Consider the following 72,089-nt stretch of genomic DNA (forward strand, 5'->3'; position numbering starts at 1 on the left):
ATCTGTGCGCTTACGGATAGAATAGATTATTTTCTAGAGAGCCTTCATATTCATAAATACCTTAGTACACCCTGGCACCATGCTGGGGATGACAACCTAGTATTCAAGTGGTGTTAGCAAGTGTCAACACCATCCTCTAGGAGTGTATGGATGGAGACCATGTTGATGAAGTGACGTGCTTGGGATGCATCTAGGGCACACTAATCTGGGACCTAATTTATCATCGTAGAATCTGCAAAAAGCAGTTGGGCACAATATGCAACCAATGAAGCCGAGTTACATAGGCCATGAGGGAACACCAAGCAATGTCCGACCTAGGGACCGTCCTGGTATGGATAATCCGTCCTTCTAGGGTGGCAATGATCGTTAGATCTATGTCCAGCCGTTCGCGTTGAGTAATGCAAGTTGGCTGAGTAGATCCGTGATGACCAGTAGACGCTGATTCGATAGATTGATTTGAAATTGAATCTACCAGAGTTAGAGCTTCAGAAAGCTTGAGGTCGACTCGATCAGTAGCCTCGAGTAGGTCGGTGTTGTTAATCTGCTTCTCTTTGTAATAGGGAAGCAAACAACATGTTGTCGACGTGGTCAGAGATGTCGTTGGAGTAGTCGGAGCCATAGCCAACGTGGTCTAGATTGTGGCCAATGTTGGTGAAGGAGGAATTAGCATAGATTGGATCTATGTTTCTTCCGAGGTCATGGCGACAAAACTTCTAGAGCCGGTGGTCGACGTGATCTGGCGGATGGTGAATATGAGGCTACCTGCCATAGCTGCAGAAGCAGGGATGATGACCATCTTGCTCGCCTGGGAAGCTGTATGCACACCCTCTACCTAGCGCGCCATTGTCGATGAAATATGGTCGGTAGTCTACCTAGGAGTATGCCCAAGGTAGTAGATTGTTGGCAAGCTACAAACTAGATGGTGACGCAAGACACAGACAAAGATTTTATCTAGGTTCGGTCATCGTGAGGGCGTAATACCTACGTCTTGCGTCTGACTATATTGATATGAGTTGTGATGAGATCCCAAGGGGGTCCCTTGCCCCACCTTATATAGTCTAAGGGACAAGGTTATAAATCTAGAAACTAATCTTAGTTGGTTACAATTGTCAAAGATAGTTTGATATAAATTCCTATTCTAACCGACCAGAATCTTGCTTCATCTCCATGTCCAGCTTCTTTGCGCAGAACTCTAGGTAGATGGATCAAGCTACGACTCTTGTAATGGGCCAATCCTCTTGGCCCAAGCCTAGCCGTAAGGGTATAGGGGTTTATACCCCTACAACCACGTGTCTAGCTTTTGAATCTCGTGCGTCAATCTCTAACGGTCACTTAAACGTTCGAGTTCATAGGTTTAGAGCGTCGGATGTGTTAGGTGGTACACATTGGACATGCCTTCAGCACCGGATGCTACTTAGGGAGCTCTACAAATCGCACGGGCGTCGGACGCGTCCGACGCATCCTCATCAGACGCTCCCTAGGGTCTAACGATCACAGCTAGAGAAGCTGGCTCATGTGCTCGCTAACGTCAGTACTCACCGAATGTGGGAACAGTGTCAGAGCTGCATCCGACGCTTGCCATTGGACGCTCCAACGCGTAGTTCAACACTGTGTTGCTTAACTACTATACACCGAACGCTGGGCCAGCGTCTGATGCCTCCACGACGAGCATCCGGTGAGCGTTTTTCTACTTCTTTAAACTTTCCACCGGTGCAATAGAAAATATGCATTTTATTTTCTCAAAAAGCGCCGAATATGCCAACACCACCATGTGTGTACTAACATGTGCAAGTGTGTTAGCATTTTCATAATTATTTTCTTCGAAGAAGTTAAGTTAGCTCACTAGGTTCTAAATGCATGCACATGAACAATGTCACCTAGTGGCACTCGATAACCACTTAGCCAAAGAATTCCCCTCTGTATAGTACGACTATCTATCCTAAATGTGATCACACCTTCTAAGGTGTCTTGATCATCAAAACCAAAATCCTAAGCAATATCTTTGCCCTGATCTCTATAGGATATTGTTTTTCTCCTTCTTATTTCTAAGTTGAGCACTTGATCATCATGTGGTCATCACCAACATCACCATGATCATCTCTTTGCTCCATTACTTGGCATGTACCAACCTCATCTAATCTACATAGTATAGAGGTTAGTACTTTAGGTTTCATCAATTATCCAAAACCAAACTAGGGCTTTCAGCAAGCAACTCTTATAATTTGGGACGAGGCATCTATGACAAAGAGGCAAAATGTGGAAGCACTGGACAACATCCTATGGGATATAATGGGCTAATCACACCTACTGTTTTGTGGGAAGGCTGTTGTCCTTAGTGGGGATTTTAGATAGGTCCTCTCTGTTGTGCGGAAAGGATCTAGGGCTCAAATAGTCGGTACTTCTCTATGAAGGTTGTATCTTTGGGAATCAATGCGCCACCTAAAGCTCATCCGCAACATGAGGGTTGAGAGTTATCCATGTTTTGCAAATTATTTGTTGCGCATTGGTGGTGGAAAAAAGAGGTTAACGAAGATGGCAATGTATGTATTCTAAATGAGATCTGTGTCCCATACTCTAGCGATGTCGAGAAAGATCTTCATACATTGATTGACATAATATTTCCAGATCTAAATGCAAACAAGGCAGATAAAAATTACATCACCACCAAAGCGATTTTATCTACACATAATGATTGTATGGACATGATCAATATGAAAATGATTGATATGTTCCAGGGTGGTGAGACAATATATCATAGTTTTGATTCCACGGTAGATTATCCACATAACTACTATCCATAGGAGTTTCTTAACAATCTAACCCCTAACGGGCTGCCTCCACATGTCTTGAAGCTCAAGCTCAGGTGTCATGTCAAATTGCTTAGGAATATTGACCCTGCCAATGGGCTATATAAAGGAACAAGGCTGGTGGTGTGGGGGTTCCGAAGAAATACAAACGACACTGAAATCATCGTGGGGTAACATGCTGGGAAGCGGGTATTCCTTCCTCGAATACCGCTATACTCATCTGATGATGAGATGTTCCTGTTCCCATTTAAGAAGAAGCAGATTTCTATCAGAATGAGCTTTGCCATAACTGTCAACAAGTCACACGGCCAACCTATCCCAAACATGAGTGTGTACCTACCAATGTCAATGTTCTCTCATGTCAGTTGTATGTTGCGATATCTAGAGCCACGTCAAGAACTAATATTAAGATTCTTGCTCTCCCACCTAATGTGGATGCACCGGAGGAGGAGGCCAAAAAAGGAGAGGAAAAATACTATAAAGGATATCAAACAAAAAAATAAGAATAAATCAAATAAAAAAAAATAAGGATAAGAAGACCCTAGTAGTAGATGGAACTTTCACAAAGAATATTGTATTTAAGGAGGTTCTAATGCCATAGACGAGGTAACATTACATTACTAACATATAAATACATTTTTTCATTCAATTTATATTGCACAAATAATATCTCACTAACATCATATTTGTTGTTGTTCCTGGGTATTTTCAATTGGCTTATCAGATTCTACACGGAGTGTTATATACACACTTATGTGATGGCATAATGATATTTTGAGTGTTTGTTCATAACATTTTGTTTTGTAACCATTCATAACTATTACGCGTGTATGTTCTCAAAACTATGAGTTTTGTCTACTTTCCTCACTTTTCTCATGTATCAATGTGGGCTCAACTCAATTAGCACCTACATAATTACAAACATAAATTACTCAAATGTGTGACAGGATGATACGGAGATGTGGCGAAACTTATTTGTTGATCTAGTGGCACATAAAAGAAAATATCGGAGATATCTTTCTGCCGATATTAAATATTATCTTAGTCGATTCATGGAAAGATATATAAAATAGAGTTTGTGAGCATGTGACACCATGTTCTCCGTAACTGTTCGATTTCACAAACATTGCTTTTTTGAGATATTGTCACTTTAATATTGGTATTTAAGGTTTACAGTATTATTATCGTGAGCATGTGACACCATGTTCTCCGTAACTTTTTGATTTCACAAACATTGCTTTTTTGAGATATTGTCACTTTAATATTGGTATTTAAGGTTTACAGTATTATTATCGTGAGCATGTGACACCATGTTCTCCGTAACTTTTTGATTTCACAAACATTGCTTTTTTGAGATATTGTCACTTTAATATTGGTATTTAAGGTTTACAGTAGGCCCGTCTCAGTGGGGGTTTCATAGCGTTGTTTTCTAAGACTGTCATGTCACGTGAAATGAAATGAAACTTGAATGAAATACACATTCTCAACGAAGAGTTTCATTTTATAGTTTTCATAGGCATTTAATTCTAAGACTTAATCGACCAAGAGAGTTTTATTTAGATGAAACCCATTTCTTCTCTCTTCTTAAATACATCGCCATGTCGTCAAAAAAGTCTATGTGGCAATCAATTTAATGTAAATGAAACTCACATGAAACTTCTATTGAGACTGACCATATTGTGAGATCTGTGTGTTTTAAATAGAAAGTATTAGCTATCTCATGGCAACATACAAGCACGCTACCTAGTAAATCTTAAAGAAATGAAACTCATTCTTATTAAAAAATTGGATAAATTGATTGTTCAACTAATCAAACTGTCAACTAAAATTTTGAACAGGTTGTTGTTAGCAATTGCAGGCAACGACTGCAATATAAAAAATCGAGATGTCTCTCCTTATAATTATCGACGAACAGACCAATCTTCAATACATTGGTGACTATAACTCTTAATTAACAACTTTAATCATATATTAGAATTATATATTTTTATGGACACTCAAAAGAAAATCAAGCTCAATATTTAACTATAACAACACATAGATAATATGAAAATTAAAACTATAATATTTATTTCTAAATATTTTGTGGTTCACCATGGTGGAAGAGAATCAACCAAGGTCGTAATTTAATTTGAAATAGGATATTATCATATCACTACAATAAATTATGGACTTGTTTTTTTAAAAAAATTAAACATAAATAGATACATATCATCGTCTTTGTTGTTTACGATTAGTTTTTTTTATTCTATTGGAACACAGAATTATACTTACTATTATACTTACTATTAGTTTAATATTAAAGAGCGATGGACTTTTCTGTTCTGCTTTTTTTTTACTTCTCAAACTGCTCTATCCATGTTCACATAAGTAAAAATAACTCATGTTTATTCAATATAATACAAAAGTTTTGTTGCAACACGTGGTTCTGTTCACCTGTCTTACTAATCATACAATTTTAATTTTAATAAATAAATAGTATTATAATAAATTAGCGAATAATATTTCATCTATAACTTTTCAGCTAAGTAAACAAACAATAAAAAAATTCTTAATAAGGCAACGCGCACATGGTATCTCGCAGCATAAAACACTTGTTCCAGCAAATTTCATGTGGCGAGGACAGTCCCTGCTGGAATCAACTAACCGAAGTACCAAACCCAATTTTGGAAAAGCTCGTCATCCCCGTGTCTCTGGCATGTGGGCCTCGCAAGGATACGGGACATCCGAGACCATTCGAACCCAGAAAAAATCGCGCAATTTTATTTTCGTCCTCGCCCGCTTTCTCTGACCGACCGGAAAGGCGCCGCCCAAACAAACGCGGAGGAAGAAGGGGAACTCGCCGCCTAGGGTTCCGCCGCCGCCTACTCTTCCGCCGATCAAGAAGCGGGAATCATTGCGCGATGCCGCAGTCGGTGCTGGTGGAGCGCGCGACGAGCGAGTCGCTCATCGGCCCCGACTGGTCTCTCAACCTTGAGATCTGCGACATCCTCAACCACGACCCCTCGTGAGCGCCTTTTCCTCCTGCTCCTTTTTGTCGTCGTTTCCTTCGCGCGTTGTTTAGCTGCCGGCGGCGACTGGCAGGGCCTCAGCGGTAAAGTAGGTTTAACAGCGAAATTTTGTTGTGATTGGGGCCATGGTGCCGCGAAATTTTGTTGTGATATCGTAGCCATTCTTTTGGATTGGCAGCTGGGTTGATGCTCTGCGGTAAAGTAGGTTTAACAGCGGGGTGCTGTTGATGATCAGTCCAGTTGGCCCTCTCAAACTCAGGCGAGGTTCTTTTTTGTGTTGTGGTTCTATTACTTTGTTCATCGGACATAGCAACGAGAGGGGATTGTTTTAACTAGGTGAAGAAATAAAATTGGTTGTCTCCCTATTTATGGTTAAATTTTCAGGCTTTGGAATATTTCAATAACTGTTCCTGGGAGAGCTGTATCTTGTGGTGGTGCTAGAAGCTTTTAGGAGCCCTGGCAATCTTTGTTATATAAAAAATAAAAATATTTACTTAGCAAAGTACAGTGAGCTTCTTTGATACTCCCTCCATTCCAAACTGTAAGTCGTTTTGACTTTTCTATGTACATAGTTTTTGCTATGCATCTAGATGTATGTTATGTCTAAATGCATAGTAAAATCTATGAATCTAGAAAAGCCAAAATGAGTTAGAATTTGGAATGGAGGGAGTACAAAGAAAATTTTCTTTTGAACTTCGTTGATGAACCTGGCCGGCCGCCTGGGTGGCCAGGCCATGGCTCCACCACTGCCTGCATCCTGCATGTTGGACATTATAGTGAAAGAGCGAGCTTGTCCACTTTTTGCCCTCACTAGACCATAAATATTAAAAAAGAGCTGGTACCACATACTGACGGTTATTGATGACAGAGTGTCTCCTTCATTACACCTAAAGATTTTCTTCTGGATAATATGAGTTACTAATCTGAATGGTTATGAGAATATGAGATAATGATTCAAACAATCACGTGCTCAGTATAGTGACTGAAATGCTATTTGGCAGGATTCTAGTTCCATCTCGGATTTGAAGTCTGTAGGTTCAGATAAAGTGGCTCAAGTCATTTCAGTCTAAAGTGGAATGATAAGGCTCACCCAAATACCCCCTGCTCTACCCCCAGCTTTGCTAGCTCCACAAAATTTTGGAGCTAGGGACACTAGCTGGAGCTCTGCTAAACGGGCCCTACCTAAAGATGACAGTATGATAGGAAGTTGAAGCATGGAGTGGTAGAAACAAAACATGCAATATTTGAGCAACCATGGAGTTCTAGTTATTATCCTGGAACTGTCTCATTGTAATCTTATGGTGACAGCTGGGAGATATGGAACTCTTGATCTATTGCTAAAAGTTGAACTTTATGTGTATGCTTTGTGGATCAATAGAAAAGGAGTGGGTAGCATTGATTTTCTGAAGCTAAGGAGTGATGCAAATAACAATTACTCGAGTCTGGAACTTGAATGAAGCATTATTTTCTCCTATGGTGCTGTTAGATTGTGTGTTCAGGTTTGGGATTGGGGAAGGGCTGTAATGTTCTCTAGTGGCGTCTTGTGAATATTTCATAGTGAAGCCAAAGATGTAATTCAGTTTTTTCTCACACTTTCATATTTCACATAGGCAAGCCAAAGATGTAGTGAAGACTATCAAGAAACGGATTGGGCACAAGAACTCGAAGGTCCAGCTTCTTGCATTAACGGTAAATACTATTCTGCAATTGGTTTAATATCTTCTGTTTGCATATGAACCATTAGTTGCCATTTTGTCATGTACATGGCAGAGTAGCCTTCTCTATTGTGCATATGTTCATAAAGATGAAAATTTGCATGCATCTTTCAGCTTTACTTCATTATATTGGTCGATCAATGGCTCATTTATCCCATAAGTAATTACATCTATTCTAGCTCTGCTAATGATTTCAGTTCATTTAGTTGGCTAGCATGTAAATTCTGATTTAACAGGTGTGATCAGCAAATTGATGGTAGTTAAATAGGACAATTGTTAAGATAGCGACTACAAATATGATATAGCTAAAAGACATTTGTGGAGGCTGCAATCAGCATCTACTTGTGTTCTATGGCTTCTGCATTATCAAGGATGATTCAGTAGTATTCTAGGGCTTTTGCATTAATGATAACTAGAAGCATACCACACGCTTTGTTGCAGAATTGTGGGTGGTTTAGAATGAAATTAGGCTACATATAGAAAAAGGGATAAACTACTATGAATTAATGTTGGTGTATGATGTGGCACGTTGATGTGGACAGCTAAATGTTTGTTAGTGGATGATGCGTCTTGCTGATGTGGATATCACAATTGCATGTGCTAGTGAGTTGTAATTACATGTGCTAGTGGACTGTTGTGATGGACATCTTGCATGTGGAGATAGATGTTAGTGTGATTTAAGATTATAAGAGAGATAGATATCGATAGATAGCTATAGATTGGTAAAGGCCATGTTTGTAGGACTGATTGTTGTTGGAATTGTGTAATCATTAATATAACTTTGTTATTCTTTGTTTTATTAAGAAAATTCTCTGGCATTTTAAAAAGCGATACTGTATGACAAGAAAAAATTGACAGGGATAACATATTGTTCTATGTAATGTAACTACGTTTATTATCTCTAGAACGTTAGGCTTCCTGTTTTACTGTTTTATCCTAGATTATCCTCTTTGATCTGTCACAGCATACACCCGTTCTCCCAGAGATACGTAATCGAACAATGTTAGTTTCTGAAATTTAATCTGTTGGGGCTGTTGTTCATACTTCAAACTTGAAAGCAGGCAACAGTTTACTCAGTAAGCTTGTACTAAGCTACTACTGTTGTTTCCCTTTTCTTTTTCAGTTGCTGGAGACCTTGATTAAAAACTGTGGTGATTTTGTTCATATGCAAGTTGCTGAGAAGGATATACTTCATGAAATGGTGAAGATAGCTAAGAAGAAGGTGCAAGTGCCTTTTAATATTCTCCTGTGTCATTCTTACCTGCCACTTCGACATGGACATGCATATTTGAATCCCTGGCAAACAAATTTCTGGGCTTTTGTTTCTGAGTAACCCTATTCAGTAATAAGAATAACGTCTCATCTGTTATTTCGTGCGATCTGTAGCCTGACTATCACGTCAAAGAGAAGATACTAATTCTGATAGACACTTGGCAAGAAGCTTTTGGTGGTGCCCGTGCAAGATATCCCCAGTATTACGCAGCATATCAAGAGATGCTGGTAAATGTTTTCACATTTTGTTTTCATGCATAAATTGCGACCATATTTTATAGCATTATATGTGGTCTCAAGTACTAACAAACAAAAAGTTTATTAGTAGAAAGTGGTGTTTGTTTCACCATCTGGAACATTGCAATAGCACAAATAAATGGAACATGTTCCTGGTTTAGCTACTTTACCTAGTGTTTTCATCATCTTCAAAGTGTTACTTTACCTAGTATATTTATAGCACTAAACTCAGAACTTATCGTACTTTTGATTTGATTTATCAGCGTGCTGGTGCTGTATTTCCTCAAAGGCCGGAGAGTACCGTGCCAATCTATACTCCTCCACAGACACAGCCTCTAAGGAACTATCCGCCTTCTGCATTGCGTAACACTGATTATCGACAAGATGTGCCTGAATCCTCTTCTGCACCAGAAGTGCCTGCATTAAGGTACTTTGCTTTTCTTTACCCCATCCATGGAATTGATGTTAGAACTAATGCAGTAAATGTGCATTATCTGTGGGATTACAGTTATAACAAAATTGAGCATTCTCATGCCTTCCTTCTCCCTACATATGGTGCAGCCTACCAAAGGATTTTAAGGTCATTGGGATTATATTTGCAGAATATTTGTAGTTTCAGCTCCCATTAAGATTATTTCTGAAATTGGTAGGTCTGTAATAAAGAGAATATACAAGAGAATATGCATGGATATTTTTTATGGCAGTTCAAATCTGTGAATTTCTATTTATATTGCATAAACTTTCCATAGCTTTTCTATTTTTCTTTCTATACATTGCAGCTCATCCCTTCTGTGGACCAGTTCTATAAGGTTATAATTGAATCATTGTTATGATTAGCCGTGCCTTGTTTATTTGATGAATTTCCTTTCTAAAGGAAGTTTGAAAATAACATTATGTCTTTCTATTGCCAGCTTGACAGAAATTCAGAATGCACGTGGGGTCATGGATGTTCTTGCAGAGATGTTAAATGCTATTGATCCTGGTAACAGAGAGGTATTTTCTACCTTGTTCTTGCTTACCCTTGGTAATTACGCACGTCTAGTAAAATCATGAGATGACCTTCCCATTTTCCTTGAGGATTTCTTTCCTTGAAAACTGGATTCTATGTTGACATGTTCCAGATTGTTCAACTGGACCATGCAGTTCCAGAAGTTCTAGTCATCCCTGGATTTCTAAATAGTAGTCAACATGCAGGGTCTAAGGCAGGAGGTTATTGTGGACCTTGTGGACCAATGCCGTTCATATAAGCAAAGAGTGGTGCAACTTGTCAATTCAACGTCGTAAGTCACTGCTTTATGTTATGTTTTTTCAACCAGTATATATACAAACTAAATGAAATTAATTGTTGGAAACTTAGGATATGGATTTGAACCACCAAACTACTCTTTTATGTTTGTGTACCTGAACTTAACAGGGAGAAATAAAATTTTGTTCAGCTGAAATCCATTATTGGCAGGGAATTGACACAACCTTTTTTTTCTTAATAATAATGTATTATGGACTATAGTGAAAATATAACTATTACTACTTTTTGTGAAAGCTGTCGTATGCTTTGTTTACATGGTACACCATATATTCTTTTCTACTCCCTCCATTCCAAATTGTAAGTCATTAGAGCTTTTCTAGTTATAGCTTTTGCTTTGCATCAAATATACGCTTTGTGTAGGTGTGGCCAGTTGGAGTCATCGAGCAAACAAAGCCTTGCTCTACTTCTACTTCCTTTGAACTGGATATTCAAAACATGTTTTACTGTCATCCTTTGAATTTCCTGTGCTTGTTTTCATGTAAGAGTGGAATAGTTTCTAATTCTTTCCATACATTTAATGGCAACAGGGACGAGGACCTATTAAGTCAGGGCCTTTCATTGAATGATGATTTACAGCGTGTTTTAGCAAAACACGATGCAATTGCTGCTGGCATAGCCGTTCGAGTAGAAAAACCGAAATCAGTCCCGGCCCGCGCAGACAGTTCACCAACGAAGCCCGAGCCGACAAAGGAGGCAGACCAAAGGTTGTGTTGTGTCCTCACATGTTACTCTAGCTGAAATAATCCTTTAGCTGATGAGGGTTTAGTAACCCTCAAAAAAGTATCTTAGAATTATTCTTTGACTGACTTTTCCTATTAACACTATGAACCTGTCAGGTCTGCTAAAGTTGCCAGTAGTGTGACTCCATTTGAGCAGTTAGCACTTCCTGCACCACCATCATCAAGTGCTTCAAAGTCTCATGGAGAATCAGCTGTTACCCCAAATATTGACTTACTTAGCGGTGATGAGTTCTTCAAACCAGAACCTGTTCATTCCCAAGCTCTTGTTCCTTTAGTGACTCAGCCTGCAGCTTCAGCTTCTTCAAGCCCCAGTACTTTAGACCTTTTAGACATGTTTTCAGATAGCAATGCTATCAATAACACCAGCCAGAACCCTACCATACCTTCTGTATCTAACACAAATCCTAATCCATCAGTACAAGCCTATCCTTCTCCACAGCAACCTGTTCCACCACACCATCCTTCACCATATGCTAATGGGTTAAATTCAGATACAATGACACCCTATGATCAAGGCTCTAACTTAACCTCAGCAAGTTCATGGAATGGACAGTTTGCCCATGGAATGATTCCACCACAGCAGGCACTGAATTATGGTACTAACACTGTCTCTTTTAATCTAAGCTTCTAGTATGTACAAGTATCTTAGTATTACTTTTGTTTGTTCTATTAGTTTGTCCCTAGAGTGTTAAAAACAGAGCTAGGTATTGTTTTATTCCCTAACCTTTTTCTGGATCAGATTACAGTTGCTGTGTCTATGCTTCTCTTATTTCCTAATATTTCAAGCTTTTGTGCCATAGAACTGTGATACAGTTTACAAAATCAGCACAATTTACATGAATGCTAAAGAAAGCATAAGATAAAGTTTAGCATCAAGCAGATTAAATTTTCTGTTTGTGAAGTACTTTTATGTAGATTTTTTGTTTCTTACATGTAGAAGTTTCCATCCTCAGATAGTCAAACTCTTGGCGATTGGTCCTTGACAGGTCAAGTTGAACAAAGCAACGACCTTCCACCACCACCCTGGGAAGCTCTGCCTGCAGAAACTGAGCAATTAGAAGCCGACCATCCTGGTGGGTTGTCAGCTGTGCCACAATTTGGAGTTACTCAACCCCAGCCAGTCCAAATTACACATCCTGGGCAGCAACTGTTACCATCGCAACTAATGCCAAGTGGACAACCAGGAGGGCAGTTCCAGCCTAGACTTGGGGCTCAACAACCATATGCTACACAAAATACACAGTATGGAGGAATGTATCCGCCAGTGCAAGGCAACCAACCAGCAGGTATTTATCCCCAGCAAATGGCTGGAGATGTCTACCAGCAACAGATGTTTAGTGGCCAGATGACAGGCTATGGCTATGGTCAGCAGCCTGGAGGCTACTACGTTCCGAACGCCGCATATGCATATGCCAGTGCAAATGATCTTTCTCAGAGGATGAATGGTCTCTCGATGCAAGACAACAGTCTGTATGGCACACCCGCGCCGTCTTCCCTCCAGCAGCGTAACAGGCCAAGTAGACCTGAAGATTCGCTCTTTAGTGATCTTGTTAGCATTGCCAAAACAAAGCCTAGTAAATCTGCGTCCAACAAGGCTGGTAACTTGTAAAGATGAGTCGGTGCTTACAAGTTCCATATGGGGGTACCTTCTCATAGTATATAAATTCTTGGATTTTTTTTTACTTATTTGAAAGTGGTAGGCGAGATTTGTAGATTCTGAGATTGATAGCGATTGTTTTTTCAAGAAAAAGTTTGTTTACCATCATTCTGTAGCCTTAATGTCTTGTGTACATATAAATGGAGGGAAAAAGAAAAAAGAGAGGAGTCCAGTATGCTGTCTCTCCTGGTAATTCTGGCATCGGACTTCTGAATATCAGACCCTGTTCCTGGTTTTGCTTGGGCCATTGTTGCGTCAGCTGCCTCTCTGCATGCATGAGTTGTGCCTCGTCTCCCTTCTCTCTGCATGCATGAGTTTTGTCGCGTCTCCCTTCTCTCTGCATGCATGAGTTGTGCCTTGTCTCCCTTCTCTTTGCATGTATGACTTGTTTGCATGCATGACTTGTCTTCCTCCTTTTCCGACGGCTGTTAGGTTTGAGTTTTGTGGCATTTCTATGTCCAACGAATAGTTAACAGGCAGAGAGTTAGCCAACATGATGTCGCCAAGAGGTCTGCATCATCCCTATTCAGCATGAGTTGTGCCTCGTCTCCCTCTCTGCATGCATGACTTGTCTTCCTCCTTTCCGCTGACTTGTTAGGTTTGAGTTTTGTGGCTTCACCCTATCCGATGAATAGTCAACAGGCGGAGAGTGAGGTGACAAGGTGCTGCCAAGTGGGCGACGATGGACATCAGTAGGCAGGGATGGCCATGGGGCCAAGAGGTCTACTTCATCCCTATTCAACTGAGATTAGCGGAGGGTCGAGGCTAGCCGAAGGTGGTGTAGGGTTGGTGGGTGGTATGGCTGGCAGTAGGCTCCATTGGTCGTCAGTGGTGGGTGAGGTTGGTGGTAGATGGTGAAGGGTTGGAGAGTGGAGGTCGATGAACCCTTCAGTTCGGATTAGTGGAGGGTGGGGATGGAAAGGTGGGGGTAGGCAGCGTTGGTCGAGGACACGGCGTAGACAGAGGCCAAGGCATGGGCTGGAGTAACGGCTTGAGGCAAACGAAGAGGAAAATGCTTCAAAGGAAGACGAAGAGGCGAAGTCACAAAGGAAGTGGAAAGATTTTGCGCGCCGCAACTGTTATTGACGTGTAAACATTGATTAAGGGAGTCGTTGTTTCCATGGCCCTAGAACGAGAATGGCGGAGTCACGGAGGGAGAAGGAAAAAATTCACGTGCAACTATTAGGGATGTGGGAGTGTTGATTAGGGCCTTGTTTGTTTGGGCCAGGAATGACCGGGTTCGGGCCAATCCCCATGGATCACCCCGGCGTGAAAGCAATCTCGACACATGATTATTTGTTTGTTCGTTTAAGCCTCACATGGTTTGTAACCCAGCCTAGTTTGGTCTTTCCCCCTCGTCCCCACCCAGAACGAAGCCCAACCTCTAGTGTCATGGAAGAGATCCTGTCACAGGCTGTGGAGGGAACGAGGGACATGTGAAGCAGTGGCAGCGGTGCAACACGATGTACGCGTATTGGTTGAAGCGCGACATGCTGGCGACGACGAGGGCGTCTGTGACGTGACCCTCTCCTCCCCGATGTCGATCTCCTCCAACAGTGCTTTCTCACTAGTAATCCTCTTCTATTCTCTGTTTCTCTTGCATCTAGGGTTCTTGATTTGATTTGTGATTCTTGCATTCTTCTTGTTTAATGTCTGATGGCCATTGTACTGTCCAATTCGTGAAACAAGTTAGCAGTTAAAATGTTAGTCATATCCTCACAAGAGCTATTGCTAGAATGATTATAAGGATCGAGGACCAGATCTGCTGGCTCTCGTGCTTTGCACGGGCAACAAGCTAGCAGTATACACAATATACAATATATTTTGATCCTGTGGCAAATGTAGCACATGCCAACCAATTAGACCTTACTTCTACCCTATGGAAACTTTATTTCGATGGATTGGCTTGTAAAGATGGCCAAGGTGTTGCGTAATCATTATTTCTCCTAATGATGCTGAATTTGAGATATCAAGCCGATTGAATTACTATTGCATTAACAATCAAGCCGAGTATGAAGCTCTTTTATTCGGCTTGAAAAATATTGTATTCCATGAAGGTAAAACATGTTGAAGACTTGAAGCCTTTGGTGATTCCCTGCTGGTGGTATAGCGAGTAACTGGTGAGTTTTAATGCTTGAACACTCAATGTTTATCTTGATATGTGCCTAGATATTATTGCTTTCTTTGCCGAAATCCAAATTTGGCATATTTCAAGGCATGAAAATTATAAATCCAACATGCTAGCTCGACAAGGATCTGGCTTTGACATCGCTGGGTGTACTTTTCACACCGAAGAAAATCTGATGCAAAAAAAACTTGGTTGTTTTATGTGTAGGAGCAGCTAAGTCGGCTAAGCTGACTACCCAAGTTGACCAAGCCGACTTGCTTGGGTTGGCTAGGCCAAGCTGACTCGCCTCTAGTTGGTTGGGCCGATTTGTCCAATGAACTCCCAAATCATCTCGTTTGAGTTCAAGCAGTGATGTGGCTGGTTTGGATTATTGAAGGACTGACCCTATATATTTACATGATCTAAGTGCTAAAGTTGATAAAAGTATTTGGCGGAGTACATTGTTCATGAAGGTATTTGTGGTACACATGAATTGGTTCCAAAGATGAAGTGGTTATTGCGTTGAGCTAGTTTTTATTGGCCTACTGTGATGGCCAATTGCTTTCGTTACTACACAGGTAGTGAATAGTGCCAACGGTTTGAGAATACTCAGTTTTGTGTCTGGTGCTATGCTTCATCCTATTATCAAACCATGTCCTTTTTGTGGTTGGGGGCTAGACTTCTTGGCCAAATTGATCCCCGATCATCAAAGGGACATTGCTTTGTCTTGGTTCTTGTGGATTACTTCACTAAGTAGGCTCAAGTAATTCCTTTGAAAAATATGAGACATAAGGAGGTGATTGAATTCATTACTGAGCATATCATACATAGATTTGACATTCCCCAAACATTAACTATGAATCAAAGAATATCATTTGTATCAAAGGCGCTACATTATTTTATTGAATTATATAAGATCAAGTTGTTTTGCTCAAGTCATCTTCATACTGTGATCAAGCTACTGGCCAGGATGAGTCTAGTAATAAGACTTTGATCAAGCTCATCAAAAATAAATTTGAAGATAATCCTAGGAGGTGGCATGAGGTTTTGTGTGAAGTTCTTATGGGCACATCACATATCTAGGCATGGTGCTAGAAAAGTTACTCCTTTTAAGTTGGTATATGGGCAAGAGCTGTTACTACCCGTCAAGTGAATTTGGATGCATATATGCTTGCTAAACAAAATGTTTGTTTGCCATTATGTATCATGATTTAATGATGGATAATATCAACGAGGTGGTCGGCAAAAGATTAAAAGCTCCAAGTAGATGGTGAAAGACAAAGCTCAGGTTGCCAAGGCACAATGAGAATGTCAAAAGCAAATCATTCCAAGTTGGGGATTTAGCATGGAAAACCATACTACCCACTTGGAACGAAGAGCAACAAGTTTGGCAAATGGTCGCCAAGTTGGAAGGTAATTATAGAGTGATCAAAGTAATAATTGGGAATTCATATCTATTGGAGACATTGCAAGGTGATAGTCTCCCAAGAGCAATCAACGAAAGGTACATGAAGAAGTATTTTCCAAGTGTTTGGCAAAAATCCTAGAGTGCTTTTCAAACAATGGCTAATACATGTATCACCCTTCGAATAAATATGGCCGATGTATACATCATCCTTAGATGCTACATAGCCAATGAGATGGGTGTTGTTGCTATTTAGTGCTTTAATTATGTTTTTAGGTTCATGTTTCATTCACCTAAAATCAGGGGGCATATGTTGGCATTAAAAAAATGTCTCAGCATGGAACATGGGCATAAGGGACATGTTGGAAATTAATTGGCGCATCAAGTAGCAAGAGAAACAAGCAAAAAAAGAAGAAAACCACGCCTGTTCTACCAGACACTACTAGAACCACCCTCCCCCCGTAGCTATGGTTTTTTACATTAGACATGCTTTAATTTGTCTCTATAGGATTGTAGGTAAGCTTTACGAAAATATGTTAGAAGCATCTTCTTTTGGACCGTGTTAGGCTCCATAGAGACAATTTTCGTAAGCATATATATTAGATGAACAGAAGTTTCATAAACACGTTAGATGCATGTCTAAACACATTAATATGCTTTTATAGATGCTTATATAGCATGTGTCTAATAGTGTAGTTACGTTGTAGATAAATTCATAATTCGTGTCTACTACTATAGTAATGTTTTGTAATGACCCAATATTGCACATTAAGGAGTATAGAGACGATATATATAGTAGATGACGTGGAAGATGCCGTGAAAGGTGGTGTGGCAACTGACGTGGAAAGGTGACGTGGCAAGTGACATAAAAAGGTAACATGGTAGCTAACGTGGAGAGGTGACATGGCAGCTGATGTGAAGAGGTGATGTGGCAGGTGACATGTTTTATAGTAACGCCTGAATACGTGTTAACAAAAGTAGAAACAATATTGTAGCCATGTTTTTATTGCATGTCTACGTACATCGATATGTTGTATACGTCATAGCGTGTATTAAGTACTGTAGAAACAATTTCGTACATACATCTATGTTTTGTATAGTAATATAGACACATTATATTGACATATTGTAATGCGTTATTACGTCCCAAAAAAATAGACATTTTCATTATATATATAGTGCATCGAGATGAATGTAGAAATAGTTAGAATCATTTTTTTATTTTTTGTTTTTTATTAATAATGGGAAGTAAACCATCAATGATATTGTAATTGGCCTTGACAAAACAACAAGAATCTAACTAACTCGATTTCCAATATGTCCATTACTGATCAGATTATGTTCACAAAGAAGCATAGAGAAAGTGATAATATCATAAAATATTACTTAAATACTTTTTTGTAACAACTAAAACTTGAAATTTGTACTTTGCCTCCATCTAGCTTTGTCCACATGCTGTGTGTACCAACTTGTTGCGGGTACGAAATGAATTTCTAGCTTTCTCCACCTACAATGAAGCATGTGTTAGATGAATAACTCAATTTGAAGATGTTACTGTCCTATTTTGAATGAAAAAAGTTCAAAGTTAAATGTGAACTTGGCCAAGCAATAATATATCAACAACATCAATTAGTGTATGAATATGATCAAATGGTCTAGGTACCTCCTCATCTCCAATATTGCCATGTATAATACTCTCAAGGCCTTCAACATAAATCCCCAAGTATTTTGTTCCAAGCTTTATTTCTAAAATCTCTCTTGCTCTCTCTCTCTCTGGCTATTAGTAGTTACTAACTTTCCTTTGGCCACAACTCTGCCTTTGTTTATCACTGAAATGAGATAGACTTTCTCTTGTTTTTTCACGAAAAATACATACCAATGATAAATTAGAGAGGATGATCCTTTTTGTATTTTCGTCACAAATTCAGCAAGTGTTTTATGTCTATGACCCAAAAGCTGAACCATGGAATACTGTGGTGAGAGTTAGTCTGCGAGATAATTTTGACATGGACGTAGAACTCTCTGCCCGGTCATATGATGCTATAGTTGAACATTGTGGGGTTTTTTTTTGCTCTGAATGGTAATGAACCAATCTGTGTTACTTTAGGTAGGAGGTGCGAACTTGTTGGGTTACTGGTATCTAGTGTACACATTTCCCTATTTGATTAAATAGTGTAATCCATGTGACCTGTAACATGCCTTATTTAATTGTTCCCTGCTCTAATGTTTTCTGGTTATGAGTTAATAGTAGCGGCAATTCAATATTGAATTTCAGACATTCAGTGCAACTGCTAGGCTTGCCTTGTGTAATCATTGCTTACATGTGTCTAATTATTCCAGCTTAATTATTAGCTTTAGTTGCTTGCTTGTGTTGGCTAATGAGCAGTAGTAGTATATAATTATCAGCTCTATACCTCGACTGTTGTCACTTTTTAGATTGACAAAGTACGTTCAGTACGTAGCTGCTAGCATTCATTCACATGCCCATCAAGACTCTTGATTCTTATAGTAACAGAAACTTCATTAAGTAGCTTTCTAATGTCATGTTCTGTGCACTTTACTCATATTTTTATTATGTTGTTTACAACTGTTAGTGACCATAGAAGTAGCAATATCAAACCCTTATGATGAAATTTGATGAATCTAAGCATGCTACATGATGAAATTTGAATCCAAGCATACTATTGTGGAAAAGCCCATCTACTCCATCCCCTCTAGCGCCCTTATGGGTAACCTCTAATCAGCTAGAAAAGGTCTTATGGTTGCACTGCCAATCTCGGGTGACCGCTTACAAATAAATCCTCAAGTTGCTAAAAAATCATTTTTATTGTTTGTTGCTTAAACATTAATCAAGTCATAAGATCATAGTCACAGAAAGAAAACTCAATGCTATAGTTGCCTTGATCCAATTGCTCCTGCTGATCCTATTGGTCATCAAGGTACTGATCTTGGTCACCAAGTACTGCTCACCGTCTATAGCCGATCACCAATCAGCAACGCACAAACAATCGAAGCTAAACATACACCAAGCAAACAAAGCTACAATTACAACAGTACACCAACAATAGCAAAACAATAAGAAAATATTATAAAATGATTCTTCACATCGCTACGATCACACAGACGTAAATATCATGAAAATCTAGGCTAAAACGGAGAAGATATGAATTTTCCAAGATTTCCTTTAGTAAAGTAATTAGTTAAAAATATCTTGAAACTAAAAAGACACAAACTGGTGAACCAAGGCTACTAACATGTAGATCTCGTAAATACGAACCTAACGCAATTTGAACGGCTCAAATCGGAGTTAAAACGAATATTTTATGGCTAAAAGAAACTCAGTGGAAAAACTGTAATTATTTGCAAACATATTTTGAATGTGAGTAAACGATTTTATGTTTTTAAATAAGAAAAACAATTTTACGTTTTTATTATTGAAAACCGCCATGGACTGCGGGTTCTATTATGAAATAGGGAAGGGGCTCTTTAGAAAAATCGGCGGCCAAAGGGGTAAGATCTACTCGTGGCCGTTGGATTACGTCTCGACGGTGGAGATTGACCCAGAGGAAAAACAAGGTGGTCGCCGGCGGTCCTGTCGGCGGCGCCATGGCTGGAATCGTGGAAACCTCGTCAGATTTCATCAATTAGGTGATTTAGGATGCTATTCAATGAACTAAGAGCGTGGGAAGTGTTGACGGTCCTTAATGCTCATATTTAACCATCAACTAATCATGGAAAAGGATCCAAATGCAACTAACACCTAGACTTAGGGTTTTATCTGACAGAATTCCACAAGTTTTGGTGTTTGTCTATTTCTGCAGGGGGTTATCAGGAAATACGGAAGAAAGGCCCACACGTCGGGTTTACATAGAGATATTAACGTGCCGCGCAATTTTCTATCATCTAGAAGACTCCAGAAGCCATGGGACCGAAGCGGAGGCCGAGAGGGCTCAGGGACAGGGCGCCCGCCCTAGTCCTGAGGTCGCCTGCCCTGCTACAGTGCCCAATCAGAGTCCAATTCGGGGATCACGCTCCACCGACCTAAAGGATCAAGGAAAACCATGCGATTAATGTCGGTTTGATCCGACGGCCCAGATTCATCTGAAGGGACTATAAAACCAGACCCCCTGGCCCCTAGAGATCATACCTCTTCTACAGAATCAAAGCTAGGGTTTCAATTCTTCATCTAAGTAGAGAGGATCCCTCTAGTTCTTCTAGTTCTACCTCTAGTTCATCTAGATCTAGTTCTAGTTCATCTAGTTCTAGTTCTAGTTCCTCTAGTTCTAGTTCTAGTTAGTTCTAGTTGTAATCTAGAAAATAGGGAGAGAGAAGAGGAGAGCGGAGGAGGAGCCGGATCTGTCGGATCTTCCTCAACATTGTACTTTTGCAGCAACTGTTCGTTCTTCATCGTTCTCCAGGTTCTTCAATTCACAATTCCTGAGTTCTTTAATTACTTTTATTTACATTCAAGTTATTTATTGGATTCCCGCTTGCATCAAGTGCTCTAATCTTTGAAACATTAGAGTAGTAATTAATAGATTAGACTTGGTGTTTAGTCTTGCAATTACCTGAAATTGCACCCAATCCTGCGGATTGTTGTGGTAGCCTTAGGGTAGTGACAGCCCTAACGGTCGACGTATTCCACCTCGTTCGGATCGGTGTTTGTAGGACCATAGTCAGACCTTCCTAGCCCCCTTATCTCTTTCTGTGGTTAGTGCTCTGATGTCCCGATATAAATAATCTTGAAGTAATTCTTGATTCTTAGATCAACTAGAGAACTCTCAGGAAACTTCCTCTCTTCCCACCAAAAATAATTATATAGTTATCCTTGGCCGATCTTGAATCTTAATTAGTACACTCACGTTCCCTGTGGAAAATCGATACTCTGGAATACTCCCGGGTGAAGGCTACATCGGTATCCGTGCGCTTGCGGATTTTTCCGTTTGCGTTTAAAATACCCAACAAGCTTTCTGGCGCCGTTGCCGGGGAACAGTAGCTGTGCTAGTTTCGAACCAAGTCATCCGTGTATCCTTTTTCTTTTCCTTTTTTACCACAATCACCTTATCATTTTCACCATACCACATGGATTTCACTCTATGCATTAATGAACATGAAATTTATTTCATAGCCACTTCATTTACTCCATGCTCATATGCAACATCTTCCCAATCCATTGGTTTTTCCAACATCACCACATTCGAGATCTCCAACCCCCTCATCCTTTCTATTTATAAAAACTTTAAAAGGGCAGTTGTCGATGCATATGTCTATATTAAATATTGCGGATCTCGTTGAGTTGATCTTGATATAGGTCAGCGTTGGAGGGGAAACCACTTCGCCGACATAAATTGATGGTTTCCCAAGGACAAGCTTAGTGTCCTAAAATAAGCACTGATCAGATTGTAACATGAGCTTTTAATTATTTGCAACATTACCTTGTGTGTTGAGCATATAAGGATAATTGTAAAAATATTCCTTCGGGTATTCTTGTCACTAACCTTTCCAGGATTGGAGCAAGAAGATCGGATGAATGACAAGCACAAGGTATGTCCAACCAATCATCATTCAACATTGAATTAAATTCATCCAAACTTGAATTTTGCAAAATTCAAGCTTGGGGAGTACTTTACATAAAACCATTCTTTGCCATGTTGCTATGTTGGTTGTCCCTACCTTTGAGACATGCTAAATTTGTTAAATACTAATCACACTACTTCATCTCCACTTGAGTAGATCTCTATAAATGCTCTCATACCACCTTTATTTGCTTTAGTATATGTCTAGGTTTGGAGTAGTTTCATTTATCTCTTAATTAAGCATGGTGCTTAGTTAGGAATGATGATCTTACTTCCAAGGGGTTTTAAATTAAGCATGATGCTTAGGTTAAAATGCCCTCCTAAATCAAATTAGACATGGTGTCTAGGTTGATTTTTGAGCCGATAGTATACTATAGTAGATATTGGATATTTTGTTGGACTAACCCCTGCAGGAAAAATTTCAATATCGACCTGGGAAGTCCTGAGATAAACTCACATTGGAGACAAAGAGAGAGGCATATGAAGTTTAACAATTTACACAAGGAAGGCATAGCTCACAAGAGATGATCCATGGAGGGTGCCACAAACACGATGCACAACCGCTAAGAAAGGAAAGCTTCCACAAGGTGATACGGTACCATCACTCTTCAAGTAAGGTAACATCTTAAGGTACTTGACTATCACTTTTATAAGTTTCTCCTTATTTCTGGTGTTCACATGAATAAAAGAGACAAACATGTATGATTTACAACTCTAGATTAACCAACCCAGTCAATTCAACATGTTTAGTCCTTCCACCTTTGTGATCCCACACTCCTAATCTTATGAGCTAAAATGTTGCACACTCAATCTTTGGAAGATATATATATAAAAAAACATAAGTATAGATAGATTATCTTTCCATTAGGTTGAGTGATTTGATCTGACAAATGTTTTAAATGCTACACGCATGATCTTATTATCCATCAACTTTGTCTTGCTCACTATGCTTAAGGTTAGAGGAGAACAAATACGCTTTTGGTTCTGTTGGTGTTTTCCACCAACAGGGCCCATGCACTTGATCTCTGCCTTGTTTCTATGAGCAGGTACACTTCGAGCAAAATATGAAGGACTTTTACAACTCCCAGACTCCACCAAGTGAAGAACCTAGATCTACGAGCTCAACACACTGGAGATACTGGAAACTTAGGCAATCACTGCCCTGAGATGCTTAAGGACGTAACTTCTGGAGTAACCTTGTTGTGGAAGTAATTACTGACCTTCTGCCGGTCAAGAGAGGCGATCTAGGACGCCCCGTCATCCCGATCTCCATCGGCATGGTGGACTTCCCAGAAGCACTCTGCGACTTTGGCTCCAGCGTCAGCATTATGCCCAGGGTACTCTATGAAAAATTCTTTACACATCCTTTACTAGAAACAACCATGTGTTTGCAGCTTGCAGATCAGACGCTAAGTTTCCCAAAGGGAATATTGAAGAACCTCTGCGTCCGAGTTGGTACCTTGTACGCCCTAGCAGACTTCTTAGTAATAGAGACTGGTACTGATGAGAGGGCACCCATCATCCTAGGGAGGACATTCCTAAACACCTCGGGAGTTGTCATTTACGCTAGTACTGCCAAGATCAGTTTCTACATCAAGAGGAGGAAGGAGACGTTTTCCTTCAAGAACAAGATTACACAAATCTCAAAGCAATCCCGACATGAACCAAGGAAGAGGATCAACAGAGGGAACATGAACAAGCAAATGTAGACTGAGTCAGCTAAGATGGTCACTGCAGCTCAAGGAGGTCAAGATCATCAACTCAAGTCGCCTTTCTTGATCAAGAAGGACGACCCTGGTGTTCCAAGCATCGAGCGCACAATCAATGGATATTCTTTTCAGAAGACACTCTACGACACCGGATCGGACGTCAACATAATGGCCGCAGTCACTTATCAGCTCCTGCATGGAACCATGCCCCTACAACCAACATATATTGAGTTCCAGATGGTAGATCAGACATTTCGAAAGATTGAAGGTTATTGACATAGGAGAAGACAAGTATGATCCACCCATCATCCTTGGGAGACCGTTCCTCAGCACCGTTAAAGTAATCATCTACAATGGAACCGAAGAAGTCCACGTGCACTTCTCCTCTGACAAGGTACGCCGCTATTTTACTGACCTTAACTATATAGTTGAAGACTCTAAGCAGGTCAGGACAAGAAGAAGACGACGCAACCACAACTAGAGAAGGCAAATCATCAAGGACGGATGGGCAGACTACGAAGGAGAAGTAGTAAGGTCTGAAGATATACAGCTTGAACAAAACTGTCCTGAGGAGACCGTAGCACCGAGTCAGGTGTGGAGAAAGAAGATAGTTATACACTAAGAGGAGGCACCGCCGGAACCACCGACTACGCCATCCAGCGAATTCCAGGATGATTGAGAAAACGGAGAGTCCCGTTCGGAGGACTTAAAAACACCGAACGCCTTGCCAAGAGGTAAACTTGGTAGTTATCCTTTTCCTTTCAATTATTTAAAATAGTTTGCTTAGTTAATCAGGTTCATATCATCTTGAAAAGAAAATAAAAATGTTAAAAATAATAAGCCCCATGTGAGTATGCTCATGGCATAAAACCCATAAGTACATTCACTGTGGTGGCGTAAAAATGAAATAAATATATTCCTGTCCTATAAAAATAAAAATATAAAAATAAATTTATGATCCTACCAAAGAGAGTAATATTTATCAGAGGAAGTTCAACATGATAACGGCTAAGATATTTTATGCTAACACTTAACTAGTTCCACAAAGCTTTGTTGTCTATTTGAGCTCCACAGAATTCAAGGTTCAAAGAAGACTAGCACATGGAGGACATCCTAATCACTGTCAGGGTGCTGCTGACATTCAAATACACCTCCACCACCTGCTAGCTACATCAGAAGAAATTACGTCAAAATCTAGCTTGGGGGAGAGCACCCCTATTTATCCAGCTAAGTGTTTCTACTCGCATTTATACTTTACTCAAATAATAAAAAGATGCATAATCATGAAAACCCAAATAAAAATTTTGTGCTTATATATATCTTTGCTTAGTTTGCTAAATAAATAAATAAAGTGTCTTGGTCAAACTGAACTTCAATGATGAACTCTTACATGGATATGATAAATAGTTGCTCTACCATGTACCTAGTTTTCAAGTTTGAGCTCTCTCTCAAGTTTAGGCATAACTATTATAATTTAAACCTGCTCTAAACCTGAACTTGTGGAAAGAATACTTGATCTAAACTCTAAGTCGTTAACGGATATGATATGGGAAGGTTGAGCTGCTGTTTATCTGTTCCTAGAGATGCTAGAATTCTGGAGAATTTTATCTTTGAAAATCTTTAAAATGTTGCATGATGAGTTCCTGTATGATGAGAGTTTAAATTCCTACCACAGCCATATATACATGTTTGCTAGACTTTGAGCCACACATTTACTTTTTTACTGCTTATGAGCATTGAGTGTGGTCAAGCTGTGTAGACCCTTAGGAGCTTGTCATGCGGTTAAAATCAAGATTCACTTGCACGTTCACTCACACATGCTGCTTCTACTCCGGAAGTATGCATCCACATATATCCACCCATTTCCATCTCCAGAACCACCCAAAAAATATTCTACTCCTAATCTGGGAGAGAATAGCCAAAAACATTCTTTTATTCCTGTTTTTTCCTGTGAAATAAATGCTCAAGATATTTTGGTTACTACCACTTGCTACATTATTCTAGGAGGATGAGTGCTCTGAAAAAAAGTGAATACGAGGAAATAAAAAGGGGCAAGTGCTCGGAACCTCGAAAAAAAGAAAAAGTGAGACGAGAGGTAAAAATGGACAAGTGTCCGACAGTAGAATTAGGGGTACAAGATACCCACCTGAGAGAAAATAAAAAGAAAATATATAGCATCTCATTCTCCTCAAAAAGTTTCAAAAGAGCAAGGAAGGTATGTATCCCCTCAAAAGAGCACAAATAGAATTAGACGTTCACCATTGTTATCACCATCATCACCATACACCATTCATTCGCCACACATGCATATCTTGATTTGACTTATTGACTTGATCTTCTGGATCTATGGTTTGACTATGCAATAAATGTCTTGTAAGTATGTATTAGCTGTCTCCCACCTATGAGCTCCAGATATCAAAAGCCTTATTAGAGTAGGGTGAGAGAGAAGGCAATGTCACTATGCCTCATACCACAAATACCACATACTTTGAGAGAAGGCATATATCATCATGCCTTGGTAAAGATCCAGAAATACCACAAAAGAGAGACTAGAGAGAGTCATACAAGGAATCTCTGAGTTTTATTTAAAAATCTGTAAAAACTCCAGAGCTATAATTAATCGAAGAACAAGAGACATGGCGCTTGACTAGACCGTTCTATCTTTTAAGTACTTAAGACACAAGTGACGGTTGCAAGCCCCATGGTGAAAGGTAAAATGAGTAAGTTTAAATCTTAACAGTTTAACCTAACCCAGAGATGAGATCTTATTTGAACGCATGTGTATCTTTAAGGTATGAAACCATTGCAGAAACTTTTGAGTTTATCTTTGCTCAGGGACGAGCAAAGGTTAAGCTTGGGGGAGCTTGTTGATGGTCCTTAATGCTCACATTTAACCATCAACTAATCATGGAAAAGGATCCAAATGCAACTAACACGTAGACTTAGGGTTTTATCTGACAGAATTCCACAAGTTTTGGTGTTTGTCTATTTCTGCAGGGGGTTATCAGGAAATACGGAAGAAAGGCCCACACGTCGGGTTTACATAGAGATATTAACGTGCCGCGCAATTTTCTATCATCTAGAAGACTCCAGAAGCCACGGGACCGAAGCGGAGGCCGAGAGGGCTCAGGGACAGGGCGCCCGCCCTAGTCCTGAGGTCGCCCGCCCTGCTACAGTGCCCAATCAGAGTCCAATTCGGGGATCACGCTCCACCGACCTAAAGGATCAAGGAAAACCATGCGATTAATGTCGGTTTGATCCGACGGCCCAGATTCATCTGAAGGGACTATAAAACCAGACCCCCTGGCCCCTGGAGATCATACCTCTTCTACAGAATCAAAGCTAGGGTTTCAATTCTTCATCTAAGTAGAGAGGATCCCTCTAGTTCTTCTAGTTCTACCTCTAGTTCATCTAGATCTAGTTCTAGTTCATCTAGTTCTAGTTCTAGTTCCTCTAGTTCTAGTTCTAGTTAGTTCTAGTTGTAATCTAGAAAATAGGGAGAGAGAAGAGGAGAGCGGAGGAGGAGACGGATCTGTCGGATCTTCCTCAACATTGTACTTTTGCAGCAACTGTTCGTTCTTCATCGTTCTCCAGGTTCTTCAATTCACAATTCCTGAGTTCTTTAATTACTTTTATTTACATTCAAGTTATTTATTGGATTCTCGCTTGCATCAATTGCTCTAATCTTTGAAACATTAGAGTAGTAATTAATAGATTAGACATGGTGTTTAGTCTTGCAATTACCTGGAATTGCACCCAATCCTGCGGATTGTTGTGGTAGCCTTAGGGTAGTGACAGCCCTAACGGTCGACGTATTCCACCTCGTTCGGATCGGTGTTTGTAGGACCGTAGTCAGACCTTCCTAGCCCCCTTCTCATCTCTTTCTGTGGTTAGTGCTCTGATGTCCCGATATAAATAATCTTGAAGTAATTATTGATTCTTAGATCAACTAGAGAACTCTCAGGAAACATCCTCTCTTCCCACCAAAAATAATTATATAGTTATCCTTGGCCGATCTTGAATCTTAATTAGTACACTCACGTTCCCTGTGGAAAATCGATACTCTGGAATACTCCCGGGTGAAGGCTACATCGGTATCCGTGCGCTTGCGGATTTTTCTGTTTGCGTTTAAAATACCCAACAGGAAGCAAGAAGATGAAAGCCCAAGTTTAGTTTTGGTAATTAATGACACCAAGTTGCTAATGCCTTGTGTCCAAGTGATTTGAGTTAGGCATGGCAACACATGTGATGAAGGTGCAAGGTGGCATGGAAAAGTGGCCACATGATCATAAAGAGATGAAGCATGAAGTGGAGATCATGGTGATAGACAAGGAGTAAAGTGATCAAGGTAAAGGTATAAATATAGGGTTTTGCTTTTGTCGGTCTAAGATGAGTAGAGAACTGTTTAACCGGGTTTAGGATAGATAGCCGACTATCAAGAGGGGAAATCACGATCCTCTCTCGAATCAAGTGCTACTAGGTCCATATCTTGAGCATATGCATTATGATCTAGTCTTATGCTAACCTAACTCCTTTGACAAAATGTTTGTGAAATGCTAACACACTTACACATTGGTGGTGGACACTTGGTAGTGTTAGCACATTTGCAAAGGAGGTGGAGTTCCTAGGGTAGAGAGGGGTTTGGGTTCCTCTCTCCCTCCCGCCAAGCTTGCGAGACGGGATTCAACGCTTTTGAGAAAATGAAACGTATATTTTCTATTGCGCCGGTGGCAAGTTTTGAGAAGTTGTGGGAGTGTTTTTCACTATAAAAACACTCATAGGACACTGGCCATGGAGGCATCGAACGCTGGCCTAAGCGCCCGGTGTATTGTCAGTTTCTAGCACGAGTGAAAACTGAGCATCGGACGCTCAGCATCAGACGCGGGCCGGACACTGTTTGCGCGTTCGGTGAGGATGCATCGAACATGTCCAGTGGTCCACTGCTAGCATTAGACGCAGGAGAGCGTCCAGTGATCCGCGTTCGGTGACCTCATGCGAAAAAACATTTGAAAGTGACCGTTAGAGATCGACGGCATGAGTTTCAGTTAGTTGACACGTGACTGTCATTTGAGCATCGGACATAGGGTTCCAGCGTCCGGTGGCTCACCTGCTGCGTGTCCGGTGGCCCCGAATTTGTCCAGTGAAAGACCTAACGGATCTATTTGTTAAGGGGGCTTATAAATAGAAGGTGGTCGGCCTTGGGTGGTTCTCTCTTGCACCTTTGAACACTTGAGACATACTTTGAGCTAGAGAACATTCCTTCCACTCATCTCCTTGCTTGATTGCTAATTCTAGTGAGATTGAGTGAGATGCAAGTGCATTGCTTAGTGAGTTGCATCTAGTGGCACTTGATCCTTGAGTTTGCTACAAATTTCTTGTTACTCTTAGGTGTTTCCCAACACCCTAGACAACATGGAGCAGCAGAGGTGTTGAGCTCATGATTGGAGATTGTTTCGAGCCTCACCAAGTGATTTGTGAGGGGTTCTTGAGCCTTCCCCATGGGAGATCACAATTGGCTACTCTAGTGGATTGCTCATGGCTTGAAGGATCCACATCTTGTGAGTGGATGTGCGGCACACGTGAGGGTTTATCTTTGAATCGCCAATTAGCTCATGATCCATCAAGTGGGTGTATCGCCACAACAAGGATTAGCTTGCCAGGAAGCAAATGAACCTTGGTAAAAATTCATGTGACATCTCGTGCTGAGGATTCTCTATTGTGTCTGTGATTGGTTGGTTACATCTCTTCTCTACAATGCTGGTATAACAATCACTCTCCACTCCATTACTTACTTGCTTACCTTGCTAGTTGTTTAGCTTGTATAGCCTTCTCTTGTTGTTGTGGTTTAGTGTTTAGCCTTGTACTAATTTGTTTAGGTGGTTTGCATAGCTTAGTTGAGCTAGTGCTAGAATTTCTTCGTCATTTGTTTTACTAATCAACTTGTCTAGTTGAGTTTGTAGAAAATTTGAATAGGCTATTCAACCCCCTCTAGCCATTTGGACCTTTCAGAGGAGCGCAAGGGGAACTCGCCTAGGGTCTTTTTGAGGTTGAGGAACGGTCAGGGATGCCCGGCGGCTCGAGATGGCGGACGGTGTGTCCCTGTAAACTACGGCGACACGAGATGAGAGAACTTCAGCGATAATCAAAGGAATAAGGGGTGAGGCACCTTTGAGTTCTCGTCATGAAGCTCGATAGTGGCTTATGGGGCTTGGCGAGGTGACAAGAAGACCTAGTGGTGTTAGCTTCCTTTTGGTGATATCCGAACAACGGCAATGCAAGGGCTAGGGCAAGGCAGTGGCCTAGAGATTGCAAAACCCAGGTGCGGTGAAAGTCTTGGACCTCTTATAAGTGGATTGGCTTGTAGGTTACTTAAGGAAATCCCAAGATTTTCTAGGATTTAGTGACCAACTCCTTAGAAGTAGAGTCCATAACTTCTCCAACTCAAGGTAGGAGAAGGCTCCTGGCCGGTGGGCTCATGCTGGCAGTGAGAGCAAGGGTGGAACCCAATGGTTAGCTGCACGGGCGAAAGAGAGGATGCCCATGCAGGCTTAACTATCGATATAGACCGGGCCAAGAGTGAAACATTAGAGGGGAACAAAGAGCGAATAGGCCGGCTTGGGCTGGAGCGCGAGCTAGGCTATGGTGGTGGGAGCTAGGCCTTTGGGCCAAAAACCAGAGAGGGCAAGGTTTTCTTCCTTTTATTCTCAAAGCTATTTTCAAATCCATTTTTAAAATCAGTTCGAAATATTTTTGAATTTTTAGTCAAAACCATACATTTCAATAAAATATATGCACCATCATGAATGCACAAAAATGCTGCTAATCATTAGGGTAGATTTTAATTTGATAAAAGATATTATTTTTCCTATGTTTTCATGAGCACAGAAATACAAAACTAAATCAACTTTCATCTATTTCCAAAGGAGAAAAATTTAGGGTGTTACAATTCTACCTGTTTAAAATGAATCTCGTCCTCAAGATTCGAAATAGGCTCGGATGCTCTGAGAGAAGTAGCAAAAAGATCTTGATAACTTTTTCAACTTTTCAACTTGCATACCAAATGTATACACTTATGTCTCAAGATCATGACTTGTGAATAGCATTTCCAATGAGTGACTATTATTCATAATTGACCAAAGTCCATCTTGACTACTGACTTTTTGGGCTTACGACTCAAAGAGATATGGAAACTTAATCTGCATTTGCCTTCTCAGGTAGGAGTCAACCACTTTGATACTCAACTTTTCCCTAACGGTGTTGTTAATTGCATTGTGCACTAGGTACCATGAATCACTCCTTTGTGTGCACACAACCATCCATTACCAAGAACCATGGGAATATCAAGTGACTCTAACACATGAGGTTTATAATGAAGTTTTCCTTGTTTATGACAAGATTGACATTTGAGCATATCTGATCTGCCTATGCTTCTCCCACTAGGGTTTGAACTAACAAATGTTTCCTCATTGGACACTTCACCATCTTATCCATCTCTACTATGTCGGCGGAAATGAAAGAATATGAAGCACTAGGGTCAAACAGAGTAAAAATTTGTACTAAGTCTACTTGAATATAGCCACCCACCACTTTGGTAGCTCCCTAAATGTTATTCATATCCACATTGCTCGTTCTTCCATTGATATAGTTTTGTTGCGCTTTACTTCCAAGAGGAGGTATCTTACGGCCTTTCCTTTTTTGCTTTCGTCGTTGTGGATTCTGACTTAATTCACTCCCAACTTACTCTTCAACATTGTTGTTTTGATAGTACTCAGCTTCATCATACTCATAACATCCTTCACTAGTCGGAACATCAGTCTCTTCCCACATATCAGCAAGAGGTGTCATATAGGACTCCTGATTCATGGGATACTACGCTTCCTTAAGATAAGATTGATTGGGGAACACTGGGGACTAGTTCTCATAACCTTTTTAATTGACTGTACCGAGTCTCTTGATCCAAGGTTGGTTTTGTCACTAAGTTTCAATTATAAGTACCTTTATCACAGTTGAGTTGCTTCATTATCACATCCTACATACAACATTGTAGACTTTGGTGTCATCTGATCCTCATAAGCACAACTCCCAAGCCATGAGTATCAGCAATAACATATACTTCTATTGATATTAGCTCACTCCAAATGGGAAGATAACTGGAAACCAAAAACCAAACTCACCGAATACTCGAGGTCCTTATAGATGATCTAAATTAACCAATCTTTCTTCTTGTAACTCCTTTAACTTGACTACCCCCTTAAGAAAAGGTCAACTAGAGGACACAAGAAGGGTAGCTTGCACCTTTTTCTATACAAGTTAACTATCGAGGGTATCAGTAAGGGGTACCCTAACTAACGCACATGACGAGAGCACCCGTACGTAAAACAAGGTCCCCGATTCGACGCCCCCCAGTCGCATGCACGAGTATCAACGTCCACAGCCTTAAACACAGAAAGAGCGTCGTGCGAACCAACTGGGGCTCGACCAAACAGCGACCGTCGAATACGGAAACAGGCTCGTACGAATCGAAAGGCCTCGAGCGCAAGGATGCCGCCCGCCGCCTGACGCGGGCACGGGAACCAGGGCATTTAATGCGCCTGCCGCGTTCTCACCTAACTCGTCAGTCACGGGAAGCGTGATAGGGAACAAGCACCCGTCCAATCGTTCTTTTTTGCAGCCTTGCCCACCAAACGAGCCAGAGCATGGCAGGGCGCAGCGAGGTGGTCGGAACGTCCTGTCAAGTCCCCCCTCGAGACGCCCAAAGTCAGCGCTCTGCTCAGCAAGGCTTTGTGCGGCACCTGACCCTCGAGTAGGCATGTTCCTTCCCAGGGAAGGGTCGAACGACGAAGGACGACACCTCAACCACTCTGACGCGGCTGCAGCCACGACGTACAAGCGTGCAACGGATAAACCGGTCTAGGACGGCGCACAGGAGCAGGATTCAGGGGCATGCGTAATCATCATCAAGGTACCGAGACAAGACGGTTCGAGGCCACGCCGGTACGGAGGCCTCGAGTAGGTCAGCGCGCCACACCCCTATCGACCCCTACTTTGTCGCCTATGCATGTAACTTAGGCCTCCCCTTGGAACTATAAAAGGGGAAGCTCAGGAGCGGATATACAACACAAGACATACGTAGAAGAGCAACCATACTCCATCTCCATCCACACCACACTTGTATTCACCCCTGTACAAGCACTTAGGTGCAAGATAATAGAAACTTCTCCCCCCCCGCTGGACGTAGGGCCTTCTCTTGCCCGAACCAGGATAAATCTTTGTGTCTTTCTTGCATCACCATCTGGGAAGGGGAGCACGCACTAGTTTTACTCGTTGGTGTGACCCCCGGGGGGAAAACACCGACATTAACTACCTTTGAGATCTTCTGACATCCTAGGGATCTTATGTGCAAGGGAAGAAACAAGTATCCTGAATTTTTCTTGCAATATGAAAAACACTGAAGTAAAACAAGTATAACTCTTGTTCTGTTAATCCAATATAGTTGTATCTTATAATGTTAGAGAGCTTATCAAATTCTCTGCAACTTTCTTATAGAAGACTTCCTTAGGTTCTGTCTTCAAGTTTAGGTATAACAGTCAAACATAATATTCATCCCGACAATGTTTTTTCACAAACGCAGCAACTTGCAGCAGTCATATCTTGAGTTAATTAAATCATATGGTGACAAGCCTTAAATGGTCGAAAATCTTATGAAATCCTCTAAAACTTTTGTTGTATATAACTCTTTCCAGATTCTGATGTTAATTTGGTTAAAAATAGGAAATACTAGAACTATCTAGACTTTGAAACTGTGCAGAAGCATCAAATTGTATATGTCATAACTCAGGTTATATTAATCCAATAAAGTTGCATCTTACACCGTTGGAAATCATAGAAAATTTTTTACAACTTTATTATAGAATACCTTTCCAAATTATGCTGTTAAGTTTGTCTAAAACAGTACAAAATCAAAACTGGTCCAGATTCCTGTCAGCACAGTTGTATCATCTTGTGATTTTCGTAGCTCTCAACCCATAATAGCTATGAGGGTAATTCTTGCAGTTAGAGAAGGACCTTGAAGTCTACTATCATCCAGAAGTTTCTCATGATTTTGGGTCATCCAAGAACAAAGATATAAACCGATCAAGACAGGATACTCTGAAAAGGCAGGAATAAGATAACAAGAGAAGACCAAAACCCAACTATTTATTTTATTAATCCTTATATCGTAGCCCTATAAACTAAATGAAATTATAGAGAAAATCCACAAGATCATGGTACTCATTACAAAGATTCAAATCAAGCATAATCATAAAGACAATTCAACCAAGCAGTAAAGGTTCACAAGGCACATAGACTCTACTTTTGCTACTAGCGTTTTTATTACATAAGGGAACACAAACTCCTATATCTTAAACTCGATGTGGTTATTTCCATGATGCAACTGTTGATTCTTCTATGGATAATATTTTACATAACGTCCTAATTGTCAGTAGTGATAACACTTTCTCTTAGTTGGATCCTTTGTGATGTCATATTCCACTAGAGTGTTGCTCAGTATGTTATCAGCTCGCTGACTCTGAAGGTTTATCTTCGTCTGATTAGCTTTTTTCCTACATTGCTTGATCTTTCAAGGTTAAAACTCTTTATAAGTGATTGCCCACCCAACTATGCATACCTCATGAACAGTGATGTTAGCTTGAGGAGCTTTTTCATCTCTAAGGTTTGGATTTTTCTAACAAGAATTTGAAACTAAATGTAACTTAGAATTTGAATGTTGATCTCTTTCCAATACTGGCTCTAGTGATTTTACCTTCCTCTTCTTATCCTTATTGGTCACACAATTTAGTTTTATCTTAACTTCCTTTTTAGGTGACCTATTCCGAAGACAGGGGAAACCATAATGCTTACAACAATGACACTGATCCTGATATCCCAACGTATTATTACCAACATCTTCATTGGCTCGAAAAGTTTTCCAAGCTTCTGCTACTTGTCTTTTCACTGGTCCTGTGCTACACTGTTGAGAGTTCCCATTCTAAGTCATTCCTTCCACTACTTGTTTTTGCATGGCTAGAAGCTTCTCCTTGCCGAATGCATTTGAAAGTGGCATAGTTGGATCCATTTGCTCTTTCATGCCAATGGTCTCCTTGTTATGAGCCATCTAAATAGACAAGGAGGAAGGATTTAGAATAGAGAAAAAGTTTTATAATAGAACTGGGCAAAAGTAAGCATAACTTTTAGCAATTATCAAGGTTAAAGAGAAAGCAAGAAGTAAGCAAAGATAGAAGCATGCTAAAACATCCAGTTCTAACTAGGCTTGTGTCCTACAGTCAGCATTGTTCTGATATCACTTTGTAATATCAAATTTTAAGGACAAAACCAAATATACATCATATGTAAGTCTTAGAAGCCAAATCTCACATATAGCTACAAATGAGGTGTAATATAAAAAGACAATGCATAATTTATATAACATACTTAGTAAATCAAAGATAACCTTAGGCAGTAAATAATGGAAGATAACTCCAAACTTTGGGTATTAACTTCACTCTAAAGGATCCAAATAGACTGGTTGATCACAAGCCTAAAACATCTCGTAAAGTGTGGGGAAAATAGCAAGAGTGAGTCCATGTCGAACTCCATAAATATAGCATCAAAGTTGTATAGATCCCATCAAAGTGACATAAATAATATAGAGCATAAAACAATAAACAATGAGCATAATAACATAACAAGAATCATCATCTTTAATATAAAAGTTCCCAAGGCCACTCATGTCCGTGAGCACGACTAGTATACCAGTTTAAACACACTACAGAGGTTGTACATCTTTACCCATGAGTCATGATTTACCCTTTTGCCCAAGGAACGTCGACCTCTTAACCCACTACCAAGGAAGGTCAACAGGGTTCACTATGAAGCCTTTCAAAAGTTCATCTAACAAGTTAGGGCCGCAAGATTTCCAATCGGCGAGTAGATATAGAGCCTCTTTTCAGAATGGACAGTGACGCGCAACCTATACATAAGGACAGAGGCTGTAGTATACCCAAATCGGTTAGCCCCTTTAGCACCCTTATGGGTAACATCTAATAAGCTAGAAAAGGTCTTCATATTGAGCTAAAGCTAGAGCCATTGTAGCCCTCATGGTTGCACTATCAATATCGGGGATTGCTTATAGACAAATCCTCAAGTTGCTAAAAAGTCATTTTTATCGTTTGTTGCTTAAACAGTAATCAAGTCATAAGATCATAGTCATAGAAAGAAAACCCAATGCTATACTTGCCTTGATCCAATTGCTCCTACTATCCTACTAGTTGTCAAGGTACTCATCTTCATGACCGAATACTGCTCACCGTCTATACCCGATCACCAATCATCAACACAAAAACAATCGAAGCCAAACATACATGAAGCAAATAGAGCTACAATTAGAATAGTACACCAACAGTAGAAAAACAATAAAAAAAAGTTTATAAAATGATCCTACGCATTACTGCGATCACATAGACGTAAAGAGCTAAAACGGAGAAGATATGAATTTTCCAAGATTTCCTTTAGTAAAGTAATTAGATAAATAAAATCTCCAAAATAAAATTTGCAAACTATTGAACTAAGGGTAGTAACATGTAGATCTCGTGAATATGAACCTAACGCAATTTGAACGGATCAAATTGGAGTTAAAACGATTATTTTATGGCTAAAAGAAAATTAGTGGCAAAACTGTAATTGTTTGCAAACATATTTTGAATCTAACGGGGTGTTTGGGACTGCTCCATAAACTCCACTATGGAGCAGCTCCACAAAAAACTGGAGTTTGTAGAGTACCTCTTTAGGTGCTCTCAGAACTCCATCCTTTTTCCTCGAACTGAGTGCATGGATCAGAGCTGAAACTGTTTTGCTAAAAAACGTGGAGCGGAGCTAAAAAAATATAGAGCAGAGCAGTCCCAAACACCCTCTAAGTAAACCATTTTATGTTTTCAAATAATAAAAATGCATTATTGAAAACCACCATGGACTGTGGGTTCTATTATGAAAAGGGGAGGGGCTCTTTAGAAAAATCAGCGGCCAAAGGGGTGAGATCTATTCGTGGGCGTTGGATTACGTCTGGACGGTGAAGATCGACCCAGTGGAAAAACAAGGTGGCCGTCGATGGTCCTATCGGCGGCGCCATGGCTAGAATCGCAAAAACCTCACTAGAGTTCATCAATTAGGAGATTTAGGTGCTATTCGATGAACCAAGAGCGTGGGAAGCAAGAGGAGCTCAAGGGGAACTCACCTCTTTTCGAGGTCGGGGAATGGTCGGGGATGCTTGGTGGCTCGAGATGGCAGACGGTGTGTCCCTATTAAAAGGTCCTAATATGGCCAGAGTGGGGGGTGAATAGCCTATTTAAAAATTCTACAAACTCACTAGAGCAAGAGGTTAGTAAATAACAAAGATAAGCTTTTTGCTCTAGCTCTAATGGGGTGTTTGCAAGCCACCTATCCAACAGTTCTAGTTGATATGATCACTAGGCACACAAGAGCTATGTCACTACAAGCTACACTGGTGAACTATGCTACACAAGACAAAGTGAGCAACTATACTAGTTACACTATTTTGCGGTAAGTAAATGGAGAGGATGATGTATTTATACCACCGCGTAGGGGATGAACCAATCACCAATATATGAACAATCAAGCACCAGGAGAATGCCAATCAAACACAATTGAGACACCAATTTTTCTCCCGAGGTTCACGTGCTTGCCACCATGCTATGTCCCCGTTGTGTCGACCAACACTTGGTGGTTCGGTGGCTAAGAGGTGTAGCACAAACCTCATCCTTACTAGGACACCGCAAGAACCTACCCACATGTGAGGTAGCTCAATGACACGAGCAATCCACTAGAGTTACCTTTTGGCTCTCCGCTAGGACGGTACAAAGCCCCTCACAATCACCGGGAGATGGCCACGAACAATCACCAACTCGTGTCAATACTCCTTCGCTGCTCCAAGCCGTCTAGGTGGTGACAACCGATAAGAGTAACAAGAAAACTGTAGCCAAAATAATCCCCAAGTGCCACTAGATGTAATCACTCAAGCAAATGCACTTGGAATCACTCTCAATCTTACAAAGATGGTTAATCTATGAAAGAGATGAGTGGGAGGTGTTTGCCTAGGCTCACAAGGATGTCAAGTAGTCAAGAATGTCAAGATAGTGAGCCCCAAGCCGGCCAACAACTATTTATAAGCCCCTCAAACAAATAGAGTCGTTGGCTCATTCACTGGATAGAAGTCAAGACCACTGGACGCGCAGCAGGTGACCACCGGACGCTCGAACCCTACGTCCGGTGCTCAAAGGACAGCCACATGTCCCCAACTTGAATCTCGCGTGTCGATCTCTAACGGTCACTTTCAAACCACTGGACGCTATTTAAGGAGGCACCAGACGCGTCTGGTGCACACCAGATCCGTACGTAGAGAGGAAGGTTTTCGCGCGGGATCACCAAACGTGAACCATCGAACGCGCCCCTTAGCATCGAACCCTTACTCAGAGAGCACTGCAAACACGCAGGGGCAAAAGATGCGCGAACAGTGTCCGACCCGCGTCCGATGCTGAGTGTCCGGTGCTCAGCTTTCACCTATGCCAAAAACCGAGAGTGCACCGGACGCAGGTTCGTCGTCCGACTCCTCCGAGGCCAGCGTCCAGCGAGTGTTTTCTAGTGAAAAACACTCTCGCGACTTCTCTAAACTTTCCACCAGCACAATAAAAAATATGTGTTTTGTTTTCTTAAAAGCGCTGAATCCCGCCTCGCAAGCTCAGCGGGAGGGAGAGAGGAACCCAAACCCCTCTCTACCCTTCAAACTCCACCTCCTTCCAAAAGTGTGCCAACACCACCAAGTGTGTACCAACAAGTGCAGGTGTGTTAGCATTTTCACAATCATTTTCTTCAAAGGAGTTAAGTTAGCTCACTAGGTTCTAAATGCATACACATGAACAATGACATCTAGTGGCACTCGATAACCGCTTAGCCAAAGAATTCCCCTCTTTATAGTACGGCTATCTATCCTAAATGTGATCATACTCTCTATGGTGTCTTGATCACCAAAACTAATACCCTAAGCAATACCTTTGCCTTGATCTCTAGAGGGTTTTATTTTTCTCTTTCTTCTTTTCTAAGTTGAGCACTTGATCATCTTGTGTCAGCACCATTATCACCATGATCATCTCTTACTCCATCACTTGGCATGTACCAACCTCATTAAGTCTACACATACTTAGTTTAGAGGTTAGTACTAGGATTTCATCAATTATCCAAAACCAAACTAGGGCTTTCACCTGTGAACCACGGTGACGCAAGATGAGAGAACTTGAGTGAGAAACAAAGGAATAAGGGGTGGGGCACCTTTGATTTCTCGTCGCGAAGCTCGACAATGGCTTATGGGACTCGGAGAGGTGACAAGAAGACCCATCGGCGTTAGCTTCCTTTCGGTTAGATCTGAACAGCGGCGATGCAAGGGCTAGGCCAAGGCAGTGGCCTGGAGATTGCAAAACCCGGGTGCGGTGAAGGTCTTGGACCTCTTATAAGTGGATTGGCTTGTAGATTACTTAATGAAATGCCAAGATTTTTGGGATTCGGTGACTAGCTCCTTAGAAGCAGAGTCTAGGACTTCTCCGACTCAAGGTAGGAGAAGGCGCCTGACCGATGGGCTCGTGCTGGCAGTGAGAGCAAGGGCGGGACCTGGCGATCAGCTGCAGGGGCGTAAAGAGAGGATGCCCACGTGGGCTTAACTGCCGAGATGGGGCGGCCCAAGATCGAAACGAAAGAGAAAAAGAGAGCGAACAGGCCAGCTTGGGCTGGAGCGCGAGCTGGGCTGTGTTGCTGGGAGCTAGGCCTTCTAGCCAAAAACCAGAGAGGGCAAGGTTTTCTTCTTTTTATTCTCAAAGCCATTTTCAAATCTATTTCTAAAATCAGTTCGAAATATTTTTGAATTTTTAGTCAAAACACAATAAAATATATGCACCATCATGAATGCACACAAATATTGCTAATCATTAGGGTAGATTTTAATTTGATAAAAAATACTATTTTTCCTATGTTTTCATGTGCAAAAAATACAAAACTAAATCAATTTTTATCTATTTTCAAAGGAGCAAAATTTAGAGTGCTACAAAAAACTTTAACGTCATAACTACAATATACAAGTTGCAAGCATATAATTTAATAAACAAAGTTTAATGTAAGAAAAATACTAAGACAATTTTAATTTATAAACTATATGTTATAAGTTAATATACATGAGTTGCTTCTGGTAGAAAAAATTCGAAACATACGCAAGTGGGGTCTAGTTTTGTTCTACATAGAACACACTAGTTAGACGAAATTTAAAACAGACACTTGTTTAAAAGTTATAGCATTTTAAAATAAATATTTTTCTTTTTTATAACGTCAGCGAGTATGAGAAAGCGCGCCGGAAGAGAGAAGCGCAATCTAATCATTGGCTACATCTCAATTAAGGATGAGGATGACCCTCCAAACCGATATTCGCGGTTCTTTTCTAGTCTAACTAAGGCCTTCTTTAGATGTGAAAACTTTTTGGATTTTGATACTGTAGCATTTTTGTTTGTTTATGACAAATATTATCCAATCATGACTAACTAGGATCAAAAGATTCATCTCACGATTTACAGCTAAACATCAAAAGATTCATCTCGCGATTTACAGCTAAACTGTGTAATTAGTTTTTGTTTTCATCTATATTTAATGCTTCATGCATGTGCCGCAAGATTCAATGTGACGAGAAATCTTGAAAACTTTTTGGTTTTTGGGGTGAACTAAACAAGGCCTAAATGAACTAACTGAAAAAATGAGAAGAAATTGTCTATTTAATTCATTTAGAAGAACCATGTATACCCGTTTGGAGCAACGTCCCCATCTCTAATCTCAATCTGAATGAACGATTGCCCAAATGAAATTTGGCGTTATCTATCAGCTCATCCTTGGCTAAATTCATCGGCATGCCCACCTAAGTTCGAAAAAAGTGTAGGTTAAAGCTTGTTTAGCATAACTCAACTTTACTAGTAAAACTGTTTTTTAAAAAATAATTTTATGAGCAACTTTCTAGATTAAGTTGAACTATTTTGGAAAAAGTGTTCGGTAAAATAGATTTACCAACTGCTTTATGCATAGATGAGAGAGAAATAAGGGAAAGATATGCAATAAGCTACTTTTTTAGCTTCATCCAAACTCATATCTTTGTAAGAGGAGAAAAAAAACAGCTTCACCCATAAAGCTATTTTAGAAATAACTGTTTGAAAAAAAAAAATAGCTCACAACAACTTATGAAGCTAATTGTGAACTTTACCAAACAGGCTCTAATTCAAACACCAGGACAAATGCATTCTAATTCAAAGAAATAATCTTCAGTGATATAGCTTTGGGGTGTTCGAAAGCACCTTCAAATTAATAATTCTGTATAACACAATACAAAGATTAATTGACCTCAAATGCTTCAGATTATCAGAGTTCTGCGCTTTATAGGATGATGAAGAGTTGAAGACCGCAGTCGATCATTCTATCCAGTCGGCACTTCACTCCAACATCTTTACCTTTCGGATGACGGCAGCAGGGTACATACAAGAAGCTTGATTTTTTTTTTCCCTCAGGCCATCCCAAGTATGGAGCGATGCCTAGGACTAGGCACGACAGGCCCATGGTTGCCGAAATCCATGGACCGGTTCCTGGGGCTTGGCAGGCCAGGTCCATGACTGGCAAAGTCCACCGACCGGTTCCTCGGACTGGGCGCCACTGGCGGGTGGCTGGTGAGCTCGACGGAGCGGTGCCTCGGACTGGGCGCGACCTGCGCATGATGGCCCGTGACAGTGAGTTCCATGGACCGGCTCCTTGGGCTGGGTGCGTGGACCACGAAGTCCAGCGGCGGCTTCGGGCACACCTTGGTGTCACCGCGCGCCCACTTCTTGGTGCTCCGCCGTCGCATGAGCACCTTGAGGAGCTCGTCGACCTGGTCCCGAGGCGTTTGGTCGGCGGAGCTCTCGTCCGTTGGCGTCTCCGTCTTCCCGTGGTCGACCGCAGCCTTAGCGTGTGTCTCCTGCGGCGCGTCTGCCGTGAGGATGGTGCTCATGGTCGTGGGCACGGCCGCCTCGACGTCGTGTGTGGTCTCCTCGCCGTGGTCAGCCTTCTTGAACCTCGCCGTGATGGCCAGGTTGTCGACGGCGCTAACAACGCCCTCCGCTCTCGTGCAGATCTCCAGCAGGAGGGAGGCCGCTGTGAACAGGGGCAGCGCCTCGATGAGGGGCGGCGCCGGTGCCGGTGACGTTGTGATGTTCTGCTCCTGCTCTGTGTCTGTGGACTCGTCTAGCTCCAGTAGCGGCGCGAGGCACCTCAGCTCGTCCCTCAGCTCCTGCGCGGCAGCGTTCATGTCCCCTACGACGAGGGCGAGGCGGCCGGACCGCGTCATCGAGGCAACGGAGCCCGACGCCTCGCGGAGCATGGCAGAGCAGTGGCGTCCTAGAGCGGCGGAGGCGCCGGCGAGGTGCTTCTTGACGTGCGCTGGCGTTTGGGCCTCTGAGCCGACGGAGGCAGCGAGGGCGTCGACGCAGTAGGCACAGGAGCGCATCGCTGCGCCGACCTTCTGGTACAGATGGTACGGGTGGCGGAAGCGGAACTTGCCGTGTGCGGGTTCCCACGTCGCCAGGTTGGCCAGTGAGTCCTCCGAGGCCTTGGCGTTCAGCACTGCCTTGTACCCATGTGACTTGTCCGACAGCGCCGGCGCGGCGACGTCGGCACCGGCCGCAGCCTCCGAGAAGTAGTCCTCGACGCAGCTCTCGACGGCGGCAGCCAGCTTGTCCATGTTGTGGGCGACCTGGTCGTGGAGCTCCTGCCCCGCCCAGACCGGGAAGACGAACGCGCAGACGCCGAAGCAGATCATGGCGCCGATGGCGATGGTCGTCAGCCGGTGCTGTGCCATGAAGGCGACCTCGTTGACGCGGTACCCTCCCACCGCGACGAGCGTGTACGTGAGGATGAAGATGGTGACGCCGTAGTCGAAGCGGGCCTTCATCTTGGGCAGAAACCTGGAATAGGTGGCCGCGGCGGCTGCATATATGCATACACGTCGCAACAATTAATTGTTAGTTAGGCCAGTATCGTCAACGTATATATAGCTGTACATCCAACAGCTAGCTACATATGGTTAATCGATCGAGTTGAATAACGCACGCACCGAATACAAATAGAGAGCCACTGAGGATGAAGGGCTCCAACTCCTTGCCGCACTTGCTGGCGATCCACTGCACGCCGAGGGCCAGCGCGGCGCCGGTCACCGTTGCCATGGCTCTGTTCAGCCCTTTGTACAAGCAGCCACCTGTATAGATAGAGACGCAGCAGAAATAAATACATTAATCGATTTGAAGTCGATGGAGTATTTATATTGTTTATTACTGTGTGCACGATTCACAAAGAGAGAGCTAGTGATGGAGCTTAGCAATTGGTTATTACCAACTGTGTACTCGAAGACGACGACGACCGTGAGGACGGCCCACATGGCATTCTGGCCGGTGAAGACGTAGAGCGGCTGGACGTAGTAGAAGACGGAGCACAGGGTGAGCGCGAGCGCCATCTTGAACCCGTGCGCCACCTTTCGAGGGTCGTCGGCGCCGATCCTCCACGCCATCCTAGCGACGCCCACCACCCTGTCCCGCGCCGCCGCCGCCAACGAGAACAGCCACAGGCACGCCGTCGTGGCGAGGCTGGCCAAGCCGTGCATCGGCGCTACCAACCACGAGAAGAGACGACGCACCACCAATGCCCGGCGGCTGCTTTTGGTGTTCTCGTGTTCCGCCGCGGCGGCCGGCATGGCCACGCTCCATTCTGGGCTGCCGTCGTCGGCGTAGCTAGTGGTTTGGTGAGCTGCTGCTCCTGCCATGCTTTGTGTAGTATATAACCGTATCCCGATCGGATCTTGATGATCTGCCACAATGGCGTGGCCAGGGTGAGGTTTATATAGCCGAGGACGGAGCAGGGGTGGTCCTTCTAGGGTACTGTGCTTGACGTGGCTGCACGTTGGTCTCTGGCACTAATCACTTCAGTATGTAGCGCGTGGAGTGACATGTACTGTACTCGAGTTTTCTACCCTTTGTTAGGAAAGTGAGTCGAAGCACCGATCGAAGTTAAACGTGGAACTATAGTAAATGTGCGCATGGAGAATGTACCCTTTGCCATTTAGCCTTCTTTAGTTTAAGAAATGAAAAAAATTTGGGTATCCTATCGAATATGTTAGAAGTGGTTTTCGGATAGTAAGGTCATGCTCAGTATATGTTTTATGGCTTAATTTTCATAAAACTCTATCTACTTCCATAAAACTCTTATCACCTCTCTTTTTACTAATACGGTGCCACATCAGCATATTTATTGTCCATGAAACTCCAATAAAACCTCACTAAGACTGGCCTAATAAAAAACAAATTACATAGCTCATCGTCTGAAAACTATGAGATAAATTTATTAATCTGTCATTAGCACATGTAGGTTATTGTAGTAATTACAACTAATTATGTACTAATTAGATTTAAAAGATTTGTCTTGCAATTTAGGCCTTGTTCAGTTCGCAAAAGTTTTTGCTCTCGGGTACTGTAGTATTTTCGTTTTTATTTGACAAATATTATCCAATCATAGACTAACTAAGCTCAAAAGATTCATCTCGCGATTTACAGTTAAACTGTGTAATTAGTTTTTGTTTTCATCTATATTTAATATTTCATACATGTGCCACAAGATTCGATGTGACGGAGAATCTTGAAATTTTTTGGTAGTTTTTGGAACTAAATAAGGCCTTATAACCAAACTGTGCAATTAGTTTTTTATCTACATTTAATGTTTTATGCATGTATCTAAAGATTCGATGGGATAAGTAAAAAGTTTTTGGGTGGAGAACCAAACAAGACCTTAGTTTGGATATTGATCTTTGATGATCAACATGATTAAGTTGAATTAATATATTTCTAAACATTTTTTTATAGTTTAATATGATGCATGTGCGGATTTGGACAAATTAGGTCGAGAAGAAGATCAACACCAAAGAAAGACCCTAGAAGATGTGTTGGTGTCTCACAAATGAAGCTAGGACTCCGAGACGCAAAGATGAAGAATCCCGAAGCAATAAAGACGAAGGTACGCAAAGAGACGGATAACGGGCAGCTCCAACAGTGCACCGTGCATCTCGGTGGTTGATTCGTGCATCTCAGTGTGCACCTGCCATGGTGCACCGGATAGGGCACTTAGGGAGTCTCAGTCTGCAGCGTGAAGGATTGAGCAACCAGAGGCACCGTGCATCTCAGTGTCCACCTACCATATGGCACCGTGCATCATATGTGCAAATGTCATGTGCACCATGCATCTCGATGTGATGGTGCATTAGATAGGGCACGTACTCAAAGAGGGTTGCAATCGGGTTGGAACTTGCCACATTTCGCCAGACATGTCAGGTGGTGCACTAGACATGTAGCACCGAAAATGAGCACTGTTACAATGGTCAGATTTCAGAGATAACAGATAGCTGATTTGGCAGGCACAAACCACTCCACCTGTGAGCACCATACCTTCCACTACGGTGCTTACGCAAAAATGCTGGTTTCGCCTCCAACGATAGTTTCTTGGATATGGAGCAATTTAGGCCTTCTTTAGTTCTCAACGCGAAAAACTTTTCGTCACTGTAACACTTTCGTTTATATTTAATAATTATTGTCTAACTATGTACTAAGTAGATTCAAAAGATTCATCTCGCAAATTATAGACAAAATGTGCAATTTGTTATTTTTTATCTATATTTAATATTCCATGCATATTCCACAAGATTTAATGTGATGGGGAATCTTGAAAAGTTTTTTGGTTTTTGGGTGGAACTAGTTTCCAAAAAATTTTAAGATTCTCAGTCATATTGAATCTTTGGATCCATGTATGATGCATTAAATATAGATAAAAAATAACTATTTGCACAATTTATCTGTAATTTGTGAGCCGAATCTTTTGAGCCTAGTTAGTCTATGGTTGAACAATAATTAACAATATAAACGAAAGTGTTATAGTAGCCGAATCCAAAAAATTTCGCGAACTAAACAAGCCCTTATATCCCCAACCGGCCAAAAGAAGTGTGTGAGGACCAAGGGAAAGATAGTAGGGTTTTGCTACACCACTTTGGTGCTCTCCACAAGCATAGAGCTTAAAGATCACAAGGTGATTAGCATAGGTGCTTTTGTAAAGTGTCTAAGTTAGTTAGACCATGCTCTATGCACTTGCTTTAGGTTTAGGTCTAGTGTTTAGTGAGATTTACATACCTCTTACTATTTGGTGTTTGCACGATCCATTATCATACTCGACGGGGCTTGTATGAGACTACACCAACCGTGTGTTGTGGTGTGGCCGCCACCGTGTATAGGAGGGAATAAGACCCACAATTTTTCGGTCAGAAGCTTGATAGTAAATATGGCGGGACCCACTTGCGTGTGGAAAAGACCTAGGACTATTCACGGAGTTTGATTGGGAGCTGTTTGGACGTTATAAGGGATTTCAATGAGAACGAGAGGGAAACTTGAGCGCTTCATGATACCTTTGTAAAAATATAAGTTGTTAATGGGATTTTGCATCTCTACCTCATCTTTAGCTTCCGTATTTAAATTATAATCTTGGTTGATTTACCGTTTCTATCTTAGTTGATAGGCTAGTTGATAGGATTAGAATATAGGTTGCATATATCTTTTTTTGTGGTAGAGACAGTAACACACTAGTAAAATTATAGTTGGTCCTTTAGTTAGTTTACTTAATTTCATAGGTTTTGCTGAGTTCAGGAAAAAATCATAGTTAGAAATAGAGTTTTCAGTTGTCTAATTTACTTCCTCTTCGTCACGATCCAATGTGTATTTGCCTTTTTAACAACTGTGTTTGCGTCCGGGTAGGACAAACATAACTGGTTCAAATATTGTAGCTCGTGCCAAATTTTCAACTGTGCTTAACACATGCAAGTTAAGCTCGTGCCAAATTTTCAGAAAAAAGAAATGAAAGCTAAACAAATAATTGTGGTCCAAGTATTTATAAAAATGGTACCGCTCTTCTTAGGTTCTCTACAATTTTGCTGGTTTCGTCACAAATGTATCCGTAATCTTGAACATATGCATACTCGTCGTGATAGAGAACACGTCTTTTGTCGATGTGCCTAAATACCTTTAGTTTCAGCATTTTTGGGGACCAGGACAAAAAGGGTATTTAGTGCCAGTTGGTATCACCAACGGGGCCTAAAGGTCCCTCCCCAACGGCTCTGTTGTCAGATATTGTCAGGAGAGACCTTTAGTCCCGGTTGATATAACCAACCGGGACTAAATGCCGACCGTTAGTCCTGGTTTGTGCCACTGACCGGGACTAAAGCTTTTGTCCCGGTTTGTGGCACCGACCGAGATCAAAAGGCTAGAATTTAGATCAGGTTTGTGTTACCAAACCGGGATTAAACACTCCCTCTATAAATTCAAGCTCCTTCTCCCTCTTCTTCCTCGCTGCCCGAGCCCGAGCTCCTTTGTTCTTGCTTGTTCTTCCATTGTTCTTGCTTGTTCTTGCTCTCATCTCCGGCGATCAATCCACTTCAACACTTCTATGCCGTCGTCGATTTGTTTGAAAGGTTGCTAGCTTCATCCTCCTATGCTTTAGCAGCACCATATTATAATATTATGTTGTATATGGATATTTTATTTCATGTTGCTAGCTTAATCACTTTTTATGTTTGAATTCTTATGAAAGATGATAAATTTAGTACCTAAAAAATAGTATACACATATCATTACTAGTATGTATACAAAAATCATGCTTAGTTCTATTATAGACAATTGAGGATATTTTTTACTTTAATTTGTTCATGTTCTCATTTTAAAATATTAAATAATGTTAATTCTTTGTAATTTTAAAATAAATTAAGTTTAACTTTAAAAATTCTTCAAATTAATTTCATTTAGAGATAAAATTACACCTTTTAATAAAAAAATGCAAATTCCATGATAATGCAGATGACGACACGCCATTGGATGTACAATGCCGATCGCCGCTCCAATGAGTTCATTGCAGGCGTGCGAGAATTCTTAAGAGTGGCAGAGGAAAACAAGCGGGAAAGTTTTATGTGCTGCCCATGTGGCGTATGTATGAATTTGCAAGAATTTTGTAGCTCAAGAAGTATTCACTTGCACTTGTTCAAGTCGGGTTTCATGCCAAACTACATTTGTTAGACCAAGTACGGAGAGACTAGGGTTATGATGGAAGAAGGTGAAGAAGAACAAGCGGACCCTGATGATGTTTTTGCTCAATAACTGTGACTTTGCGATGGAGGAAGGTGAAGAAGAGGCGGATGCAGAAAACACTATAGCTGAAGATGACGATGCTCTTGGTGATGTCATTCGCCACGCACAGAGAGATTGCGAAAGTGAAAAGGAGAAGGCTAAGTTTGACCAAATGCTAGAAGATCACAAGAAGTTACTATACCCGTCCGCCGAAGATGGACAGAAAAAGCTAGGCACAACACTGGAGTTGTTATAATGGAAGGCAGAGAATGGTATATCTGACAAGACATTTGGTAAATGACTAGAGATCCAAAAAAATATGCTTTCGAAGCCTAATGAATTGCCCACCACTACATACGAAGCAAATAAGATCGTCTGCCCTCTAGAATTACAAATTGAGAAGATACATGCATGTCCTAATGACTGCATCCTGTACTGTGGCGAGCACAAAAATTTAGATGAATGCCCTGTTTACATTGCGTCATGGTACAAGATCTTGCGAGATGACCTTGGCGATGTTGAGGATGAAGAACGTCTGAAGAAGAAAATCCCTGCCAAGGTTATGTGGTATGCTCCAATAATATCACGCCTAAAACGACTGTTCAGAAACAAGGACCACGCAAAGTTGTTGCGATGGCACAAAGAAGACCGTAAGGTGGACAACATGTTGAGACACCCTGCAGATGGGTCCTAGTGGAGCGAAATAGATAGAGAATTCCCAGACTTTGCAGACAACACAAGAAACCTAAGGCACAAGGACTTGATACTCTTCCCTTATAATATGAGGTAAAGTGTTGTGTTATATCATGTCTTAGTGAATCGAGCATTAAGATATATATACAAGTTGACTCTATAAATAAATGCAGGGATCACTAGATACTCATTGAGATTAAGATCAAGGACCAATGTATATGTGTCTAGGACTCAATGAGAAAAGAGCTGGCAATGTACCAAGACATGATAAACATGATTCAGTGGTACGTTATATCATTCTTTAAATATCGGACATGCTATTTTACTTTACTATGCTATACCTAATCAACGACCGATTTATTGGGTAGGGCTTGGGCTTGGTTCGTACAAAGATACCGTATGAATCTGAAAGCGCCACTTCTCGCTCCTATTCTACATAGGTGGGTGCCCACACAACCATATGGTACCAATTTATGTGGATACTACGTTTGCGAGTACATGCGGTGTACAAAATTTACACCTTCTAAACGATGCTCAAAGTAAGTAGCATGTGTATACATTAAATTCATATCTTATTTATTTGTTGAAACAAGATAAATCTTATGTATATTAATATCTTTTCCTTTAATTAATGCAAATGGAAGGAGTGGGAATGGAAAGAACAAGTGTTGGACCACACAATACTCGTCGCAATCTAGGAGACGATCGCAGATTTCATCAACGATCATGTCATCCTGGAAGACGCCGAGTTCCACTACACCCCTAGGTTGGGATTGAATAGTGCAAATAAGGACGAATACTTGTATGAGCTTTGAGTGGAGGGCAAATATTTATACAACCTTTAACCGGTGGCCGAACACTTGATTACTTGTATATTATTATTGTAAATGTAATGTGTATGTACGTATGTGTATAGCTCTATAATATATATAGTTTTATACTTTATTTGTGTGCAATAATAACGCTCTCGTATAGGTGCAACATATACGGATAATAGCAGTGAAGAATAAATTGGAAAACAATATAATTGAAAACTAAAATAAAAAAATGAATTGAAAAGAAAAAACCTTTAGTTCCGGTTTGTAATACCAACCGGGACTAAAAGGGCTGTGCCACGTCAGTTGGTGGCGAGCTCTTTTATCCCGGTTGATATTACTAATCGAGAGTAAAGGTCTCCCTTTAATCCCAGGTCTGCAAATTGGAACTAAAGATAGGATATTTAATTTTGAAACCTTTGTCCCACCTCGCAGCTCGGGATTAAAGGCATGTTTCAATCGGGATAACAAGGCCTTCGTGCTGCAGTGTGAGTATCTCCAGAAGCCTAATACGGCAGATGCCGAGGTTGACGAAATCTGCCTCCTTTAGGACACATTTCTTCATGAAAACAATACAAAATTCAAGAATTTACGATACTCCAAATAATCTAGACCGTCGACATTTTTTTTTATAGTGTGACACATGTACAAGCATGCAGAACATGTGCAAAAGGAGGACTATCGGGCTCTCTATCTGTCTTTCCCACTTCCCAAAAAGTCAACATATTTAACTTTAACTAAATATATAAACAAAATATTAATATTTATAATGTATAATAAGTGTCATTATATAGATCGTTGGATATATTTCTATAATAAATTTATTTAGAAATACAATTATTGCTAGTATTTTATACAAACTTAATCAAAATTTTTAAAAATTGAGTGTCATGAACCCACAATAAGACTCAAATAGGAGCGGAGGGAGAAGAGTGCATGTACAGAATAATCTCTAGCAGCTTTCTGAACTTGCATAACGATTACGGTGTCAACACTTTGATTTGTTGGCTGCAGTAGTTTTTTTGCAATTTGGCCCTTTTTTAAAACAATTTTTACAATTAGACTTCTCGTGTAACAATTTCTAAAAATAGACCGTTTTTCGGCGTTCTCATACAGTACGCCGTGGTATGTGGCTCGGCGTCGTATGAGGCAACGCCGAGGTGGTGCCACGTCATCGATGACCATGGTCGTCGAAAACACGTGGCCGGGGCACGGCGTGAAATGACATAGCGCCTAGCCACATACCTCGGCGTTAAATGACCTAGCGCCGAGGTCAGCGGTTGTACACAGCGAGGCCCAATTCGCACGACGGCCCACAAACCTCGGCGTTTTGCCCTTTATCGCCTAGCCGCATAGCTCGGCGTCACACGACTCGACGCCGAGCTCTGCCTAACCAGCCCGAGCCAAGGCCCCTTCTTCTTCCTCTCTTCATTCTTTCTTTGTGCCCATCCCCTTTTTTTTCTTCCTCTCTCTTCCCACGAACCCTAAATCCTAAAACCGAGCATAGAGGTGTCGGATCGAGGCTTATAACGGTTTCCTAAGGTACTACTCCTTCCCCTCTTCCATTTTATCCATTGGGATCTTGTTTTTAGTGGTGTTTTTTTATGGAATATGTCATTAATGGTTTGCTTCATGTCATTTGTGAAATGTCTTTTATCCAATGAGTATTTGACTCAAATGCGTGTTTACTATGGTATAGTATGTACCATTCATGTCCTCATTTAGTGTTGTATGTTGTGGATTATGGTTTAGGGTTTGCTACTCTTTAGGGTTTTGCTACTCTTTAGTGCATTGGGCCACTTTGTTAACTTTTTAGGGTTTAGGGTTCATGTCCTCTCTTAGTGTTGTATGTCTTGATGCTATTAGATGTGGCATTAGTTATAGTAACACTTGTTTATGTAGATGATGAACCTGTATCGAGTAGAGTATTGGAAAAAACGCGGTCGACCGAGGGAGCTATATGCGGACGCCTCTTGTGTGGATGCCCCGGTACCTCCGGACCTCCCGGTTCCAAATTGTGATTGTCAAAAGCCGGTAGAAGTGATGCAATCTAGGCATCCTGACACCGCTGCACGGTGTTTCTACACATGTGGCCAATTCAATGTAAGTTTATGAAATTGTGTTTGAATTTTCAAAATGTAGGTTATGGTTGCACCAACGCTTTGCATGATTTATTTGTTTGTTTTTCTAGGACCATGAGAAGTGCTTCTTCTTCCAGTGGATCGATGGCCCCGACAAGTTTGACCCACGGTTCTTGCTTTTTGCGGGTATTTGCCACGGGAAGTTTCCACGTGATCGCTTCAAACGTTGGGTGCCGCCACCACCAAACCCCCCACCAATGACTTCTGAGGAGAAGGAAGTAGCTACGGCAAGACGCCTTGATGACCCTCCTAAGTGCTTTTGTGGTGACAAAACTATGGTAGATCAGACGCGAGGTCTTGAGTTTGTGTGTCCCAACAAGCATCCAGTAAGTCACTTTTCCTAGTATATACCACTTTTGGTTTCTTACAAGTAATTTATATAGTTTGCTCGAAGTCCATTGATTTTCAATTGTGGCAGGATTATTCTATGGAAAAGTGTCGTTTTAGAGAGTGGCTATATGGTCCGAAGTCTCATTGGCCGGAGGAAAAGAAGAAAAAGAATGACAGGATTATTACCGCAGCGCCTCCGGTTAAATGCAAGTGTGGTGTTGAGGCTAGCTACGGCTTAGTTCCTTCCGAACTAGGAGTCGGATATTTTTGTGGTCATATGGTAGACTACGATGTGGTGAGCTCCTGTTTTTTTTCGATAGTGCTAGAACAACAATATGTGTTCTTACTAATTATCATCTCTTATTCAACATTAGAGCACTAGGAAATGTGACTGGGAGTATTGGCATGGGAAAAGAGACTTCTACCAAACCTGCGAGCAAAAGAAAGCACTAGGCATTAAGATTCGATGCGGGAACCAACTGTTGGACAACTATGTGAAGTACTACAAAGAAGACGCACGTCGTGAAGCAAGAGAGGGCCGTCACAACAGCCCTGCAAAAGTAATGTGGGAGAAATGGAGGCTTGAAGGTATCAAGCAAAAAGAAGAGGAGAACTCTTGGAGAGCTGTACTTCAAGAGTATGACGAAATGAAGGGTTTAGAGAAAAGATTGTGTGCTAGTAAGTAATAATAATTTTAATGTCTGTTTCATGTCTTTTGTTTTTCTAACAATTGCTATTTCATTGTTAAAGAGATTGGATGCACCGGAGATTGGGCCGCTGATGTGGCTCGTTCAAGTTATTTGGAGAAGATAGCTATGAACAAGATGAAGGAGGATGAAGTGAAAGAGGCGGACGACAACATGGATGAGGAGGACAACTCAAGATTGGACACTCTCGCCGAACTTGTGCTTGAGCATGATGCTTCAAAGATGGCTCAACAAGAGCATAATGTACATGTGCACAATGCAGGCGAAACCAGCCGCGCTACGGACTTTGTGTTGCAGGTGGAGGAGGATGAGGAGGAGGAATGGTATACACAAGCCGTGGATGAGGCGGAGGCTGCTTACTATAGCCAAAAGAATTTGGTGGTAGAGCAGGAGGAGGACGATGAATGGTTAACACAAGCCGTGGATGAAATTGAGGCTGCTTACTACAAGCAAAAGGCGGAAAAGGCAAAAGGAATGGTGGTGGAGGCTTGTGAGTCCGACGACGATGATTTGCTACCTGGCTACGTTTCTGGTTAGAGGTCCATAATATTTGAGGATGTAATGGATTCTTTATGTGCGAGTCCGAACTAGTGGTACATGTCTATGTATGTTGAGGACTTTTGTGCGACGCCATGGATTGCTTCTCCCATTAGTGGTACATGTCCTTGTGACTTCGCCAACTGCTTCCCCATTAGGTAGGATTTTTATAGCCGAAGCCTTTATTTGTTGAGGGGAAACTAGTCCAATTTGAAGTTATTTAATAAGTTATTTTATAATGAAAAATTTTATAGTTTGGTCTCCAAACAAATTAAAAAATAAAACCTAATTAAACAATCTGTATATATTGTAACTTGTAAATACTTAAGTACAATTAAAATTTACTAAACAGTAGTGATGATTTCCATATGTTCGAAAAGGTAATAAAAAATGAAAGGAAAGCGAAGTTAAAAAAAATCAGCACGGTCGGCGTGAAATCCCAGCGCGCCGAGGTTGGCTAGGTTTGGCCCCTACCTCGGCGTCAACTGAAAAAACGCCGAGGTCTCAAGCTCGGCGTGATGTGACTGCATGCCGAGGTTGGCTACCTCGGCGTGGCGACCACAGCCAACTCAGAGAGGTTTGAGGTTGGCCCTTACCTTGGCGTGAATTGAAAAAAAGCCGAGGTCTTGGCTTAGCATTTTTTTATTTTCGCCAAAGATTTAGCAATTCACAAAGTAATACAAATCCATAGTCACAAAGTAATACAAATCCATAGTCATATAGTAATACAAATTATATACGCACATACGTAAATAAATAATCCACACATAGTCCATACATGAGCGCACAAGTTCGATCATAGTCCATACTTGATTGGATATTAGAGTAGGTCATACATAACATAGTCGTTCACACATAGTCCATACACTAGTTCATTACACATTGTTAATTGGCGTTAACACATAGAGTTTGCACATAGTTCATTTGACATTGTCGAGCCATCCACAAAGTCGTTGAAGACAAAAGAAGCTCATCCATATCCATATTGTGACCTGTGAACAAGATGTAGGGGGCACCTTAGGAACACACAAATATGGGACAACAAAGGAACATGTACGATGAAAGCTTTCAGTTTTTACCCTAACATGGACGCCGACCACCACGCCTTTCCCTTGGCAGCGCATGGGAACCGGGAGTGTACCTATCGACAGCTCGGGTCGCCCTTTGTGGACGTCCAGAGGTAGAGGCACCCTGCGTACCTTGTGGAGCATCACCCAGCTGTGACATGCCAATCTCTTCTTGTTCATCAACCCCGTAACCCTCGCCTTCTCCTTGTCCTTGTTCCTCTTCAACTTGTGTAGAAGCCCCAGCTCCATGCGTGGTAGACGGGCCAGCTCCTTCAGAGCCGCCTGCTCCACCAAACTGTTGGGGCTCCACTACGCCGGTGGGTTGTCGACAACCAAGGCGGGCGGCTACCTTGCGCAGGCGATGCATTGCACGCTGCATGGAATATATATTTTAATTGGTTAACAAATATATACGGGCGAACAAATATATACGAGCTCGATGTTGGATTACCTGTAGGGCTGCTCGTAATTCGGTAGCTTCATCTAGAGCACCTGGAGGGATCATCAATGCCCTTCCTTGTTCAGCGACTGTCCTTATGATTTCGGTACCCTGCTCACAAATACTATATGTATAAATCATTTGACAATAGACAGCTGTGAACAAAATACAAATACATTAGGACTAACCGCTCTAGACAGCACAGGAGCAATCTCAACTTGTCGGCCTGTCCTGGTGGCTTCATCGTAGGGGTTGTCGCCCTCATCTTCACTAGCGATGTCAGCAATGTCTTGCTCCGTCCATGCAGCCCTCAAGCACAACCTTGTCCTTGGCCCTAGCCACGCGAGGTACTCATTGAACGCATTGTCGCGGTGCACGGCATGAATTCTCATGTTATTCTGCTCATAACGTAGCCACTCATCAATGTATCTCTGGTGTTCGGCCTGCCAGTTCGTAATCTTCTTCTGTCGCTGACGATTCAACCTGTCAAATCGGGAAATGGTTAGTACAAGGACCATTAGAATTAACGAAATGGAAGAGTCAACTTTGAGAATTTAAGCGAGGTACCTATGTAGCTGCCAACTCGTGGAGAAGTCCTCCGGTGGACAAGGTTGGAGCCTACCAAATTGCCGGGCGACACGGTGCGGGAGGTGGTACTCGACCGCGTAGAAACATATGAGGGGGCACCTCATAGTCCACAAATCCTCATCCGCCCTGCACACTGTGCTAAGTGCCAAGCCTAGGATCCTTTCCCTCCTGTACGGTCTCCACTCAACCTGAAAACAACGACTGCGTTGAGTACTATGTCCATATAGATTGCTACAAGTCAAATAAATTGTTGGTAGACTTACGTGTTGTGGTTGAAGGGTGTCCATCTCATTGGTGTAGCTAATGTAAGCGTGACGGGAGACGTGGTACACACCGCTCGTACGCTCGTAGAGGTGAGCCACCGTAGGAGCAACGATTGTGTCCCCTTTCGGGAACCAAGCAGGTGGCTGTTGCATCCTATGTGGTCTTCCAACAGGAAGCCTCTCCCACATCCAAATTTGGATTCAAAAGAAAGAAGAACTGAGTATCATAGGTCTATCATGAAATAAATGCCTTGCAAGTGAAAGGAAAGACTCAAATTATGTACCTGCAGGAGTGTCATGCACCCAGACATAGTAGAATGTGTACCTCCAGCCCTCTGACAAGCCTCACACAGCTGGCGGTACAAGAAAGCCAAGATGGCTGAGCCCCAGCTTCTATTCCCAGCGTCATCCCAATTTTGCAAGCACAGGATGTACATCCAGGAAGCTGTGTCTCCAGTGCCATCCGGGAATAGAACCGTACCGAACATGTGAAGAACATATGCTCTGCAGTAGTAGTTCACTGTGGCTTCATCAGCGTCTGGTGGACACTGATGCCACTGCTCTCGAAGCCACCTAAGTGGTACCCCGCTGCTCCTTCTCTTCTTGCCTGCCTCAAGCTCTGGTAGTGCACGTCCCAAGAAGTTATGCACTTGGTTCTCCCACCCTTTGGACTCAGTGTCTCCGGTCACTGGAAAACCTCTCATTCTCACTCCAAGGATCATGGCTGTGTCCTCTAGAGTGACGGTCATCTCTCCACAAGGAAGGTGGAAGGTGTGTGTGTCTCAAGACGCCACCTATCGATCAAAGCTGTCAACGACGCTGGGTTGAAAGGTGGAGTACCGCGACGGCACACACGAGCGACTGCAGCAAGGTTGGCCCTCTTCAAAAGGGGCGTGTACCTCTCGTCGTACACCATGCTTGTAGCAGCCTCGTGGGTCATGGGTCTCAAACAGTGGAGCACCTGCAATGAAAACAACAAACAGAAACATACGAAAGTTATTCAAATGAAAAATGGATCAAAACAAGTAATAAGTAATACAAGTGGGAAAAGAAGGGTACCTCTCCATCCTCGATCCTCCGAGCTCGATGTTTCTCATTGAACCTCGGGTCAAGCAGGGTTCAATCCATACTGTAACATAAGTGAGAACAAAAAGTTAGTATGAAAGTAACATTACATAAATAAGACATATTATGTAAATTAAAAAAAGGAAACCTAAACAATTGTATAACACATGTAAAAGTACCTCCTCTCTTATCAATTGTGGACATTTCCTTCTATTATGACCCGGCTTGTGGCACTTAGAGCAACGAGATTTTTGGGTGTCTTCTACAAAATGAGTGCCAACCTTGCTACTAGTGGACCGACCTTTGGTAGCTCGGTCCATGTCCATCTTAAACCGCTTCCGCCTCCTCGGGCCTCTACTCTTCCATAGTAACCCTAAATCAGCCACGTACTCGGGTCCATCATAAGTGGGCCATTGGCTCTCGTCTAGAAATGGCTCAAATTGAGGGTGCCATGTACTTCTTAGATTTGTCAATGAGAACTCCATGGCCATACGGGGAGGAATCTCAGCGTCGACACGCCTAAGACGACAAGCTGTGATTATATGAGAGCAAGGCCTGTGGTATATTCTTGGTTTCCCACAGGTGCATCTATTTTCATTGATTATGACCTTATGTTTTCGAGCGCCTCGATCCTCTCCACCAATGTTGGTTCCTCCTCCCTCAAGAATTTCATAGCCATGTCTCATTGGATCAAAACATGAACCCTTCTGTCGCTTTGATTTTCTCTTAGAGAAAGCTAGTTGCTCGGTGGCTAGAAGTGGCCAAGTTTTCCCTTGCAACCATAGGGATCTAGCATGTTTCTTCTGCGCAACGAACCAAGAGTTGAGCTTGTAGAAAGTGAATGAGGCAATAGCGGTAACAGGCAGCCCACGACAACCTCTAAGAAGACTATTAAACATCTCTGCCATGTTACTTGTCATGAAACCCCATCTCCAACCACATGTGTCGTATGCTAAGGTCCATTTCTCCTTTGAAGGCATCAAGTCACTCAAAAACTGTCTACCCTCATCATTTGTAGCTAACTTAAGAGCTTCTAGCTTCTCATTGAATAGCTTAACCTCTTGCTGCCTACAAACCTCCTCGAATAACTTGAAGTTGTCTTTTGTGTGGTCACGTCGTATAAGATTCTGAGCAATGTGTCTTGTGCACCAACGATGATGTATTTGCCCATAAACCAGGGATCACCTCCTCTACAGCATTCAGAATCCCAGCATGTCTGTCGGATATCACACAAACATCACGTCCAGGGCTGATTACAACTTGTCTAACGAGTCTAAGGAACCAGCACCAACTATCGGTGTCCTCCTTCCGAACAATGGCAAAGGCTAACGGCACAAGCTGGTCTTCGGCATCTGTCCCAATACATATAAGCATTGTGCCCTCGAACTTCCCTGTAAGAAATGTGCCATCAATTGATACAACGGGCCTACAATGCTTGAATGCTTCAATGCTCTGACCGAAAACCAAGAAAGCCCTACCAAACACCTCCCGGCCGTTCCTTGTTTCACCTTCCTTAGGCACGTACTCAAAGTGCGTCCCGAGATTTGCCGCTTTCATTGCGTTCAACATTACCGGTAGGCGCTCATACGCTTCTTCCCAATTACCAAATATTATTTCCAATGCACGCTGCTTTGCTCTCCATGCTTTTCCATACTTCATGTAGTAGTTGTATAGTTGGAAGATTGTCTCAACCAACGCGGACACCGTTATGGTTGGCATATGCTTCACAATAGGGCACAATTGCCTTGCAATGAACCTAGAGTTCAGCTGCAAATGAGTGTCTTCTGCGTCAGCACTAGCACAAGTATGTGGTTGATTAACTAAGGTAATCTTCCATTTGCCTGCCCTTGTTTTCCTAGCACATACTCTCCATTCACACAATTGTTCCTCACAAGCCACGGTGTACCTCTTCTCCTTATATGAATTGATCACCCGAAATGGACGGTGGTGGAGAATTGAGTACTCTTGCAACCATGATTTCAACTCATCCATTGTGGCAAACAATAAACCCTTGCGTATGACGGGACAAACACTAACATCAGGGATGCTGCTCTCGTTTAGCCCACCATCAGCAAAAGCCCTATGAGCATGGCTAAGGTCCTTGAAATCACCAATTGAAGGCTCTCTATCAGGCAACACCCTGCTCAAAATCTCTATTTCCCTTTCAGTGAGACGACGAACGGGGCGATCGTCATCGGAGTCAACATCCGCCACATCCTCAAATATCTCATCATCTCCATCTACTTCGATATCTAATCGATTGGTGGCCCGAGCATCGCGAAATTCTTCTTCACCACTAAGATCATCCTCATCACTAAGGTCATCATCAATGGAATCATCACCACTAGCGTCATCTAAACCCTTTTCTGAGTCACCTATTACATATGAGTCATCATTGTCCTCATTGTCAGTGTTGCCCTGGACATCTCTATGCTCCATTATATTGTCTTCAGCATATCTATCGTCCTCAGCCCATCCAACACCATGCTGGGGAAAACCTTGCCCTTCAGCACCACCATATTCATCATGCTCCTGTGATACTAGGACTTGGCTATCACCATACCATGGTTGTGTGACAACTATTTCTTTTTTGAAAGAAGGACCGACATCTACGCGAGCGGGGGACGGTCGGCATTCTACTCTTACAGATGACTCCTTGCTAACAACTAAATCCAAAGAACGGACTTCAGAGGCCAAAACAACCGCCTTGTAATGAGTCCATTCTAAGTCACTTGATATTGGCAACAAACGCTTGATACGTGGACCATTTGCCGACCCAACATCTATCACGCCTTGAATCTGAACAAAATCCACATCATTCCAACCTAACTTTAATTTCACTTCCTCTAACAATTGGGCCAATGTGGGCGATTCACCAAAAATCAACAATTGCTCACTCATTTTCTCAAATTTGACACTATCATCTCTTGTCCTAACAACACGGCCTCCATGATGCAACCTCACTAATTTATCCATCTACAACCATCACACATCGAAATATTGTCATATATATATATATATATCATCATATAAATATCTACTTCATTAAAAACAAATAAAAAAACTAAGAAACCCTAACACAATGATAAAAGCAATACCTATTAAGGTTTGAACATAAAAACATACTAATTAACGTTCTCCACAACACCAAAACATCAATCAAACTCATACAAACCCTAACACAATGACCAAATGAACAACCGCCACCTTCATCCTAGGATTTCCAACGAAAACAAGCAATGCAGCAAAATCTACACGGATAGAATGGAAGACGGGAAGGAGTATTACCTCGGGACCAACTTGAAGGGGCTGATTTGGGCCCCTAGCCACTCCCTAATGGCTAGGGTTTGAGGGGGCGGCGGGGTAAAGAGAGAGAGAGGTGGGAAGAGGAAAGACTGAATGGAGGGAGGAGGAAGGAGGCCGCGCGCGGCTCTGTATAGCCCAGACCTCGGCGTTAGACGACTCAACGCCGAGGTCTGTGGCTCGGCGCTAAATGGCTGTACGCCGAGCTGTTTGGGCCGCAAGGCCAAAATGGGCCGTCCAGCCCCGCGCCCCAGACCTCGGCGTGCCAACAGCTAACGCCGACATCCGTGGCTCGGCGTCAATTGAGCTGATGCCGAGGTCCCATCCACGTGTTTTGGACGACCAAGGTCGTCGATGACGTGGCATAACCTAGGCGTTAACTGACACAACGCCGAGACGAGAATCCTCGGCGTGCTGTCACATAACGGCGAAAAACGGTCTATTTTTAAAAATTGTTTCGCCAGGAGTTTTTTTGCAAAAAAAGTTTCAAAAAAGGGCCAAATTGCAAAAATTTCACTTGGCTGCATGCCTTATTTACATCTGAAAATTTTTTGGATTTTGACACTATAACACTTTCATTTTTATTTGACAAATATTGTCCAATCATAGAGTAATCAGGCTTAAAAGATTCGTCTCGCGATTTATAGGTAAACTGTACAATTAGTTTTTTATCAATATTTAATACTCCATGCATGTGTCGTAAGATTTGATGTGACAGAGAATCTTCAAAAGTTTTTAGTTTTTGAGTAAACTATAAACAAGGCCTTAAGGAAATCCTTGATTAAATCGCTACATTGGATTTGTGGCATGTTGAATTGATTTTTTACACCATATGACCTGCCAACAGGAACAACATGGGTCCGGAAATGCGCGCAACATCCACTACTTCGTTCTCTGATAAGCTAATTAGTTTATTCTAACCATTAGTTTATCCTAAGTGTCATCTTTATATAGAGAGTGTGTTATGAAAACCAATTAGGCGTCGATGGATTAGACTCACTACACGCTGCCAAAAACGGGTTGGTATAGATGCGTTCCATTCTGTCCAATATAATTTCTACATTCAGCCTACTCAAATTTGAAGTTATAGACATCTCGGTTGTTTTCGGTTTTTTTTTCACTTTTTAGCGAATTAAAAACTGAATAAGAACAGTAAGGTTGTTTTTGCGATCGTTTTTGCTTTTCACTTTTTTTACTAGCATATCCTGTTCTTAGCCGCACGAGATCTCCTATTTTAGGAAGCATAACAACGTACCATAGTTGACCACACCATGCTGCAGTATGTAGCGGGCCTTGTTTAGTTCCAAAAAAAATTTGTAAACTTTTTCAAATTTCCCGTTATATCGAATCTTACAACACATGCGTAAAGTATTAAATATAGATAAAAATAATAACTAATTGCACAGCGAGACGAATCTTTTGAATCTAGTTAATCCACAATTGGAAAATATTTGTCAAATACAAACAAAAGTGCTACAGTGTATATTTTGCAAAAAATTTTGGAACTAAATGAGATGTGTTGGCCTTTCTATTTTTTATTCCAAGCGCTATTCTTGTTTGATTTTAATATCACATGAATCCTGTTTTATTCCCGTTCCTGATCTTTTCGATTTCAATTTCATTTACATAAAAATTATAAAATGAAAAATGAGAAATGGTTTATCCTAACTGATTCGCTTCGTATTCATTCGGTTATGATTTAGGCAGAGCACCTATTATTTCCCATGACAAAGAGTGTGTTCAAACTTCACAAAACTATTAGACCTTGGTTGATATCCATGTATTCATCTCAATCACCAACACATATGAATTAAGTGGTTACATAGATATCCAAACAAGCCCTCAAATAGTTCACGTGCTATGACTCGATCTAGAAGGTTACAAAAACAGAAGCCTACGTACATATTAATAGTACTAATATTTTTTATACAAAGGACTGTGGGGGAGGTCTCCACAGTTGTTTGTAACAGATGATACTATAAAAGAAGTAGAGCTTACATCCGAAGTTTGGGCCGTGTTTAGTTTCTGAAAAAAAAATTTAGCGACACTGTAGCACTTTTGTTTGTTTGTGGTATTTATTGTCCAACCATGGACTAACTAGGCTCAAAAGATTCGTCTCGTAAATTTCGACCAAACTGTGCAATTAGTTTTTATTTTCGTCTATATTTAATACTACATGCATGCATCTAAAGATTCGATATGATGGAGAATCTTGAAAATTTTTAGGTTTTTGAGTAGAAGTAAACAAGGCCTTGATATTGATGAGGTAGAGTCTAATTTGAGCTCGTTTACTTTGAAAGAACCTTACCTCTGAAGTTTGTTCCATCCACTTGCCTCTTTTCTTCAACTTGGTTCCACGGTCATGGGAGCCTAGCTAGTTGAGATCCTCTATGACTATGAGATTTTGCTAATTACAGTCACTACTACAGAATTGGTTTGTAAGAGCCAAGGAGTTTTCTCTGTAAGGGCGGCCGGTGATGCAACCGCCCTTACAGTGCATTTTCCATCAGCACTAGGCTAGTTGATCACGAGCCGCCCTTACAAATACCACAGTAAGGACGGCTGGTAACACGAGCCGCCCTTACAAATGATTGCATTTGTAAGGGCTGTTGTTGATCCAGCCGCCCTTACTGTGGGATTTGTAAGGGCGGTTCGTGATCCAGCCGCCCTTACAAACTTATTTCTAAGGGCGGTTGGTGATTCAGCCGCCCTTACAAATCACGACTGTATATATGGCTGCAGCCTTCTTCCTCCTCGGGTCACTCACTCCAACCCGAGGAGATAAGGTTGGGAGGCCTTGGGCACCTCCTAAAAATTGCTCTAGTGAGGGGAGGAGGTTTTGGTCTCAGAAACTATCATGGGGAGCTTAGAAAAGGTAAGAAAATGCTATTCCAACACTTTAATTAAAGTTTTAGTGGTTGGTTAGTGAGTAATTTGAGTTTTGCTTTTCTCTCTCTTCCATGGTGCTTGAGCTTTGTACGGAGCAAATTAGACCCAGTTGGAATTAGTTAGAGATATGAGCTTGCCCTCTTTATTGGTCGTTCTTGCTTGATTTTAGTGGTGATATATTTTACTCTATCATGTATGTTCATCTAGTTCTAGATCTAGGATTTGCTTTTTAATTTTTTTATTTATGGTTCATGAAATTAGAATGGTTTGGATATGAAAAATTGTTGGTAAAATAATAATTGTTTCTAATTGTTGACAATGGAACTATATATAAGTTTATTTATATAATTATAATTTAATAATTGTTGCTAATTATTGTTGATTGGTAAAATAATACTTGTTTCTAATTTCTTTTCTAAATATAGTTTCATTAATATCCAACTAATTAATATATAAGTTAATATTTTCTAAAATAATACTTGTTTTATGTATTTTGTATTTCCGTTTTGTTGCTAATTGTTGCTAATTGGTAAAATAATACTTGTTTCTAATTTCTTTTCCAAATATTTAGTTTCATTAATAGCCAACTAATTAATATATAAGTTAATATTTTATAAAATAATGCTTGTTTTATGTATTTTGTATTTTTGTTTTGTTGCTAATTGTTGCTAATTGGTAAAATAATATTTGTTGCTTATTCCTTTTCTAAATATTTAGTTTTATTAATAGCCAACTAAATAATTATCCTCTACCATGAGTATATACACAATTAATGTCTAGTTTGTATTTTTTCTTCATTAATTTATTTTTTTATGTATTTTGTATTTTTGTTTTGTTTTAAAAGACGGAGTACAGGAACTCTTGGATGTATGGTTGGTCAAGGATTGATGAAGGTTTTCGCGATGAGGTGGATAAATTTATTGAAGCCGCAGAGAAGCATGCATTAACGTTGACACATTATAAGGATACAATTATTTGTCCCTGCAAAGATTGCAAGAACCTTATGGCATTTGCAGATCTGAATACCATTAGATCACCTCTGATTATGCGAGGATTTGTTCCGAACTACACAGTGTGGACTCATCATGGCGAAACAACGGTTATTGATGATGGCAACTTTGATCTAGGAGATGCCGCCGAAGCCGAGAGGTATATGCACCAATACACAACTGAGCTTGAAGAAGAAATGGGCTATGACTATGGCAATGGACAAGGTGGTCAGTACTTTGGCAATCAAGATGGTGCTAATGATGTTGCTGATGTCGGCACTGATGGAGGAGCACGCGAGGGGGATGAAGATGACTTTGACAATTTAGAGGACATGATTCGGGCGATTGGACCAGAAATATTACTGCGGAATAAAGGTGTAGAAAAATTGAAAGATGCAAAGTTTTCAGTTACAAGATGCAAAGTTTTCAGTTACAAGATGCAAAGTTTTCAGTTACTAGATGCAAAGTTTTCAGTTACTATATGCAAAGTTTTCTATTACTAGATGCAAAGTTTTCAGGTACTAGATGCAAAGTTTTCAGTTACTAGATGTATGTTTCAATTTTTTATCAATTATACATTGTTGTGACCTGAATTATCAGCCTGGGAAACATCACAATGAAACTGTTGCATTGTGGAGGGTGTTTCAATGTTTGTTTCATGGAGGCTTTGTTAGCAAATTTGTTTGGGAAACTGTGCAATGACACCATGCACTGAGACTGGCCTAAGGGCGGCTTGATCAGGAACCGCCCCTAGAAATGTATTTGTAAGGGCGGCTCACTCACCAGCCGCCCTTACAAATGAATCGGGTATATATACATTCGCCAACAAAATTTGGCTAAGTCTTGGGCGCATTACTCTGTGTTGACGCCGGCAGGCTGCCCGACTCCGCCGCCGGCCACCCCCTGCGCTCCTCCTCCCTCCAGCCCGACGGACCTCCTCCCTCCTCCCTCCTCACTGGCGGCCCTCCACCCTCCTCCCCGCTGCTGGCGCCCGTGCTCGCGCGTGCCGGCGCCCCACGGTGTCTAGGGTTTCGAGATCCGCCACGCGTGCACCTCCCAAACCCTCCCGCCGAAGGAATCGAAGCAGCGCCTCGTCTGTTTGCGGCGGCGGTCGCACTTCCTCGGCCGCGCAGCGCAGTCGCGCCACCACCCCCTCCTCGCCGCCCCGCCCCACCCAGACCAGGCATCACGCCGGCCGCTCACCCCGCCCACTTGTGGACCGAAGCCGAGGGTCGCGTCCTCGGAGGCCGACGTCCGCTGGAAGTCCACCGCAGCTGGGGCCCCTGCTCATCCCTTCTTCACTGTGCGCGTCTTTCTTCGGATTATTCACCTTCTTGGTATGTTGCTGCTGCATATATTTCCCCTGCCTCCGTGAGGGATTCTTTTGTTCTGGTTTGCTGTGATTTGATATTGGTGCCATCGTGCCCAGGTTTGTTCCAGATTTGGTCGTCTGGAGGTCTGAGACGCTGTCTATTTGTGCTGCTTGGGCTTCATTGTCGTCCACGCCGTCTACGTGATTCTGGGTATGTCTCTGCTGCACATATTCTTCCCTGACTCCTAGAGGTCACGCAATGATTCATCACAATCATAATCATCACACAATATATTATGCAATGTATACCTATTTACATATGGTTCAATTTCAAGTGATGTGTTCTTGCGGCTTTTTTATATTCTTAATACCATACCGAGATATTGCCCACGTTTACTGTTGGTGTAGGAAGAGTCTCAATAACGTACCGAGATATGAAAAAAAGAGAACCTTCTATGGAAATTGTTAACCCTCCTTCAATTTGTATTGCTTATTTAATTGCTGGGAATTGTTGGACTGGTAATTTCTGTGATCAGTGCTATTTTCAGTCTTCAGTAACTGAATTAATTTCTGTGAAACTGATCAGTGCATTAGTTTTTGCATCCACTAATTTTTGTGAAACTGATCAGTGCATTAGTTTTTGCATCCACTAATTCTTAGCTATCATAGAATCTTGTTGCTGCAAAAATGCAAAAAGGAAAAGAAAAGTTTTGTTCAATAAAAAAATAACTAGCACGTTGCAACTTGCTGCAATCCAAAATAAGTTCAGATACAGTACTGGATAGTGGTCCATTGTAGTTAATTGCTCAATTGCATCTCGGTTTTTATGAATATGAGATAGGCCGAAGCCCGGAGGTCTAATTAAGAAGCAAATATCCACATCCTAACTCTGGTTGAAAAGGATTATTATTGGTGTTGAAACTTAAGCTTTCTTCAGACATGTTTCTTAATTGGCTGCGATTTGGTTTATGATTTTTGTTTGTGGTTGCCGGTAGGTTATCCTATTCTATCTTCTCTTTGGCAGCATGGATGAATCAATGCCCCTTGCTGTGTTGAGCCTGCAGGACAGCAAGCATGTCTTTTACCACGGCTACATTTCATACTCTACTAATACTACTAGCTGCTACAATGCTCTTCTCTTCCCTTTCCTCTCCTATCCTCTCCTCTTCTTTGTTTTGCCAATGATGAATTTGTCTAAATCCATAGATAATATGGGATATGAGCTGATGATCAATAACTTGTGAGGGACTTGGCATCATCACAACAGCCGCCCCTACTTTACCTTGACTCTTATTTGTTATGATGTCGTGGTGCTCCAAGTTTATGATCAAATGATGATTGACATATTTCTAAGGCCACTATTTGGACCATATCTGCCAAGTCTCCCCTCTACTTTCTCCTTTGTTTTGCCGATGATGAAATTATCCAACTGCATACATTAATTTAGAATATGAACTGATGATCTAGACATGTTTCTGAGGCCACTATTTATGTAGTTCATCACTCTCCTGTCCTCTACTTTGTTTTGCCCACTCTTCCCTCTCATGTCCTTTACTTTGTTTTGCAGATGATGAAATAGAGCAACTCTCCAATACTCTCCACTGCTTTCCTCTCCTACTACTGTCCAACTCTCCTCTCCTCTTCTAGTACTAAAATCTCTACTACTACTGTACTCTCTTCTCTCTACTGTATCAATGTATCTTTATTTGTTAACTGAGCCTGTGATGCTTCTTTATTTGTTAACTGAGCATGTTGCCACTGCCTATGATGATCATATGCCAATTTTGAACACTTTGAGGACATTTTACCTAAAATGAGCACATCAATTATTGAATTGATCACATGCCACTCACTGTTATTGCTTATATAGCATGTTGCCAATTTGGATGCCAATTTTAGTAAGCGAGCAGTAGTAACAGTTAGTGAATGGCATATGCAACTATGTTTTTTTGGAAAGTTTTCTAAACTGTTATTTCTCTACTATTTATAATATAATTACTGAGGCAGTGGCATATGAATGATGGAGTTTTACCCCCTGACTATAAACTATTATCTTTTACCACCGCTACATTTCATACTATACTAATACTACTAGCTGCTACCATACTCTTCTCTTCCCTCCTCTCCTATCCTCTCCTCTTCTTTGTTTTGTCAATGATGAATTTGTCTAAATCCATAGATAACTAGAAAAGGGACGCGGCGTTGCCGCGTAGGCCAGTATGAGACTGTTTAGTGTAATAGGTTTAACTAATTGATTGATAATTTATTTGAATACAATTTAGGTATAAGTATTGGTTCACTTGCTGTATTTCCCAAAGAGGCCCATGTTAGGGGAAGTGGTCATTCCAATAGATTTCAAATAATTATATATCATATGCAACAGTTTATAGTATTGAACTCTGAATGACCAAATTATTCTTGAATAGGAGCATGTAACAAAGATTCAACAGAGCAAGTATTACTTCAATTATTTAAATTTACAAACTGAGCTATGCGCACCTGTTTTCGTTTATTAATTATGTCTTTTTTGCACTATATTGTTACTTGGGGTAATATTATGTGCAGTTGAATACATATTTTTTTTAGGATCATAAAGCTGGTGAAATCACTCAATCGTTTTATATTATGCATGGTATGGGTAAGGTACCATAAAAATTTCATAACAATTCTAATAAAGACAGTAACACTATTAAGTATTTATATAAAACTCTAGAGAAATCTAGATCCACATTTATAGAAATAAAATTGCACTAAAACATGTTATGTTATGTGTTTACAGTGCAGTATTAGTTATATAGACCTCGTGGAGTGAACCAGTTGTTCAGTCCACGTATAACACGTGGTGAGCTGCCAGTCTATATTACTTATTCGTAGTGTTTAGTTTGTTTGTATACTATTTAGGTGTAGTGATTTTTAACTATTTTTTCTTTTTGTATATTATTATTATTATTTGTTTTCCTATTTTTCTTTGAAATTTAAGGATATAATATATTATCCTAGGTGTTCAAATAGAACTATTATATTTCTTACTAAGAGAGAGGAGCATTAGTGTAACACGCGGTGACACGCGGTGAGCCTGCTAGTCTATATTTAGATGCAGTGATTTTAAATTATCTTCTCTTTTTGTTTATTATCAGTGATTTTTAACTATCTTTTCTTTTTGTTTATTATTTTTTGTGTTTTTTTATTTTTATTTGAAATTTGAGGATATAATATATTATCGTAAGTGTTGGAAGAGAACTATTACATTTTTTTATTAAGAGAGAAAAGCATTTTTTAAGTAATTTTGATATAGTAATATGGATATCGTACGATAGATTAATATTTATACAAATTAAATTCCATGAAAATATGTGATACTATGTATTTAGAGTGTAGTGCTAGTTGTGTAGAGCACAACAAACTTGGTTTGTTTTTTTTTGTTTTTTATTTGATTTGTTATGATTTTTATAATATTTCAGCCGGTTTAGATAAATAATAAATCCGCTGGAAAATGGAAAAGGCCATTCGGCCCAATTCGGCCCAACGCCGAGCGGCGATGCGGGCCGAGGCCCATAACGTGGCCTGAGCAGCGGCTGGACCGCGGGTTCATTTCTGAAGAATTGGAGGGTTTTTTTGCAAGAATATATGAGAGAGGGAAGTGGACTGCGGGTTGATTCGTATAAAGTTGGAGGGCTTTTTTGCAAAACGACCAAGGAGAGCACGATCTCGCCCGTTCATGAGCCCGATCCGACGGCCGAGAAAGGTAGGCGACGTGGCCACGCTCGCCGGCCTTCTTTTGGTGCGTGAATCGTTTTTAGAAGATATGGGATATGAGTTGATGATCAATAACTTGTGAGAGACTTGGTATCATCACACCAGCCGCCCCTACTTTACCTTGACTCTTATTTGTTATGATGCCGTGGTGCTCCAAGTTCATGATCAAATGATGATTGACATGTTTCTGAGACCATCCTTCATTGCCTTTTATTGTCCAAGTCCATGCATTAAGTTAGAATATGAACTTTCCTATTGGCATCATCATCACAACTACTACTGCTAGCTTACTACTACTGCTAGCTTACTACTGCTGCTAGTTTACTACTACTGCTAGCTTACTACTGCTGCTAGCTTACTACTACTAGCTTACTACTACTGCTAGCTTACTATTGCTACTAGCTTACTACTAGTGCTAGCTTACTACTACTACGAGGTTACTACTCCTAGCTTACTACTACTGCTAGCTTGTTACTCCAGCTAGCTTACTACTACTACTACTAGCTTACAACTGCATGTAGCTTACTACTACTGCTAGGCTACTACTGCTAGCTGCCATACTCTTCTCTTCCCTCTCCTCTCCTATCCTCTCCTCTTCTTTGTTTTGTCAATGATGAATTTGTCTAAAATCCATAGATATATGGAATATGAGCCGATGATCAATAACTTGTGAGGGACTTGGCATCATCACACCAGCCTCCCCTACTTTACCTTGACTCTTATCTGTTATGATGTCGTGGTGCTCCAAGTTCATGATCAAATGATGAATGACATATTTCTGAGGCTATCCTTCCTTGCCTTTTATTGTCCAAGTCCATGCATTAAGTTATAATATGAACTTCCCTGTACTTGGCACCATCATCACTACTACTACTGCTAATTATTTGATTTCTTCTGTCTACTAGAACAAAGCACGAAATGTCGAGGTCGACAGACAGTGCAGCCCGAGGCCTCGGAAATTCTGAATTGGCGATCAAGACGCTCTGTGCGGTACGTGTAACTTACATCGTTATACTCGATTACGTTAGAAAATAGCATTACTTACTATTTCCATATGCAAAACACACAAAGTCTCAAGCAGAGGCCTGGAAGTAACCATTGTGGATATTACATATGTTGTATGATGAGTAACACTAGTGCCTACACGAGACACCACAATCTGGTTAGTTTCACACTTTGTTCCCTCATAGTATGAAATTTAGTTCCCTCATGTTATGAAATCTTAAACTTGTTCTCCTATAGTGGAAAGAATATAAAGACAAGCGAAGGAACCTAATCAAGGAGGATGAACTCCTAGGGCTCATCGGCGACCTTTGCAACTTCATCATTGACGAGATTGTTGATTCTAGAGGCGCTTACCATGATGTAAGGTCCGACTTAGGCTCCAATCCACTTCACCAACACCTGCGTGAGACACACAGGCTCTGTCTTGGACGTTGATAACAATCTAGACTAAGATGCATATGGACTTGTAGGAATATTTGAACTTGTGAATTATGGTTATGTAATAGACTTTGCGATGAATTAGACATGTAATTTGTGGTTTATATTGTTCTTGTGTGGTTGTGGATGAATATATATATATATATATATATATGTGTGTGTGTGTGTGTGGTGGTCAGATTTGAATTATATATTACGTGCTCTAGTCATATTTTAATTCAGATTTAAATTTTTTTTTTGCTGAAAAATAGGTTGTAGGGGCGGCTGTAGATTGAACCGCCACTATAAATTATCACTTTAGGGGCGGATGTTGTTTCAGCCGCCCTTAGAAATACTATTTGTAAGGGGGCTGGGTCACCAGCCGCCCTTACAAATGATATTTCTAAGGGCGGCTGATAACACTAGCCGCCCTTACAAATGTATTTGTAAGGGCAGCTGGGGCACCCGCCCTTATAAATGTTTTATTTGTAAGTGCGAGGCCGGAGGGGCGGCTGGGCCAGCCGCCCTTACAAAGGGTTCCTAGCCGCCCCTAGAAATGAATTCTGTAGTAGTGAGTAACTGTTTATTAGTAGGAAGATGTCAACGTCTTGAAGAATTTGTAGTGGTCCAACACTAAACCAAAACCAACTACTAGTGTCAACAATAATAAAGTCGAAAGTTAATTTAACGTTATAGTTTTTGTGGACATCAACCGACTCCAAGTAATAGCAAGCATAACATACCAAATAAAAACGAAATAATGATCTCCAGCCATAAATTTCTCTTTTCCATAAAGAAACATTATACTCCCATATTCTTGTGCTGCACGGATCCAATCTGGGGACGAAGCACGCACAGTGGGGTTTGGTTGGCCAGGCGCAGGAGAAAAACAACGCGTCATGGTCTTCTCAACATCTTCCCCATCATGCATCACGTTCGCGATCTGCGGTTGACGGAAGGCGCACCACGCGCAATTGGCCACTCGCTTTCTGACCATAGTGTGGGCAGTTGCACACCGTTTGACGGGGTGGTTGAACCCAACCTCGGCTTCTACCCTTCAGCCGTGTTTTGGGCTCTGCTTGTTTTAGTATATATATTTTTTGTGCCCTGAGCTGTCGCAGCCCTGTTATAGTTCTATATTCCTCAGCAGGCATCTGATGATGCAAGATTTATTCATTTCTTCCAGAGATTTCCCCAACAAAGATTCCTTGTGTTGGACACGGGCATCACACATGGTATTATATATTTATTTAATAATAGTTTCTTGCCTGGAAACTCAATTGCCAGGATGTTATTCTTGTTTGAATGCTAGCTCAACCTCCTAGATCAATGGAGCATATACTCTAGTACGAAAATAAAAGGCGCTAGCTAGGCACCCACTATCTGCAAATGATGAGTAGCTAAGGCCTAAGGGTGCCTTGTCATGCATTCTATATACTACTAAGGATCTTTTGTCATGCAAGTAGTAGCTACTAAGATTGTCACTCTTGCTAATACACTTACATAGTGTCATATGTTTGTAAAATTTTTCATAGACTATTCACACTAGTATAGAGAAGGGCTTTAGCCCCGGGCCCTAATGGTCTTTAGTCCCAGCTACGGAAACCGGAGCTAAGGTTTCGAGACTAAATGTCCCACCTTTAGTCCCGGTTCCGCGGCCCGGGACTAAAGGTAGTCCCGGTTGGTAACAGCAACCGGGACTAAAAGGTGCATCAGGATGTGCTACCTTGCCTCCACTTTTAGTCCCACTTGTTGCTACCAACCGGGACTAAAGACTTTTTTCTTTTTTTCCATTTCTTTTCTTTTAGTTTTCCATTTGTGGTTTACACACTGTTCGCCTAAACGACCGTTTAGACCGTTTAAACACCGTGTAAACGCTACACAATGGTACACCGTTTCCGTTTAATCATCTGTTTAGTCCGTTTA

General features: G+C 41.4%; 3 protein-coding genes and 1 long non-coding RNA gene across 6 annotated transcripts in view; 3 read left to right on the forward strand and 1 right to left on the reverse strand.

Moving 5' to 3' along the window:
- LOC8085373 (TOM1-like protein 2) lies at positions 5,555–12,985 on the forward strand. 3 transcript variants are annotated; one of them, XM_021449598.1, is made up of 10 exons: positions 5,555–5,814; positions 7,429–7,507; positions 8,657–8,734; positions 8,920–9,033; positions 9,306–9,469; positions 9,954–10,035; positions 10,237–10,322; positions 10,876–11,052; positions 11,185–11,684; positions 12,042–12,985. In XM_021449598.1, the coding sequence occupies exons 1-10, from the start codon at positions 5,711–5,713 to the stop codon at positions 12,695–12,697; spliced, it is 2,040 nt and encodes a 679-aa protein (XP_021305273.1). In that variant the 5' UTR covers positions 5,555–5,710; the 3' UTR covers positions 12,698–12,985. The 3 variants fall into 3 exon arrangements, with proteins under 3 accessions (XP_021305273.1, XP_021305272.1, XP_021305275.1); XM_021449597.1 differs by having other exon boundaries at positions 5,556–5,814; positions 8,657–8,755; XM_021449600.1 differs by having other exon boundaries at positions 5,559–5,814; positions 8,657–8,755; positions 12,075–12,985.
- LOC8073050 (aluminum-activated malate transporter 10) lies at positions 40,923–43,498 on the reverse strand. The gene is made up of 3 exons (XM_002438396.2): positions 43,034–43,498; positions 42,759–42,899; positions 40,923–42,631 (listed from the first exon to the last, which is right to left on the reverse strand). The coding sequence occupies exons 1-3, from the start codon at positions 43,458–43,460 to the stop codon at positions 41,178–41,180; spliced, it is 2,022 nt and encodes a 673-aa protein (XP_002438441.1). The 5' UTR covers positions 43,461–43,498; the 3' UTR covers positions 40,923–41,177.
- On the forward strand, positions 51,784–52,282 carry LOC110430771. The gene is made up of 3 exons (XR_002448125.1): positions 51,784–51,822; positions 51,915–52,121; positions 52,201–52,282. It is a non-coding gene; the product is annotated as an uncharacterized LOC110430771 (long non-coding RNA).
- LOC8085375 overlaps positions 62,218–72,089 on the forward strand; it is a 15,303-nt gene continuing 5,431 nt past the window's right edge. Inside the window, exons 1-4 of the mRNA XM_002436997.2 lie at positions 62,218–62,670; positions 63,529–64,073; positions 64,549–64,692; positions 65,103–65,186. Coding sequence (XP_002437042.2) covers positions 62,653–62,670; positions 63,529–64,073; positions 64,549–64,692; positions 65,103–65,186 — 791 coding nt within the window. The 5' untranslated portion in view covers positions 62,218–62,652. The remainder of the gene's footprint in view (positions 62,671–63,528; positions 64,074–64,548; positions 64,693–65,102; positions 65,187–72,089) is intronic.

Source organism: Sorghum bicolor, chromosome 10, assembly GCF_000003195.3.
Source record: "Sorghum bicolor cultivar BTx623 chromosome 10, Sorghum_bicolor_NCBIv3, whole genome shotgun sequence".
NCBI lineage: Eukaryota > Viridiplantae > Streptophyta > Magnoliopsida > Poales > Poaceae > Sorghum > Sorghum bicolor.

What these genes read in the sequence shown, in the direction of transcription:
- LOC8073050 (XM_002438396.2), bottom strand. Translation starts at nt 43,460, where the DNA reads ATGGCAGGAGCAGCAGCTCACCAAACCACTAGCTACGCCGACGACGGC. An exon ending in CGTCTTCGAGTACACAGTTG is followed by an intron (nt 42,900 to 43,033) that starts GTAATAACCAAT and finishes CTATCTATACAG; the next exon opens with GTGGCTGCTTGTACAAAGGG. An exon ending in TGGCTCTCTATTTGTATTCG is followed by an intron (nt 42,632 to 42,758) that starts GTGCGTGCGTTA and finishes GCATATATGCAG; the next exon opens with CCGCCGCGGCCACCTATTCC.
- LOC8085373 (XM_021449597.1), top strand. Translation starts at nt 5,711, where the DNA reads ATGCCGCAGTCGGTGCTGGTGGAGCGCGCGACGAGCGAGTCGCTCATC. An exon ending in TGAAGATAGCTAAGAAGAAG is followed by an intron (nt 8,756 to 8,919) that starts GTGCAAGTGCCT and finishes TGCGATCTGTAG; the next exon opens with CCTGACTATCACGTCAAAGA. An exon ending in CAGCATATCAAGAGATGCTG is followed by an intron (nt 9,034 to 9,305) that starts GTAAATGTTTTC and finishes TTGATTTATCAG; the next exon opens with CGTGCTGGTGCTGTATTTCC.